At 37.9% G+C, this 60,948-nt stretch overlaps 1 protein-coding gene across 3 annotated transcripts; it reads right to left on the minus strand.

The window, feature by feature from the left end:
* Positions 1-14,172: 14,172 nt before the first annotated feature.
* On the minus strand, positions 14,173-60,103 carry alpha-Spec (alpha spectrin). Of its 3 annotated transcripts, none has more exons than XM_068372701.1 (20): positions 59,974-60,103; positions 51,798-52,135; positions 51,453-51,684; positions 48,372-51,145; positions 47,962-48,126; positions 46,799-46,987; positions 46,518-46,677; positions 46,201-46,352; positions 45,226-45,390; positions 33,211-33,359; positions 31,288-33,062; positions 30,986-31,164; positions 30,735-30,850; positions 27,710-27,905; positions 27,247-27,359; positions 22,799-22,840; positions 20,368-20,532; positions 15,797-15,938; positions 15,393-15,686; positions 14,173-15,129 (listed from the first exon to the last, which is right to left on the minus strand). In XM_068372701.1, exons 2-20 carry the CDS (start codon positions 51,948-51,950, stop codon positions 15,001-15,003), a joined length of 7,290 nt encoding a protein of 2,429 aa, XP_068228802.1. In that variant the 5' UTR covers positions 51,951-52,135; positions 59,974-60,103; the 3' UTR covers positions 14,173-15,000. The 3 variants fall into 3 exon arrangements, with proteins under 3 accessions (XP_068228802.1, XP_068228803.1, XP_068228804.1); XM_068372702.1 differs by lacking the exon at positions 59,974-60,103 and adding an exon at positions 56,518-56,636; XM_068372703.1 differs by lacking the exon at positions 22,799-22,840.
* Between the last annotated feature and the right edge of the window lie 845 nt (positions 60,104-60,948).

Raw genomic sequence — 60,948 nt, forward strand, 5'->3', positions numbered from 1 at the left:
GAGAGAACTCCCTCCGCGACACGAGCTATTCAAACAACCACACGCCAACATCTTTCACAAAGCAGTACAGTAGCTTCGCTTCGGCTTCACGCCTGGAGACTATCCAGCATCTCCTCGCAGAGAGAGGATTTTCGCAACAAGTTGGGGAAAGGATGTCTGGACACCTGCGAAAGTCATCCGCAGGGGTCTACCAGGCGAAGTTGAGAGTTTTCTGTGGTTGGTGTCGTGGAAGGGGTATTTCTCCACTCGATGCCACTATTCCAGCAATAGTGGAGTTCTTCCTGTACTTGCGAGAAGAAATGCGCCTTTCAGTCTCGGCAGTGAAAGGCTATCGCTCAGCCTTAAGTCTAGCCTTCAGGCTCAAAGGAGCGGACATTTCTTCTTCGCTAGAACTTTCCCTACTCATACGTAGTTATGAACTTACCTGCCCTCAGTCGAAAGTGAGACCTCCATGGAACGTGGTTCGAGTTCTCAGGTCTTTTAAGAGACCTCCCTACGAACCATTACGCCAGGCTTCAGATCGCCACCTGACTTGGAAGACGGTGTTCCTATTAGCTTTGGCGTCAGCCAAGCGAGTTAACGAACTTCATGGTCTCTCGTATGACATCGCCCATTCAAGGGGATGGGGGGAGGTAACGTTCAACTTCGTCCCTGAGTTTATTACTAAGACTCAGAATCCGGGAGTGCTGTACCCTCGCTTCGACTCCCGGTTTTCGAGTCTTCGTTCCGTAACAGATGACCCAGACCATCTCCTACTGTGCCCAGTAAGGAGTCTGAGGCTATACCTGAAGAGAACAGCTGCAGTTCGTCCCCAAGTGCAGGCATTGTTTGTTAGCACTGGGAGATCGAAGAGGAGGGTTACCAAGAACACCATCTCAGCTTGGATTCGAAAGGCAATCCATCTGTCCCTGAATCCTGACCCTCCTCCATCACGTCGTCCTAGAGCTCATGATGTCAGGGGAGTAGCTACGTCCCTGGCCTTCAAGAAGAACTTCTCAGTGACGCAGGCTCTACAAGCAGGGGTGTGGAAGCTTCAAACGACCTTCACAGCCCACTACTTGCAAGACGTGACCCACAGGAGGCTCGATACGTTCTCTATCGTCCCTGTGGTGGCTGCACAACAGCTGGTTTAAACCTCAGGCTCCTTAATGGACAAGTAGCAGAGGGTGGAGGGCATTGTTACCCGGTTTTAGTCTGCATAAAAGAAAAGGTATGTCTGGCCCTTATTCTTTTCTTCATCCTCCCCTCTCTTGGGGAAAGCAGCATCCTGGGTTCTCTGCACAGCTGACCTCAAACCACTGCAGGTAAACCATGTTCCCTTGTGTTCCTAGTATTAAGTTAATACTGTCGCGTCCCCATACCTTGACGAGGTGGTATTGGGAGAGTCCTAGCCTAAAGTTTCCATCTAAAGAACTTCAGGTCAACTTCCTAGGACGAGTCACACTTTTTTCCTTCACACACAGCTTACGTAGGCCGCAGCCCTTGCATAGCAAGGTGCGAGCGATGTGCAGGGACTCTATTGTTGAGTGCTGACACACTCAGATAACGAGTCCCCGGGCAAAGCCAAAAGCCAGTATGGCTGGGACTTATTCTACCCTTCCTAAGGGTTAAGTCACCCACTTTAAATAGCGTGGTTTGTATTCCAGCTACGGAACAAATGACAAATTCGGAGATAATTTGTATTTTTTCTAACTATACAAACCTTAGCTATTTAATCAAACTTGCCCGCCAGCCCTGTCCCCTATGAAGTCCTACCTCTAAGCAAAGTGAGCTTACAACACAGGTGTGTGAGGGGGGAGGGTAGCTAACTACCCCCCCTACCCCCCGCTAACTAGCGGTGGGGTAGTAAACCATTGTTAAAATTTTAATGGCTCGTCCTTTCAGCTACGCCGAAAGTAATTACCCACTTTAAATAGCTAAGGTTTGTATAGTTACGAAAAATACAAATTATCTCCGAATTTGTCATTTTATTCACATTTATTCCATCACTTAATACAAACCAACGCTATTGATAGGGGATATTACTTTCGACGAAGTTGAAAGACTAGCCCTAAGACCTTTAGCAATGGTTAACAATCCATCTGCTAGTTAGCAGGGTGTGGTGGGTTCTTGCTACCCCGCTCGCTCTCACACCTGGGCTGAGTAACCACTTTTGCTTTTGGCTCAGCGGAGAACGGATGATGTTGATGTTGCCGCACTTCCCCCTCACCAATTGACTTGCCATTACTGACTAATTGCTTTTTCTCTGTCTTTTCAATGAATGTGCTCTTTCCTTGACCATCCTCATGCGGACTTGTCCAGGACCAGAGGGCCACTTTTGCGGGACTTTCATGTCCTACGTAAATACGGACCCACATTCATTGTGTCCTGTCGTGGGTGGTGTTGTGACCAGGACAAAACCTGCCTCGAATGCCAGGAGTGGTCTGCCTTCCAGTGGGAGAAGTTTGGGTGCCAGCGTAAGAAGAAATCCTAAAGGGACTCTTCGCCTTCGGGATCTTACTCGAAGTCGAAGAAACCTAGGACTCCTCCTTAGACCCCCTCCCCCCAACCTCTTCCCGAAGCTTCCCTGGGGAACAGTCGAACAGTAGAGTAGACCAGTTAACACCAGGTCAACCTTGTCTCTCGAGGGACAGTACTGCTTCCCCCTAGAGAAGCAGCCCCGCTCCTCTCCCCCTCCCCCCAGGTGAGGCTTGTTCATTTTTTATTTGTTTCAGGTGTGTCCGTCACTGGGTTAGACTGGTCTCCCGTTGAAGGAGGCGCTTCTTGAACTCCTTCAGCTCGGTGCAGAGAGTAAGCGTACACCGGCTTCCTCAGAGGTGGATCCCTTGTTGCTGTTGTGTGTGGGCTTGCGAGATCCCGGGGCTTCATCCACTGAGTCCGCTGATGAATTCTGCCCTGCTATTTCATCCACTGAGTCCACTGATGAATCCTGCCCTGCTATTTCATCCACTGCTGCTGCCGTTGCCAAAGACTGCGCTCCACCCCTTGTTGAGTTGACTCTTCCTTCAGGAATGGAGCAAAGTCCAAGGCAGTTCTCTCTTGCGGGTGGGCATCTCTCTCGACCTAGAGTGAGATCCCCCACAGAGACCCCTATCCAGAGGTCTTTTAGACATCAGAACGCCTCCCCTTCAAAAGATTTTCACCGTCGCTAACGAGCTCCCAGATTGCGTGGTCCTCCTCAACGCTTCAGACGTTCTCCATCTCCACCTGCTAGGAGACATCTCTTTGGTTCTCTCAAAGACCTACTATCCCCTCCTTTGCTCATTTATGCCATTGCAATGTTATCATTGTCAAATGTATGGCCATTTAAGCCAAAAGTGCAAGAAAAAACTAAATAATGAGCCAGCTGTTTATGCCAACTGTGGGAAAAATAGTTGCACAGAAAATTCAAATTGTATTCACTGTGGGGAAGTGCACACCCATCTACATCTTCTAGATGTGTTAATTTCATTTTGAAAAATAAATTCAGGCCATTAGGACCGACCATGGAAAGAGTTACTTTTAAAGTATCTTGTAAAAGAGCTCTTGAAAATCAGTTAAAGGCCAGGGCTACCTTTTTCATGGGGTTTGAAGAAAAACTTGCCAAAACACACTGACGTAAATAGTATCCTCACATCCAACATAAATAACTGACGTAAATAGTATCCTCACATCCAACATAAATCCATCCATCCATATACCAAGGCTTTTCCCCCACTTTTGGGGGGTAGCCGACACCAACAATGATACAAAACAAAAAGGGGACCTCTACTCTCTATGTTTCTTCAGCCTGATCAGGGACCCAACTGAGTTCAGCTGGTACTGCTAGGGTGCCACAGCCCAACCTCCCACATTTCCACCACAGATGAAGCTTCATAATGCTGACTCCCCTACTGCTGCTACCTCCGCGGTCATCTAAGGCATCGGAGGAAGCAGCAGGGCCTACTGGAACTGCGTCACAATCGCTCGCCATTCATTCCTATTTCTAGCACGCTCTCTTGCCTCTCTCACATCTATCCTCCTATCACCCAGAGCTTTCTTCACACCATCCATCCACCCAAACCTTGGCCTTCCTCTTGTACTTCTCCCATCAACTCTTGCATTCATCACCTTCTTTAGCAGACAACCATTTTCCATTCTCTCAACATGGCCAAACCACCTCAACACATTCATATCCACTCTAGCCGCTAACTCATTTCTTACACCCGTTCTCTCCCTCACCACTTCGTTCCTAACCTTATCTACTCGAGATACACCAGCCATACTCCTTAGACACTTCATCTCAAACACATTCAATTTCTGTCTCTCCATCACTTTCATTCCCCACAACTCCGATCCATACATCACAGTTGGTACAATCACTTTCTCATATAGAACTCTCTTTACATTCATGCCCAACCCTCTATTTTTTACTACTCCCTTAACTGCCCCCAACACTTTGCAACCTTCATTCACTCTCTGACGTACATCTGCTTCCACTCCACCATTTGCTGCAACAATAGACCCCAAGTACTTAAACTGATCCACCTCCTCAAGTAACTCTCCATTCAACATGACATTCAACCTTGCACCACCTTCCCTTCTCGTACATCTCATAACCTTACTCTTACCCACATTAATTCCAACGTCCTTCTCTCACACACCTTTCCAAATTCTGTCACTAGTCTGTCAAGCTTCTCTTCTGTGTCTGCTACCAGTACAGTATCATCTGCAAACAACAACTGATTTACCTCCCATTCATGGTCATTCTCGCCTACCAGTTTTAATCCTCGTCCAAGCACTCGAGCATTCACCTCTCTCACCACTCCATCAACATACAAGTTAAACAACCACGGCGACATCACACATCCCTGTCTCAGCCCCACTCTCACCGGAAACCAATCACTCACTTCATTTCCTATTCTAACACATGCTTTACTACCTTTGTAGAAACTTTTCACTGCTTGCAACAACCTTCCACCAACTCCATATAACCTCATCACATTCCACATTGCTTCCCTATCAACTCTATCATATGCTTTCTCCAGATCCATAAACGCAACATACACCTCCTTACCTTTTGCTAAATATTTCTCGCATATCTTCCTAACTGTAAAAATTTGATTCATACAACCCCTACCTCTTCTAAAACCACCCTGTACTTCCAAGATTGCATTCTCTGTTTTATCCTTAATCCTATTAATCAATACTCTACCATACACTTTTCCAACTACACTCAACAAACTAATACAGTACCTCTTGAATTACAACACTCATGCACATCTCCCTTACCCTTATATAGTGGTACAATACATGCACAAACCCAATCTACTGGTACCATTGACAACACAAAACACATATTAAACAATCTCACCAACCATTCAAGTACAGTCACACCCCCTTCCTTCAACATCTCAGCTTTCACATAAATAAAGATATGAAAGTAGTTAAAGATGAAAGTCCAGTTGCAAAATTATATCCGGAAGGTGTAGAAAAATCAAAACATACTTAAAGAATAGAAAGATATTAATAAACCATCTACAGTACTCCCATTCTAATCGTCTCGCCAATCAGGTCCAGGATGCGGAACACCTCTGGCTCCGCGGAGGCAATGCAGCAGAACTTCTTCCAACCAGAGATGACTAGTCATGCCATCAAAGAAGAGAAGGCAGTGGAACCCATCCCCCCCCCCAAGACACCCTTCACCCCCGTACAATCCAGGGTTCAAGATCCCCTTGGAAGATCTCTTTAACGTCTTCATATCACCTTTCTCACATCGAGGTTGTTGCTCCAGGTCAACGCGTTACAGCAGAGGTGTCGGACCAGCCTCCACCAGTTACTTTCACGAAGGATGTCCATAATTCCTCTCTGTGCCTGGAGGATGCAAGACTTTCCCTATAGCAGAGTCCCTTTCTCCTCTAAAAGAGAGTAAGGACACTAAAACCGTACCAAAGAATAGTGCTGCTAGAGCTTCCTTTCAGGTACAGGAGAGATCTCGAGGTTCTTCATCGGTAGCGACTCTGACGGCAGCAGTACAGGCTCCCATGACGTTGAGTGTGTCTTTGAGGCTTGATGACGACTATAACCCACCCTGGGCTCCTATGGGTGAGAGCTCGTGGGTGGATGACGACCAGGACTCGGGGAAATGATGACTATCTTCCATAGGGCAACGCATCCTAGATACTCCAAGGCTGAACAAAAGGAGTCCGATCACACCTTTTGTCAGGAAGGTAAGGACACTGTCTTGGACCATCTCTACCAGTACATCACCCAGAGACCTCCCAAGGCCAGCACAGCTTTGCACTGGTCGAGGGGGTTGAAAGGTACCAGGAAGAAGGCTTTTGCTCAGATAGCTGGCACTTCGAACTCTCTCCATGCCGGCTCCTTCTTTCATCTAACAGAGGAGGTACTAAGAGGTGTCCAATGAAACCCTCTCAGCATTGCCACTAGACTCAACCATTGAAGGCCTGACTAGAGGAGTTTCTCACAACAGACTATCAAGCTTCCAGGATACCTTCTCTGCAGTGGACGCCCTGAACATGGAGAAAGTTGCTAAGTTTGCCATGCAGACAACTTTAAGGCTGGACCTATGGTTAAGGTCGGTTGGACATCTGATCAGGACTGAAAATTAGTCCCAGGAGAGCACCAGGAAGCCGATGACAACGTTCCTTTTATCGGGGATTAGAACCGTTGAGTGTCTCGCCCACTAGGTGGTCAATCTGTGGGCAAACCTGATTCTCAGGTGAAGGGACTCGGTAATCGGGAAATTCCACTGACAGGTTCCAAAGTTGGAGATCACCAAACTTAGGAATTTGATGCTGGAGGGTTCCTCCATCTTCAGCTCAGACGATGTCAAGAGGGGGGCTGATTGTTGGAGGAAGTTTAGAACCAAGATACTCTCCTCCAGAGGGCCATGACTTCCATGTCCTACAGAGCAGCTCCTCCACTGAGGAAACCCCAAAGTCCAGGCCACTGACCAGCAGTAAGAGTGCAGGTTCTTCCAAAGGTACGTCTAAAAAGCCCTTTCCTGCCCCGTGACCAACAAAAGGGAAGTAAATCCAGTTGAGGGGAAAAGGAGGAAGAGGTAGCGGTCGTCCTCCCACTTGTCAACCATTGGGGGATGCCTTCAACGCCGGTGGCATAGACGTTAGCAGTATGTTCCCGAACCCTGGACAGTCTCCGTGATTCATCCAGGGTATTGCGTCCCATTCACGTAATCTCTTCCTTCGTTGACTCAGAGTCCAATGCCATCAAACTCCTACACGAAGATCCGTGAAGGAGCTGGCCTTTTGGGCCTAAGTCCAAAGCATGTTGAGAAGGGCTCTCTCCAAGAGGTCCTCAATGGATCCTCAGGCTTCTTCAGTCTACTCTTTCTTGTGAAAAAGGTGTCTGGAGGCTGGAGACCTGTCATCGAGCTCTTAGCCCTGAACAAGTTTGTTCAGCAGACTCCATTCAGGATGGAGACGGCAGACATGGTCAGACAAGCAGTAAGGGCCAAGGACTTCATGTGCATGTTGGACCTAAAGGACACGCACTTCCAGATCCCAGTCCATCTGTCTTCAAAGAAATATCTAAGGATCATCCACAACAACAAGCAATACCAGTTCAAGGTGCTGTGCTTCAGCCTGTCTACAGCACCTCAGGTTTTCATAGCTGCGTTCACCCTAGTGTCAACCTGGGCCCACAAGAACGGCATGTGTCTCCTAAGATACCTGGACGACTGGCTAATCCTAGCACACTTGGTGTCCACCCTTCCTCAACACAGAGACAGTCTCCTCAAGATTTGCCATGATCTAGGAATTGTTGTAAATTTCAAGAGGCCATCCTTGCTTCCATCTCAGAGACTGATATATCTACGTAGGCTTGATCATCGACACCAGACTACAGAAGGTTTTCCCTTCAGACGACAGGATCCAGAGGCTAAAGAAGGGAGAAAGTCCCTTCCTTCAATGAGGCACTCTCCCGGTGCAGCAGTGGTTACGTCTCATAGGTGACCTATCATCCCTGGAAAGTCTAGTCCATAACAGCCACCTACGAATTTGATCGCTTCAGTGGCAGCTAAAATTGCGGACAACCTGAGCAGAGCAGTTCAGGTAGGAATCATATAGAAGCCAACAAAATCCTGACTTTGTGAGGTTCCCCAACAGTGGACCTGTTCACGACGTCTCTTAACAACAGACTCCCGCTTTACTGTTCTCCAGTCCAAGATCCCCCGGCCCTCTGTCAAGATGCATTCCAAAAACGGTGGAACAACATCAACATCTACGCCTTTCCCCCATTCTTCCTGATAAGAAGGGTGCTCAACAAGCCAAGATCATCCTCCAATCTATAGCTCCACTATGACATCATGTGGAATGGTTCCTAGACTTATTTCAGCTGCTGACGGAAGTCCTGAGAGAACTCCCTCCACGACACAATCTGCTCAAACAACCTCACATGAACATCTTCCACAAGATCGTAGGATCCCTATGTCCTCACGCATGGAGACTATCCAGCATCTCCTCACACAGAGAGGCTTTTTGCAAGGATGTCATGATATCTCTGGCAATCTTCAGCTTCCGTCTACCAGGCTAATTGGACTGTCTTCTGTGGTTGGTGTCGTGGAAGGGTATCTCTCCCCTCGATGCCACTGTTCCAGCAATAGCGGAGTTCCTTGTACTGTATACCTTCGGGAGGAAAAGCTCTTCTCGGTCTCGGCACTGAAAGGTTATAGCTCAGCCTTGAGCCTTGCCTTTAAACTGAAAGGAGTTATTTCCTCCTCCTTGTAGGTGTCTCTCCTCATACAGAGTTTCAGCTCACCTGTCCCCAATCGGAAGTTAGATCACCTCCATGGAACGTGGTTTGTGTCCTTTGGTCTCTGAAGGGTATCCCCTGCGAACCATTATGCCAGACATCAGGTCTTCACATGACTCTGAAGATGGTTTTCCTGCTTGCCTTGGGCTTAGCCAAGAGAGTCAACAAACTCCATGGTCTTTCCTACGACATCTCCCATTGAAAGAGATGTGGAGAGGTAATGCTTGACTTTGTCCCTGAGTTTATTGCCAAGACTCAAAATCTGGGAGTAGTGGATCCTAAATTCAGGCCCTTCCGGATTGGGAGTCTTCGTAATGTAACCGATGATCCAGATCAACTGCTAGTGTGTTCAGTGAGGAGTTTGAGGTACTACCTCAAGAAAACCGTAGGAGCTTACCCCCGAGTGGCAGCACTTTTCATCAGCATAGGGAAGGTCAAAAGAAGGATCAACAAGAACACAATCTCTGCATGGATTCGCAAGGTCACTGACCGGGCATTGAATCCTGATCCTTCTTTTCACGAGAAGACCGAAAGCTCATGATGTTAGGGGCATAAGTACGTTCCTATTGTTCAAGAAGAACTACTGTGACACAGGTCCTATAAGTGGGTGTGTGGAAGCGTCAGACAACCTTCACTGCTTACTACCAGCAAGACATGATCTACAGGAACATGAAGACGTTCTCCATTGGCCCTGTGGTGGCTGCACAACAAGTGGTTTAAACACCTCAGGATCCTTGATGGACAAATAGCAGATGGTGGAGTGCAGAGGTTACCCAGGATTACATCTGGGATGAATGTTGAGAATGACTGGCTCTTTCTTTCTTTCATCTTCCCCTCTCTTGGGGAAAAGCACCTATGGTACTCTGCAAACTGGCCTCCTCCATCTGCAGGTAAATTCATTCCCTTGTGTAACCTGGTTCATATATAAATATAATTTCTACGTCCCCATAACCCCTGGCAAGGTGAGTGTGGGTAACATCTATGGTTGATTCAAAGATTCTTACATTTCTGAGAATTCTTACCTAGACTAGTCACACTGCTAGTATCACACAATCACACAGATTGCTCAGGCTGCTAAAGCATGCTATTGCACGTAGGTTTTAGCAAGGTGTGAGAATTTTCCTTCCTAACACGTGCGTAGCACAAAGTTGGGAAAACCCCGGGTCAATAGCCTGCCAGTTGGTTAGGACTTCCACCCCTCTTAGGGATGAGTCTTCCCTAATAAAGAGCAAAAGGCTTTGTATTTAGTGTTGAAACAAATGACAAATTTAAAGTAATTTGCATTTTTCCTAACGATACAAACCTTGAGCTCTTCGTACAAATTTGGCCCGACAACACCTATCCCACTGCAAGTCCTGTTTGCAATCAAAAGTGATGAGACAACACTGGTGTGTGTGTGTAAGCTGGGTAGCTGGTATTAACCTCACAACCCCCCCCCCCCCATTTTCTCACAAACTTCATAGATTTCACACAAGGATAACATTCATCACTAATTTTATCTACATTAGAGACAAATAAGAACTGTCAAGCTTCATACTTTTTCATTATTAACATTTTCTACGCTATCTATTTTATGGTGTATTTCCAATTGCCTCAAAGACCTCCAAACCTTGTTTCTTCCATCATTAAACACAAACCCTTTAAGCTTTTTATTAACAAATATATTTTCGGCAGAAGCTGAAAGACTAGCCATAAGACAAGCTGGCTCATTACCTAGCTCCTTATAAGCACAGTTTTAAAGGTCGCTCATGAATTGCCGAGGCAAGGGACAGTAACATTACAATATCAAGTACGACAATGCCCTAGAGACTGACCATATATCATATGATCAGTGCACAAGCCCCTTCTCCAACCAAGCAAGGACTAAGGAGGGCCAGGCAATGACTGCTGATGACTCGGCAGATAGACGTGTAGGCTCCCCCAAAACCCCTCCCTAGCTCACAAGGATGGTGAGATTGCAGCGACCAAAAGAACTAACAAGTTTGAGTGGCCCTCGAACCCCAGTCTGATGTTCACCAGTCAGGGACGTTACCACATCGGCTACCACAACTCCAGACTATATGGCTCTCCAGTTAGTGACTTGAAGTTCACCACGAGCCTATCCGTGGCAATGTCTGTTGGGTTACCCGGCCTCAGTAGAGCATTGAGTGCCTAACAGTCGCCTTCGCTTGCAGTTGCTTCAGTGGCAGCTGAAGACCTTTGGGTCTCAGTGCAGGGATCCTCCCAGAATGCTTATTCAGGGAGGATCGGTGTAAAGGCAAGACCTGATTTGGTGGATCCTGGATTTCAGCCTTCTCAGGGAGTAGACCTTTCTCCCTCTCCCAATTTGATGGTCTTCACATATGCATCAAAAGAAGAAGAGTGCACTCGCCTGCTACAGCACATACCCCCCAGGCTGTGGTTCAAGTCAGACCAGCAATGCCACATAAATTTCCTGGAGTTGAAAGCAACATAATTTGCTGTTCAACATTTCCAACAGTTCCTTCCAGGTTACTCGGTATTTACGGGCTGCCAATGGAATAGCCTGTGTTTGTTACTCGGTAGTGTTGATGAGCGACAACACGACAGTAGTGGCATAATCCAAAGAATCAAGGTCATATTTCACAGTAACTTTACCAACCAGCTGTTCCTGCAATGAACAATGAGATGATCTTGTCAGCCCGGTTCATACCTCGCATAAAGAACATTTTGGCACACAATCTGAGCAGGAACACTCAGATAGAAAGATTCTGAGGGATCTTTGGACCCTCGGATAGCAAACAATGTGACTACTTTGTGGAGTTCGCTGATAATAGACCTGTTTTAGGTGTCCCTCAACCGGAAGCTTCCGGTGTACTGGACTGTACCCACAGGTAGCGCTTCAGGTCGTCTTCCATCTTCCGTGGGACAACCAGGACTTCTAACCATTCCCCATGTTCTGCCTAATGATTAAACTCCTCAACAGGGTAAGACTCGCAACCATCCTCTCCATAACGTGGATAGCCTCATTATAGCAACATGCAGAATGGTACCCTGACCTTCTGTTGCTGACAGTGTTTTCAAAAGAGCTTCCTCCTTTCCACGACTTGCTGCACCAACCACATTCTGAGATTTACCATTAAATAGAGATCCTTACTACTTTGCGCCGGAAGGGTAACCAGCATCTCCTCACTGAGAAAGGGTTTTCGTAACCAGTGGAAACAATGTCTTGTTACCTCAAGAGGTCTTCATTCTCAGTCTACTATACAAAGTAGTCGATCTTTTGTGGTGTATCGCAACCACTATATCTAAGAATTCTCACCTTTTTTCCAAGAGGAAAACTGCTCAGTCTCGGTGGTAAAGGCTATTGAACAGGGTTGCCCTCAGTGGGAAGTGGAATCATCTTTGTGGAATGTTGTCAAAGTTCCTCATTTCCTGAAAGCACACTTACAAGCCATCACATCGGGCTTCGGACAGAGATTAACTCAGAAAATGGTTTTCTTCTCACTTTACCTCTGCTAAGAGGGTTAGCGAGTTGCATGGTCTTTCCTACGACATCGCCTGTTTTATGGGATGGGGGCCAAGTTACTTTCAGCTTGGTCCCTGATCTTGTTGCCAAGACTCAAATTCCGGACCGATGATCCTGATCAGCTGCTTTTGTGTCCTGTGAGAGCGCTAAGGTGCTACTTGAACAAACTCGAGCAGCTCACCCACAGACCAAGCACCTGTTTGTGAACCAGGGCAGGATCAAGAAGTGTAATGATGAATCCCTTATATTTGGATATCAGGCAGGCTATCGAACATACCACTAAACCATCCCCTCTTCAACAGCAAGGGGTATAACTCAGAGTCCATGATTTAAGGGGCATAAGTACGTCCCCAGCGTTCAAGAACTTTGCTGTGATGCAGGTAGAGTACTATAAGTGGGTGTACTGAAGAGACATCTACCCTTAGTACCCACTACCTGCAAGATGCAACACACAGGTTCCTAGACACATTTTTGATAAGCCCTGTGGTAGCTGCACAGCAAGTGTTATAGCTACCTTAACTCCTCAATAACTATTCCCAGTCGTTCAAGGACAGAGGTTAGGCTGGACTGAATGAATAGGAATGATTAGCCATTTCTTCATCTTCCACTTCTGGGGCACAGCATCCGAGGACCCTGACAGCTAGAAATCCTTGATTGTAGGTATGCCCCATATTGTTTGTAGCTAGGATATGTTTATATATTCCATCAAGTCCACAATGTCCTTGAGAGAAGGCGTTGGGATGTCTTGTCCTCAATGTGGATGTCTTGTCCTTAATGTGTGTATTCACAATCCTGTTTATTATACACACCTTATGACAATCATAGTTACATTCTTACACTCGTAAGGGCAGTCAACCTGTTGGTATGGACAGGCTACTGGTTTAAGCGTTGTCAGGATGCTCAGTCTTCACATTATCATCCTCAGATTAGCAATAATTTACACACCCTGTGACAATCATAGTTTCGTTCTTACACTCTTAATCACTCACACAGGCTGTCAACATGTTGGTATGGACAGGCTACTGGTTTACGAGGTGTTGGGATGTTCATCCTTTACATCATCATGCTCGGATTAGCAATCTAGGGTAAAATTCTCAGCCAGTGTAAGGAACTTTCTCCCATCATAGAGCGAGTGTTTTTCTAAAAAATACATAGTTTGTATTTTGTGCAAGAAGAAATTAAAATTTGAAATTAATTTGCAATTTTCCTAACTGTATAAACTTTGTAGTTCTTTACACATACTTTATCACCTACCCCCAGGGAAAGCCCTTGCTGCGATCAAAGTGAGGAAGGTGTACCGCACGTGAACCACGCAAACTGACAATTTTTTTTTTTTTTTAATATTGCCGTTATTGCACTCCCCTCGCACTGATAACCTGTTACTGCCTATACCGGTATCCATCTGTTTGAATTTTTGTGACATTCTTTCACTGAAACTATTGTTACAAAGGCTCGCTGTCCATTATTTCAATGTTAGTTGTATTTGACTTTCTCCCAGTCACATTGGTGACCCCAGATTGACCACCAATGTGATACAAATGCAGCACTTAAGTATGTGTGTTTCTCTTCGCTACCACTGATAAAAACAGTAACCTTGATGACAAGGTTGTATGACCCTATACCAGCTTGCACTAATAATACTCCTATATAAAGAATTACAGGCTTTTATAGGTTATTACTTCCAAATTTGTTGTTTTCCATTATTGTAGGTTTGTTTTTCTCTGCTACCTGTTACTATTAAAGAGATTTTCCTCCTATTACAATATTAGATTAATTATATTTTGTAAATTTTTTCCAGCTATGACCAAACATGTTCCCCAATCTATGAAATTGAAAAGACTAACTCAGCCTTGCAATATACATGTGTATTTTGCAATATTAATTTAGTCATTTAAACTTGCAGTTAAAGGGTTTTCTGTGTTGGTTAATTAAAACTTTCATATTTTTTAAATTTTATTCAAATTAAAGTAGGCAATGACTTACCAGGCTCAAAAATTAAGGAAAATATAGTTCATTCATTCCTTTAAGCTCCCTAAAACCTCCACATCTACTTGCTCATTGTCACTGCTCATATAGAATAGAAGTATGCAAGATAATACAATCTACAATGAAAGTACACATGCAAGGTTCTTTTAATACTAAAGCCGTCATATTTTGAACCTTCGGTGTTACACATCTGTGTACTCTCAGTGAAGATTTGTATAATTTTCATAATTTAGAATTACAAGGCTAGTTTACACTAGAGGAAGTGTCCTACAGATAGAAAATTACAGGAAATATGTTGTATCCACAGAAAACGCTACATTGCATCTGGATGTTTAAGACAGAGATGATGAGAGAAACTACTTCTATATCTAAAGCCGTCATTATTTAAAGAGTTTCAGGTGACATGCTCATCATCTTTATCAAAAACAAGTAGGTAACATCAAGTAATTTTATTATAGCTTCATTGAAAGGCTCCTAAAAATTTTTATTTCAATTATGAGCAAGACTTCAGCAGTAGTTTTTAAGCTATTGACTCTACAGAGGTTATGCATCATATTAAAACATAACTACTGCGAGACTGTAGTGGACTTGACAAATGACATTCAATCAAAGCCTAATAGTGGTAACCTGAAGAAGCTGCCAACAATAAATATTTCATATACTATTTTATATATTTAGAAATCTGTGCTTTTAAAGATTTGGTAACAGTGACTAAATGTAACACAAAATAACTAATATTACTCTGTTATATCTTGCAGTGACAATGAAATACCACTTTACTGTGAGAAAAGGGTATGTGTGAATTCTATGTAATCCAGAGCCGCTGGAACAGTATGACCAGTTTTAGGATCGACATAAGGTTTCATGCGGCCAACGCAATAGTCTGCCATCTCTTTGGTGAGGTTCTGTGAACAAATAAGAATAAGGATGAAATGAGAATTTTAATAATTAATATTTGAAATAATTCTGAAATTGTACTATCTACGATTATCTATGAAAAAGAAATTTGTAAAATATTGTAAAATAGTCTAGGCAACAACATCCTTTTCCTAAAAATTTCTTAAACCACTGACTACAAATCAATAACTAATTGTCCAGAAAATTGCTTGGTTAGCTTAAAATGCAATACTAAATTTTGATAAGCAACAAACGACATGCATATACATACCTGGTATAATTCTTCCCGTAACACGTATGGGCGATCTCCAGCCGCAATAGCCCTGAAGGCATTTTCTATTTCTTCTGAGCTATGGACATTCTCAGTCTCCTTGGATATCATGAAGGCCATGTACTCCTGGAGTGAGACTGCACCGTCACGATTAGGATCAACCACATCTAAAATGGCCTCAAATTCAGGATCACTTTGACCCTCTTCAACCATGGGTAGATCGTATCCTAAGGCTCGTAGACAGGATTTGAATTCTGCGTGGTTCAACCGACCACACTTCTCCTTGTCGAAGTGCTGCATTAAAGAAAATAATTTCCAGCTTCAAAAATAATAGAATAAATGTATACATTTTTATTTTCACTATACATACATAAAAAGTAACTGCCAAAGAATTAAAAACTAACCTTGAACATCATGCTGAACTCCTTAAGGGCATCTTCAGACACACCCGATTGATTACGCGCCTGAATCTGTTGTTCCAAGTTGTGCTGCATACGCATTCCCAACTGATCTAATTGATCCCACTGTTGGGCTAAACCTACAGTACTGAAATAAAATTTCCACCATTAACCCCTCGTTTAATACACATTTTTACTACAGGGTTGCAAATATGAAATATGAGAGTCTACACTTTCCATCTTCTACAGATTTTGCTTTAATTCTCCTCAATTTAGGTTTCACCTCCATGAATTTCAGACCGTTCCCCACACTAGTATTCCGTCACTCCTACCAATTGAGCTAAATGTTAAACTTTAAATATGCCCAAAATCACCTTAATATTTGGCATTGCAATAAATTATTCAACATCTTGACATCACTTTTCATTTGTAATGAAATCTTTACACCAATGTTAGTATTTTGTAGTTTTTTTTTTTTTTTTAGGTTCATTCCATGCTACAATGTCTCTGCAGTGGAGTACTCTGCAGTGGAGTACTCTGCAGTGGAGTACTCTGCAGTGAGAAGCAGAATTATATTTTTATTAAGACTAATCCTCTGACAAATAAAAGCATTTTATTAAATTTTAGTCACATTATACCTAATTCACATAGCTGGAAACTTCTTTTTTTAGTGACCCATCTTAATTTTGTCCTAAACTCAGTCGCCACAATAATTAAGACATTTTCTCCTTCCTTAAAGGTCTGGTCATCATCACGCCAATGCCGAACTCACAGGAGGGCGTTGTCATCTGCCTCTCTGAGGCCTTGATCGGAGCAATAAGGAGCCAGCGGGCACCTTCACAGGACATGTTCCATTGTTTATGATGTTGCCCCACAGGGGCATTCAGGGTTGGTGGCTATCCCCATTTCTCACTTTTATCTTAGCTCTGTTTAGGGTTATCCAGTCCTTCCTGGTGAGGGTTATTCCGCTGGCTAGTGCTTCATTGGATGGCCATCGCTCACGTTACGACCACTTCTATAACTTGGAAGCAGCTGCCCAGATTGGTTCCAGTCCATCCACAGTAGTGAAGTTTTAGCGTGACTTCAGTCTTCACTTTGTTACTTGATGATTGTGGTGCATACTCATGATCCTTAATTTGTTTATTCTTTTCAGTTTTTGCTGGCATTTTTCATCGGATATGGGGGGGGAGGGCATATAATAAAACCTGTTTCACCACACACTATTAACTCTCTTGGTCAGTGGACATTATTATGCCCTCAACTCCATTAGAACATAAGCAACTCTTATAAGGCCATCTGTTATCCCCCCTTTTTTTAATTATATTATACAGTTCACACTCAGAGGATTTTCCAACCACAGATTTGACTACACACAATAAATCAACAGATATTACTATTGTACAAAAGCAGTATAAAATTTATTCATATGTGGGCAGTGAAGTGTTTGACAAAATTTTCTAAATGTACTACTGATCTATTGGCCTATCTACTCAGCAACCAGCAAAGAAAGAGACATAACTTTAAATAATTAAGGAACTATTATTTACTATCTATTTAGTTGATAAACTATTCTCCATATTTCATTTATCATGAATTTTTCCTAACTACAAACCTGTATTCCTTACTTACAGGAGACGGAGTACATTGACAGCTCAAGTTCCCTAGTTAAAACCTTTAATGAGGTGTAAACAACCAACAGGTAGTTACCCTGCCAGCAGTTGGGAGGCAACCACAGGCAATTGCTCACGGGTACCATTTTCTCAATGCCGTGGGGGAATAAAGCTGAAAGACGTCATTCCTCCAAGAGGAGCAGCCTACAATGAAAATCCCTGAAGGCCCAAGTGCCAACGTATTTTGAAAGAGGCTGACTGAAAAATTCTGAAGAGTCCCTGGGCAGGAGAGAGACTAGGGCAAAACTCTCTGTGAGGATTTGGTGTGATTCTAGGTTTTCACAAACTTTGTAGAGGAACTTGGAGAGTTCCTAAACGAACTCGCCATGTCAAAGATGAAGCAGCAGCGTGGCATCCAACACATGCTGGAAGAATTCCTCTACAACATGTGCTCTCTGTTACAACTACAAGTTCCAGGTTCAGGATCTAGGTAAAATGCCTCTCCTTCTAATGTGAGGAGAGATCTTCCTGTGGTCCAGGTAACCTCGGAGGAAGAAGACAAAAACCAGGTAAGGAAGTCCTTAAGCCGCTAGATGCGACTGGCCATTGCCACGTCTGTGAAGCATGCCCCTCACATCTTCAACGGTGAGCAAACTAAAATAACATAGGAAATGATGCCATGCTAGTTAATAAGCCCTTGCACAAGGAGAGTAGAAAGTACCTCCAGAAGTAAAGCATCTAGATTATTACACATCTCTGGAAGATGCTAGTGTAGAATGGATCATGTTTGGCACTACACACGTCTGCAAAACAGGGATGCTGAAGGTCATCCTTGGTAGAGAACTGGGAGAAAAGTCTAGGAGAGCAACCAAGAGTGCATGAGTGTGACAGTCCTGGACGTAGAGACTCTTCCTCCAATGGTGACTATGCAGGGGACTCTGAAAACACCTGGGGTAGCAGAAGGTACAAGACCATGGCTGACTGAGAGACTGAAGGACGCTTCCCTCGGTAGGGCGCCAGGGAGGACAACTCAGACTCTGATGATCCCTGGAGGAAGGAAGACCAGCCGCTCAACTGTTCCGAAAGACAAGTACCACCATGAAGGTCAAAGAAAAGGATGCCAGAGGCAACAGATATCCTCCTTTGAAGAGGAATAATCAGAAAGAGTCTAACAAGGAACTTTTGAGAAGCACTGAAGAGCAAGAGCTCTAGAGGAGGAGGACCTGAAGGACAACATCTGGATCTGCTGCAGCTAAGAAGGTCCACAGTTACATGCTGAAGCTAGAAGTTCCATGAAGATCAGGATGCAGGACGGCACTGATCCTCCTCAAAAGAAGAAGGATGAGGATGAAAATCAAACATGTGAGCACGCTCCAAGCAGCGACAGTGCTCTGGAGGGAATGATGCAGCTTGGTGCGGAGATCCTTGAAGTAGTTACAGGTCTAGAAGTTCCCTGCAATTCAGAATGAAGGACGGAAAAGGAGACAAAGATCATCCTCCGAAGGGGACGAATCTGGAGGACACCCCAAAAGAATGATGACTAGACTACAGCTAGAAAACGTCTTCAAAGTTGCCTGCTGGATCTTTTAGCTGAAGATCAGGATGAAGGACACTAGGGCATCACGGATTTTCCTCTGAAGGGGAGATATCAAACAAGGAAGACAGGCAACCCTAAGAGCATGCTCCAAAGAGCAGAGTAGCTTTGGAGTAGGACTTCCTGAAGGGTAAAGCCTTTAGTTGTAGCTTTGAAACTCCTCGTGTAGACAGCTGCCTAGTCCTCCAAGGAGGACATCATCAACGAGATCCCAAAGTGTACTGGGAACATCCCTAGGCAGGAGTAACCACTATCACTCAAACACTACCATGCAGAGGGAACAAGTGTGTCCCAAAGGAACTCTCCAGGTCGGACAACCTGTGTTTCAAGATCCTCTCTTCAATTAGCGACATCACAACAATAAAACTGAAAAAAATAGTAAAAACTCCATTCAAGAGGAAGCTTCTCTTGCATCCCAAGAGACTCCCCCAACCTCGAGGTTTGCAAAAAGTTAATGGAAGTTGAAGAAAGGGGAAGAGGTTAAATGTAGTCTCAAGGTCCCGTAAGAAGGGATCCAGCCTCCCCCAGAACTGATTCCCTTTGTAATCAAAAGGACCATCAACACATGTTTGTATTACCAAAAGGTTCTAAACTGCAGTCAAATAAGCATGAAAAGTAATAACAAGCCCACAATTATGCAATGCTGGAAAGAGAAAGAAATTTTAACGATAATTCCCAAAGCAAAAACTGCCGAAGTTTCCAGCAGAGAGAAACAAGTGTATTGATGTCTGAAATCCAATTAAAGTTACAGTGAGCTAAAGGGCACTTGCCTCCCCACCGCCGACAAGGTAATTAATTACCTGCCCGTTGTTTACACTTCATTAAAAGCTGTAACTACCATATGTCAGCTGTTGCTGTTACAAGTAAAGAACCATGGTTTGTATTCATGTAGGAACAAAAGTAATTCACATTACCTTTTGCATAGCTGATGTCCACTATAATTGCTTGTTCTGATCTTTATAATCATATTCTTTTCCATGTACAATATTTAGTTAAGTCTTCCCATAACCACATTAGTTTATTTCCACAAACTGCATGTTATTTCTGATGGTATCAGAGCATTATTGCAATTTTATCCCATTGAAAGTTTTCCTAAGCCCTTCGGAGAGCAAAGTTCGTCATACTAACATCAGACACTTTATAGCCAAACATTTAAATAAAAACTTAAGAAATTCTGTGCCCCTCTCTTCCCTCTCATATACCAAGTCCCCTTAAACTTCCCTTTCCATTTTAATTGTCGACACCTTTTTACATATAATTCATATTCTTGGCAAACTTTGATGTCACTTAACAGAATTATCTTTGATGTAAATAACCCAACATAAAAACTAGAGAAAGTTTGTGACTACAGTTCAAAATTTTAAAATAATTACCTGTGCTCAGTGTATCTGTTATCGAGAATAAGGTGTTCTTCCAGTATCTGTCCAAGATCTTCAATCTTTTTAAGGTCAACACGACGAGCTCGTACCTCAGCTGCTTTTTGACGAGTTGCATCAAGCTGCTGTTCTAATGTTCCTGATCCTTCCATCATTGATGATCTGCATGGATTCAAACAATATTAATAATAAAACAATTGAGATATTTTGATCATGCATACAGCAATATAAATAACTTGAAGCAGTATAAATAAAAGTTGGAATTAAAAATATAGATAGTACTCCCTAATCATGGCCGGACTAAATATGCTTCTAGGCTAATTTTAGTGTGAAAACTTGTATACTGTATTACAGAGAAGCACCTGGTCACAGTTGTGATATTACTGAATGTATTTCAAAAGTTAGATGAAAGTGCTGAAAAGTACAGAATTCTTTGAAGAGCTATACAACTGTGCTTTTCAAGCACTGAAAACTAACATTAATTAAGTCATTACTTTTCATGAATTACAGGTCTACAGTACTTCTTAAAATTCTGGAAAAAAAATTGAAATATCTCCTTTACATTATGAATTTCCCCAAAGCACAAAGAAAACAAATTTTCATACAGAAATTTTGCAATTTCCTCTAATACACGTTAACAATATCTTTCAAGATGAAGGAAAATAAACTATTCTTTTATCCTTAAACTCCAAGTACATAGTTACTGGACTATTGTATATTGTATGTACAAAAAAAATTAAAGCTACTTATTCATAGAAATAAAAACCCTGCCGACATAATTGTGGTGAAGAGAAGGTTCTATGACACTACTTATATTCATACAACAATAACCTCACAATGTGACCACTTTTAAAACTTATGTTATTTGCAGAAAACCACATTCTCAGCTCTCAATAACTTACAATAAATATACTACAATTAAGTAGAATACTATACCATAACTGACTTTCACTAATAGAAAAAATTTACTCTGAAATTCACTCAATAAATAAACAAAAATAAATTGGAAGAGGATGGATGAAGTAGCACCATTCTTAGTATCTGCAATAGAACTGCTGTTATTATCTTATGTGCAGAGGTTACACAAGTGTTATAAAAACATGCCAGGGTCAATGGCATCAATACTGTACTACAACATATTCCCAGCAAAGTGTTCTTCTTATGAGCTGTAATACTGATCAGTGAAATTTGACCTTTAAATTTGGATGACTCAGGAACAGTCCTCACAATGAGAAAAAAAGTTTTATAGATTTCTTTCCAGACCTTATGATGAAACATAACATATAAGAACAGTTGTAAAAGTATATGACACTAAAGGAGGGGGGACAGCATTCTGTTCTCTAATAACATAATTTGCAGATCAAAGGCCAAAGCTGGAATAAATTAATTTCATCTTTGTGCATACAAATATACTTCAGATGATGTATGCATTATGAAAGCAAATAATAAAAATAAAAGGTTGGAAGTTCCTCAGCATGCAACTTTATCATTATTTCACAGGAGGCTTGCTTTGCAACTGTGTACAGTACATTAATATGTAGCAAGGCCAAGTAGTGTTAGTAACTCGTGTACATTGACCAGTGTGTAGTAGAAACTAGGCATCACAAGTTAATACATTAGTACAACAGTGGTGGATAATATTGGTTAAGAGGTTGCGCTATCAAGGAAAAAAAAAATAAATGGCAAAAGACAATATTTTGGCACCTAAATTTTTTTTTTACTGAAAGTATCCCAGAAAACTTCAAAAGATTATTCTCTTAAGAATCACTAATTTGACCGACTCATACTCTGGGAACCACGAGTTGAAATACAGCTCAGCACGTCATTATTTTGCATTAACCTTTGAAAAACAAAGCACAAAATATATCTCTGGTCAACAAATAAAATAATTTAATATTCATATCTATCAACAATTCATATTTCAGAACTACAACTAAACAATGAAAGAGCTTCAATGATTATTAGTAATCAGTTTAAAACCACCAAAAAATATTTAGCCTTACAAATTGGTGCTATTTTCATACCCAATACTATTCACTCAAGTTAAAACAATGAACAGCTCAATCAAGCAAATGATAAATGTGTTAGTAACTACAAAGCTTGGTAAGGTTTACTTTCATTACATTATTTTGATATTTTTACCCCTTTCAGTTTACCTAAGCATTAAAAGCTAATTGAAACATTGATCAAAACAGCATAAGTTTATTTGGCTCTATTGTTATAGTGAAGAGTCTAATATAACCAATATTACACGAACCATATAACCTTAGTTCTACCAGGTCAGTGTTGATAGAGACTTAAGGACAAGCTGCTGCTAATTTTGTACAAATGGTGCAAGGTAAGGTTGGGTAAAAATAGCAATTTATGTAAAGAATAGTTAAGAATAAAAAGCCATGGCCAAGCCCATGCAAGAGAGCATTATATTGACCTCTCATCATAGCCGATAAGGGAGAAACCCAGCAGGTGGAACCTGTACAAAAGGAAGAAAGATCAGCGACAGCCCCCTCCACACACCACTATTCCCAATGTCATCAATGCTATCAAGTTTAAAAATAATGGATCTCTGTAAGCTGATGCTACCACCAATGACACTTAAATTAAGCTACAATCTATATACGTTAATAACATTTCCTATAATTACAATGTACACATTAAGTTACAAAAAAGGTGTACATATAGTGGTTAATAAACGTCCATCAGTTGAACTTATAAAATTTTTATCTGAATAACACATGGCTCTACATTTGAGAACCATATGCCCTTAAGAGCCTAAGGCTCATTTCTTTAAAACTGTAAACAGTACTATAATTGTACTGGCCCTTCTATAAAGTACTTTAAGTAAATTGAAATATATTAACAATTACGCAATCATAACTCATATTCCTCAAAACCTGACTGGAAAAATAAATGTTTATCCAATAGAACATTGCAAGATTAATAAAAATTTAAAATGTCTAGTTTGAAATTACTATACTGTACATATTTGTCTTCCTTAGGGAAAACTGCCTACTAATAGTTATTCACATTATAAAACTTGTGCTGTGGTTAAGAAAGGCCTGCTATGAAATTTTTTTAAAAATTCAGAAGAAAACAATTTTAATAATAAAATTTCTAATTCCTATGAACATCCCCCCAATGTTCATACAGTACTGATTCTTCTCTATAAGCTCGGTTTGATCGACATATACCCATAAAATTTTCCAGTTATAATTTTCTCATGGTCTTTCCTTAGTAAAGTTATGAAAAATTCTAGCAGTAAGTAGTAAGGAGCCCAGAACTAACGCACCAGAGAGACTGTCACTTCAGTTTCTCAGTCGTCATAATTTACTTCAGACTGTCTCCAGTGTTTACCTATTACTGCAAATTAAGATGTCTTCCCCTTTGATTTGTTAGCAATTACTGCATGGGTTTTTGGAGATTATGGTCCACATCTTTTTCTGTATTGTGCTGAGGGCAATATTGTAATTTAAATAACTTGTCAATAGTATGTTTCTCTCTCAGTCCGTCTCACGGAAAAGTATATTTCAGTAGTTGCCGATTAAGTGATAAGTTCAAAGCGATGAAGGGAACTTACTTTTAATTCAAGGGAAAATCCAGGAAAGGCTAGGGGATGAATATGGTAATCGCCCAAATTTCAATAGTAATGTCAAAAGCTCGACATCGCTACCCTTTGTTAAAATCAAGGACCAGAATCATCTTCAACTAAGTTTATCAAGCCCCATGTTTTTCCAGTATATTCCAGGTAATATTAGAGCATCTTTTTATGAGGCTACTGTAGTCTAGGGAACAGAAGTGAGCTCAAATCTCTACATAGACAGCTAAATTTGAATAATTCGTGCTGATAGTGGTCTTATGAACTTACTCCTTTAATAGAAGTGTCACAAATAACAAAAGTACAAATTATCTCAACTTTCCATTTCAGGAAGATTATTAATGTTACATTTCGAGAAGAAAGCTGTAAATTTTTCAAGAAAACAATAATTACATATATAGTACGAGGAATATGATGTAAATCTTAATACGCCATAAAATATTCCAAAAATACATGAATAATGCACTCTAAAAATGAGCACACAGTATATGTAGCTACATAATCCTAATTTTTAAATATAAATCCAAGTTGTATCATGATGATATACTGTACCATATTTTGGATGACAAAGCATTCCTTGAATATAATTTCCAAATTAGCTGGAAAAAAAAATTATCATTGCCACTGTAACAATCTACCATTCAAATTCTGTATAGAGAGATACAGTACTGTACATGCTTAACCCTTTTACCCTCAAAAGACGTACTGGTACGTTTCACAAAAGCCATCCCTTTACCCCCATGGACGTACCGGTACGTCCTTGCAAAAAAATGCTATAAAATTTTTTTTTTTTTCATATTTTTGATAATTTTTTGAAAAAATTCAGGCATTCTCCAAGAGAATGAGACCAACCTGACCTCTCTATGACAAAAATTAAGGCTATTAGAGCATTTTAATAAATATATACTGCAAAATGTGCTGGGAAAAAAATAACCCCCAAAGGATTGGAAATTTCCAAATAGCCTGGGGGTTAAAGGGTTATTGCATTGTTACTGTTTAATACTTCTACCCTCCCCCCCTCCCTCACAGAATCCATAAAGAATACTTAGAATATAATTTATGATGACCTCAACTTCAATATTGTACTGTAATTTGGTTCAGCTAAATCAAAGTTTTAGCATTACCATAACTGCTTCACTTTTTTATTTGGATTTGGATTTTTTACAGAAATTAGGCCATACTACCCACTGCTTGGGACGGAAATATCACAACCTTAAATGCAAAATTGTTCAAGTATCCTAGTTGTCCTAATTTTACCATTTAGCTTGTAATAGTCCCTACCTTTCAAATAAATTTTGCTTAATACTACTGTATGTTGTATTATTTTCAATCCTAACAATCCTTTTCTAAATCAATCCCTTTAAATACAGTAAATAATATAAAGTGCATAACCAGACAGTGTCTACTAACACGTGGAATTGTAAAGCAAAATCCCCTGGTCAAATATATAAATCACTATAACTAAATTTTGTGATAAAAATAATTCCTTGCAAGTAACAATCTCAATTACAAACACTAGTTTTGCACTATGTCAACAAGGGAGTTTACTTTACACACAGTATAATGCATTGCATTAGAGTATACAGGCATGTGTCACCTAAAGTCCATATTACACTAAGAAAACAGATTTTGCCAAAACTAGGTTAGGCTATTCTGAGTTATTGTGAGATACCTTCAATTACCAAGTAGTTTTAGATGCTTTATCAAAAATCAATATGGAAATATTTGGTACAGTTCTGTATTATACAATCCTTTTTCTTATCTTTAAAAAAAAAAATAAACAGTAAAAAGAACCAATTCTTTAATGACACCAAAACTTATTGAATGAATTGCTAAAATCTCATCAGCATCCATGATGCTATATGATCCTCATCGTTACAATATACTGTACTGCCAGATTGTTCTCTTAATATGCTAAATTCTTAATATACCCAATAAACTATGAAATGAATCCTAATAAGCAAAGCATGATAAAAACCCATATATACAAGGCTACTTAAGAAAATATGACCAAACTTTTACAATACCACTTCCAGAATGCAGCAAAAGCAACCATCAATACCCTAAGAACTCATGAGTTCCACCAGCTTGTGTTTGAACAATAGAGTTTGTACTTGTATTGAATTTTTCCACCAGTTTCAGTATTAATAATGATGATGATAATACTAATAAAAATTATAGTAACCAATTCTTGTATTTAAGAGGATTTGTGGCATAATTTTGATCCTGTATAGAGAATAAAAAAAAAAAAAGTGACTAGCCTAGTCATTCATAAATTTATATCCCAAGCCCAGGTAAGTGATGTTTTAAAAAATTTCAAGTGTTTTGTAACTCAGTGACAAGGAAAAATCTCGATCAAGATGAAATGCTACTCAGCGGCCTATTAATGTAATTTTTTTTTTTTTTTTTAAAGGAAGATTTTTTTTTTTTATACACTTGCATTACTAAAGTATACTGTATTTGGCCCATTGATATTAATGATAATAGCACAAATTACAAAAGTACTATCTACCTTTTAATCTACCATGGCACTTCCTCAATTTTAGGTGGTAGCCGACATCAAAAAATAAAAGAAAAGGGAATTTTTTCTTCTTTTCGTTTACTACAGTTAAGGATTATGTAAACTATTTTTATTATTTTCTCAAAAGAATTGTTTTTCCTGATGATGTATATATATTATCAACACAAGGAATTTTGCTGACTACATTCTCGCATATTACTAGAACAATGTGCACTACTGTTCAAGATAATTATTTATGGAAATTCAAAATATAAAGAAAAAACAGTAATTACACAAGAAAGAATTTGAATGAGAAATCTCTCTTAATTATTAAGCTAAATATACTAAGTAGGGTGCAGTAGAGTACTGTAACATTCTTCTAAGTTGGACAGTGCTGTATCATGTCTTTACATTATCGTCATTGCTAACTACAATCGCCAACGGGGCTGCCTTCAAGCTGTTATGTCCAGTATTACTACAGTACTGTGTTCAGATATTTCCAATTATAATTTTAAAGAATAAGGACAATAACAATGACAGATTTTGTTAGGATGGACGTTATGCAGCATATACCTGTATTTTACACACAGTATATATGCAAATAGATATGAACTAATATTTGAAAAAGAAATGTTTATCCACAATCCTGTCTTAAAAATATAAAAAAACACCCTAGTTGTGAATTCAATTCAATTGCAAAAGCTAAAAAACAAAGCAACAAAAGCTACAAAGTTGGGCAGAAAAAAACATCTGACACAACCACTCATATTGGATTTTACCATACCTGGTATCTGTGAGGAGTTGGTGGAAAGCATTGGCATACTTGGCAAATTCTTTCCTTAATTTGTCATTTTCCTCTTGTCTTTGTGCTTCCTTAGCCAATTCCTGATCTCTTTCCTAAAAAAAAAAAAGAGCAAACAGACTAGTGAGCAACTTGTACGTTAAGAAGTTCCATCATTTCCATGCAAAATATAGCTACTAAAATTTCTTTCTTATTGAAGGCAATCAATTGTAACCAAGTGCATAACATCTTTGTAATATCAATTTATCATGTTATGCTAATAATTTAAATAATAAATTAAACCAGATTGAAACAATCTTTCACAATATATAAAAAAAAATTAGGGACTCCACACTTCAAATTTGTATACAAATAGCATCAACTATAAATTGCATAGACTAGAAATTAAAAAATCTCAAAACTACTTAACCGGGTTTACACGGTACCAAACAATAAAAGATCAGACCTTTATGATCTTCTGCAGATTACGCCAAGTATCCTCCAGTGCCTCCATTGTGAACCAGGTATATGGATTAGGGCCTACATTGTAGCTCTTTATCTGCTGGTCTAGAGCAGCTAATGCCTCAAAGTCAGCTTGTGCAGATGACAGTGATGCCTGGAATTGGGCATGAGCCTCACGCAGGGCTTTGATCTCTTCAATACTGCAAAAAATTAATAGATACATTGTTAAACAAAGACCATAAAATTAAAACTAATAAGAACATGTAAAATTATACAATATATAAATCAGCTACTAAAATTTTACACATGATAATCCATGAATAAACCAACCACTCAATATTTTTAGGAATTTAAATATATTTTTGCATAAAGAATTCCAGAGGAACTGCTTTCAAATTTCTTTACCCAAAGCTATATATTCACATTACCATACATCCTAAAATGCAACACTCCATTCTTTTGTGGCATACCTCCTGGTGTCAACAAATATACTAAAAATCAATTTTTAAAACCAAGGTCAATAGAAAATCTAACAAACTTTATCTAGGGAAAGAGCCCATATTGCCACAAAAATTTATTTTAAATCCGCATCAAAATGTTTTAGATAATTATCCTTATGATCATGAATACAAAAAAAAATGCACTAGCTCCTGTTCCATTGACAGAAATAGTGGCATATAAATTATTGTACATTACAGCTAGCTTGGAAATGATAGCAGTCATACAACATTTAAAAAATATTCCACACATCACATAAATATCTATAAGAGAAATTATGAATGAACACAGCATTTTATATAATGTTACTACCAGTAGTCACACATATAAGCAATGTTTCAATACTGATAAGCTGTTCATAATAAAATACACTTCAAAACTAAGAACTAAAAAACCATGTCCTAAAGTAATATGTATTTCCTTTACTATACAAACCCGAGTCCTTTAATAGAAGTATGACTTCAGTGAAACTGGAACGGCTGTTTAAAATTCTATGGAGGTAGTTACAGTTGGTGGAAGGTAGGCCTCACTCACTCATTAGGTAGAGCAACCCTCACTCTAACCTTTACCTAAAACATACAGGGTGGGTGAGGCAGGCAGTGTGCCCTAAAGGAATCAGGTTTGTATGGAATGACTCATTAATATGAAATGTCATACAGTACGTACATAGAGGGCCAGATCTCTATCTGATACCCATCTCCAAGGCTAATGCAGCGTCAAATTAAGAGACCCCATGGGCTTAAGCTATTCTTCTGAGGGGGAAAGGACAGAGCTCTTCAGTCTGAGACCTAGCTAAAGAGTGAGTGACAGCCTTCTTTTGAGGAGCTTCCCTCAAAGAATATAAATATAGACAACCACAATCCATTGCAGAAAAGCTTTAACTAAAGAAGTACAGTATCCCTTCATGATGCCAATCACATAAGACAGGCAGTTCTCCCAGTACCTCAAAGAGAAGCATCAGCATATTTGGAAATCACCTGGCATAGGGAACTTTGGAGCCACCAGGGTTATCCTGAGGATCAATGTTGTCAACAGTCTGTTGAGTAATCGGTAAATCAGGCTAAAGGATGGAAAGGCTACTGCGTCCATTATGTATCGGGGGTATTGGTATGTGTCCCGAACACTGTTGACATTCCTGGAACTGGAGAAAAAATATACAGGAAGATGCTTTATAATTGGAGGGTAGTATATTGGATAGTTATAATAAATCAACTGAGGGGTTAACAGTTTATTAAATGGTGACCAGGAAGACCAAGAAAACTTTCCACTACACGTGATTTGGGGACCCCTCTGGTCCTGACCTGTGCTACTGGCGATTGAGCACATCTACTAGAACATCCCTCTTATTTGGAATAAGCCTTTACATGTTCTCGTCTTCGTCTTTGGTGGATGGAGTATAGGGGTTTCGTGGAGCAGCAGTATATACCACGGAGAGAGGAACGGTAGAATTCATGCGTACACAATTCCTATCGATCGGTCCTTTGACTTCATCTATATAGGGAAAAAGGGTGGAGCCTTTTTATCCAAACCGACAATGTGACAAAATGAAGGTGAGCAAGAAGTGGAGGAAGAACTTAGAAGTTCTAATTCCAAGTATGGTTCAGGCCGATGATACATCCTTAGCTTCTCTCCAGGGATGGGAAGACACTGAAGGCAGAGGGATGGAGCCCTTCTAATTCACACTTGGTGGCCGTAAAACCATCATCCTCCAACAATGCACATCAATATCTAAGGATTGGCGCCCTCTTAGGAATACGTTGTCGTCTTCATCGTCACCAGGCCACACAAGTGAGGGAATAAATAGCAAACAGGAATGTTGTCTAACAGGAACAAGAATGTGGATATCGGCAAGTTTGCAGAGAAAACTGTCACAGCTACAGTAATCGGAAAACTACTGGAAATCCGTCCTTTCTTCTAAATATCCCTCACCGACAACAATCTGCCTACACAATTAGTTTAAAAGAAAATGCAAGAGATTAAAACGGCCAGTTGAGGGCTCCAGAAGTATGTCTGTAATATCCAGTGGCTGAAAAAAAAAGCCAGGGCTCAATGGCCAGTCACAATCACTGTCAACTTGTTAAAGTTTTAACAGCTGTTCCAGCTTTGCTGAAAACACACATAGTCGTGTACAAACAAAGAAAAAGCACAAGATTAAAACAGCCAGATTGAGGCACAGAGCAGTACATGCATTTACTGAAATGTGGCAGAAGTCAAAGTGAGGGTTGCTGTACCTGGCAAGTGGGGAGGACCTACCCTCCTACTGCCAGTATCTATAACTAACTTATCAAAAGTTTAAACAGGCCGTCCCACCTTCACTGGAGTCATACTCCTATTAATGGAGGATTGTTTGTACTTGTCTGGGAACAAAATAATTTGAAACTACAATACATGAACTGTACTCTCTTCCCTCTGCACAAATAAACATGGAAGATTCTGTAACAGAAAATATTTAGGAAGCTACGGATAAAACATGAATGACAGGGAAAATTTTTTTTACATAATATTTACAGTACAGTAGTTATCCTCCTTACCTATTACAACGAACAGGATCTGTGAGATCTTCCTCAGCATTTTCAAACCAGGAGTTGAAAGCAGAAGCCTTCTTGGCAAATGACAAATAGAGCTCTTCAATTTGGCGGAACTGATCCTGTAATGCACATTATGAAAATTAAGATTCGATATGGCTAAAAGGTTTTGAATCATTCATATGGACCATGAATCAGGTTATGAATTGCAACTTATCATAAAATATTTCATAGAAATTACACACATCACACTATACCTGCATAACCAACAGTCTATTTTTGCGCTCCAAAGAGTCATTAAGAAGTTTCTTCCAACGAGCAATCACATCTCCATGCCGCTTGATGATGGACTCTGATTGTTCATGATTACCAGATACTAACTGGTCTTTGAGAGCAGTAATATTCTGAATGCCCTCATTTTCAAATGCTGCCAAACCTGAATAATAAAGATATTCTCCTTTTTAAAAACCATATATCAAAGAGTGGTTATCAACCTAATTTATAAACATAATGAAAAATAGACAATATAATAAGAGAAGTAAGATATTCTGTAACTTACCAGCATCGAAAGTTTCTTGCTTTGTAAGGAGAGTTTGAACAGTTGAAAGATCCCTGCCAAATTCTTCTGACTTGACATGAGACTCCTTATCAGCAATCCAGGACTCCACAACATCTGCCTTCCAAATAAACTGCAAGTAAGCCAAATTGTCAGCCAACTTGCGCTTCCTGCTAGCAGCAATACCATTCAAAGCCTCTAGTTTATCCTTCAGCTGCTGACACCTCTGCTTAATGCTCTCTCCATGATGATTACCATCAGCAATCAATTTAGACCCTGCATCACTCACATCATTGCACCGGTCTCTATGAACAGCAAAGTCAGTTTCAAAGGCATCATGCTTCTTCAAGAGACCCTGTGCAGCTGCCATATTATCACCATAGTCTGGAACAGACAAGAGCTGGGTCTTTTCACTAATCCAGGCCTCTTCCTCTTCCACTTTAGCTAAGAACTGTTGGTAAATTAGGGACTGTTCAAGCTTTTGCCCCCTCTGATCAGCCATGGACTTGAGCTGAGACCATGTCTCTGAAAGCTGTTTTAGGCGAGATTCAATTTCGGCAACACCTACATTGGAAACACCCATCAATTTCTCACCAGCTTCCTGAACAGCCTGAATTGCAGGCTCATGTGATGCAAGTTCTGCTTCCAGACGTTTGTGCTTCTTTCGCAGATTCTGGACACCAGTCAAGTCACGACCATAATCTTCTGAGGCAACCAAGAGCTTCTTTTCCTTAATCCAAGACTCTTCATCGGCAATGTCACGGAAGAACTGATGAAGCGTGAGTGCCTCATTCAAACGTGACTGACGATGAGCTGCCAAGTTCTTGATACGTTCGTATCTTTCATTAATGCTCTGGCGTTTTTCTTGGATATTAGCAGTATCAAACTGGCCACTTTCTACCAATGAATCAGCCTGGCCATTCATATCATTGATACGATCTTCATGTGCTTGAATATCAGCCTCTACCAGCTGATGTTTCTTCATAAGGTTTTGAACACTGGCCAAGTCCTTTCCTACATCTTCATTTGTAAGAAGGGACTCAACTTCACCTAGCCAGAAGTCCAAATCTTTTACAGCTGCAATGAATGTTCTCTGCTTATTTGCTTCCTTAAGTTTAAGAGACTTTTCAGCTGACTTCTGAGTCAGGAAGTCCCACTGCTCTGAGATGGATTCCAATCTTTGTTGAACAGCTTCCTCAGACCCAGCACACTGGTGCTTATCTATAAGATTCTGGCCCATTGCCAGGACAGCTTGGATACGGTCAGCATTGGCTGCCAATTCAGCTTCAAATGCTTGATGTTTCTGATGTTTAGACTGTATATTAGCTGGATCCTTGAAGCTTTCCTCAGTTGCCACCTGCAGCTTCTCAGCAATCCAGTTCTCAATTTCATCTGCATCACGAGAGAACTGTTGCAATGTCTGGGATTCTCCCAATTTCGAACGTTTCTCAATAAGGGCTTCCTTAAGGTGCTGCCAACGGTCAAGCACCTGTCCTCGTTTGTCTCCAATATCTTTGCTAGCATAATGTTCAGCTGCTACCAACTGATCAGCAAATAGATTGAGAGCAGCAATTTTCTCTTCCTGTGCATTAATTGCTTTGTCAAAGTCTTCATGCTTCTTAATGAGAGCTTCTACATTATCAGCCTTGGCATCAGCTTCATCCGAAGACAAGAAGGCTTCACGAGATGACATCCAGTTCTCTGCCTGTTCACAGTCACGGTAGAATAACTGCAATTCAAGGCACTGATCCAGCTTCATGCGACGAGCAATCCACGCCCTTAGAAGGAAACAGGGAAGTGAGAGTTAAAATTATTCCTTAAAAATCAAATAACAGTTCAGTACCTACGCTTTAAAATCTTTTAAAAACAAAAAGGTCTTTCAAGAGCTTACAACAATAATTTTGAATACAGTAGATATTTTCTTACCTCTCAAGTTCTTGACGTGCCTCATTCATGGCATCTAACTTCTCCTGAACTTCAGCAGAGGCAAAGTGACCAGATTGAAGCAGCTGATGACCAAAAAGTTCAAAAGCTTGGAATGTACCAGCTCGGGCATCAATCTCTGTGCGATGTTCCTGCCAAATGGCAAAATTAGAGTTCTTACCTAAAACATGACTCGCATACATGTAAAATGGCACTCCATGGCATGGGAAGTAAGTTCCACAAAACATACTAAAACCATTCAGTTACTTTCAACACACACTATTAACTTCTTGAGCATCAAAATATTACAGCCAAAAACACAAATGATGGAATACAAAACTGCAATGGGAAGGTGATCAAATGTTATTACGAAACGGGAAGGTACTGTACTCAAATGTTATTTAACCAATTGCAACATTCACAAGTATTAATAAAACAATTTAAGCTATTCTTGTAGAAATGATGTTTTCCTTAAAAGATCTAAACATATGCAAGAGTGCAAATCTTACTGTGTGCAGCTGAGAGATGACTAATCGAATATCAGGTCAGCATTGAGACAAACAGTGCTAGGGTTCCACATTAATGTTGTGTATATGGAATGATACTATGAAAAGTGTGCATTACAGCTTCCTACAATTAGTAGTAGTATAACCAAATCTAATAACAAGAGACTATAATCCCATTAATTGGAAAATTACATCTAACAATGAGAGTCAGAAAAGAATATGACAAGGCCAAACATTCCTATGAAGAACCATTAAATTATTTCCAACTTATAAGACAAATTCCAAATTCCACATTTCAAAATAAAAATCTGTCCTGATTACAATTCCAAACTCAAGAGAATTACAATATGAACAAAAAACCAGGATGGGCGACAAAAATCAGTAATCTATGATTCTTATCCTATTACCTAAATAATTCTGGACGTGTTAGTAGACTGTAACAGTTGACATATTACATCCTATACGACCTTCATATGCCTCTTTCGCGCTGCATTTCATTACCAAAAATCTTTTAAGAGTACTGTACCTACATTCTTCTAACTATAACAGTAATTAGTGTACCAAATATCTATTGAAATTAGTGTACCAAATATCTATTGAAATTAGTGTATCAAATATCCATTAAAGCCTTTTTAAAGTTACACTACAGTTTAGTTAAAACACAATGATGCCCTGCTTTATATGGAATTTAATAACCACTGATCCCACAGCAACAGTTATATATTCAGAAAACATGAATAGTAACTGAAAAGAAGTGATGCATCCACCTTGTGAGCCACAGATATCACTGTCATGAGTTCTAGAGAATAACAAATGAAAGGGAGTGAAATATTGGACTCCAATGAAAGCAAGATTCTCATACAAACACAAAATATCAAAACTATTTTTTGCTGACTAAAACTTATGGCTATAACTTTTACTTTATTCAATAAATTTAGAATGAGATTCGTGACCCAGTCAAAATAACTTGCAGTCAATCAATCCATTATACTTGAGAAAAATTTATCTTGCATAAAAAAAAAATTAACACATTAATCACAATAGTCCTATGACATTTTCATTGTATCCCAGCTTAGCCTTAATGCTCTTGACAATTTCCTTAAATCTTATATCCAGACCAACAGTTGAAAAAGTATCCTAAACTTTACCCAACTCCACAACAAAATGTTCTCTTCCTTATGATAAATTCAAGATACATATTTTGAATAGAATTTTAACTACCAAAATGAAAATGGCCACATTCAGTCTACAGTAATATAATTTTACAAAAGTTGCAGGAAAGGGACAATGATCAATGCATAGAGCTCAAATATATTACAACAGTTTTATACTTTGATTTGAATAATTCCTCAAAACCTAACACTGAAGGCAATCAAAATAACACTATACTGTACATCCCATTCATAGCCCATCTAGACAAAAAGGGCAAAATGACAGCACTGCTCGAATAAACAACGAACCCCTAAAGCACAACATCAACCCTATTACACGCCCCATAAAAATTTTGTCCTGACCTACATTCAAAAGAGGAAGGAACTTTCTCTAAAAACTTTTTTCATGAAATATTCAAAATGAATTGAATACAGTATAATGTCAAACATCAAATGAAATATCCTACAAACAATATAGATATGAAAGATTTATGAAATCTTGAATAAAACCCCAAAGTGAACAAACAATAAAAGGCAAGAAATTATATAAAATAATAAGTATGCTACATCTGATGAGAGTACAGTAAGCTACTGTTTATACAGTTCATAATCACTATGCCCTAGATCCTTGAATCACTACTAAACAAAATTATAAAAAAGTTTAAGAATTCTTACATGTTAAACATTTATGCCCCAAAAAGAAGTTTTCCAAAAAAAAAATAATCTTTACTGAACCAACTATAACAGAAACGCAGTATTGTGCTGTTGTTGACAAATAGATGCCACAAGCCAAAAAAGAACACTCTTAAAAAATGGCAAGAATTCCAGGATCAACAAACCACAGGACTCTTCAACAACAAGAGAAAAGAACACTTAAAATCTGTTCTCCAAATACCTGCCAGTCAATTATTGTTAATTGAGGTTAAGGTTATACTTTAAAATCATTCTAAGGATTTCTTGTTTTTAAAGGATTGATGCTATGTCAAATGTGAGCATCAACACTTTTATGAAGTACTATACATTATATTTCTAAAACAGTGTCACTTTTCCATATTCATCCAAGCATGAAATGCTCTTACAGCCTTTGCTAATTAATTCTTATATAACAAAATAAAAGGCTTGGAAATAATTACCGTGTACATAAATTGAGAGAAAAGAAATCTCAACCCATGGAGTGCACAATAATAAAAAAAAATAACTTTTCCCCATGGTATTGCTATATAGAATCTTCTATAAACTAGAAACTAATATATCTTAATCCCCTCGTAAATACCAAAACAACAAAAACACATCTAAACAAATGATATTTAAAAAGTAAAAACAACCTGAGCTGTTACTCAAAATCCATGGGCTAAAAACCAATTATACTTTTGCTAAATTGTCAATTCTCCAAAAACTGACCAAGATTAATGTTCTGGTTAGTAGTATTTGCTCCCTTTAACCTAACCCACACCATTAAATGCAAGTGAATTCTCAATTTTATCATTAAATCACAAGTAGTTATACAAATATCAATAGTTCCCAAAATTTATATCCGAGACAAAATTAAAATACTGTACTGTATTACAACAATTCTTTACACTTATAAAACTACATGTGTGTGGCTACTTCAGATGCCCTTCATCTTACCGATACTTATTGTTTCAAGATAATGTAGTTTGAGTTCTCTTGATAATGCTTATAAGTAATTATTTATTAACTTCCCTCGACTTTTACCTTTGATACATTTAACTAATATCTAAGCGTGATATGCAACCAAAACTGGACTTGAAAAACATATGAAACCAAAATTTCCTGAAATTTGATTAAATTAAGCCTAATTATGTGCAGTAAAATGGTGCTTTGATGTGGAGTTAATAATGTAGTGGAAATAAAGCAAGAAAAGATAAGAGAAGCTGCAGTGACAAAAAATGAAACGGGTGCTCTAGGTGCCTCTGGTGCACAGGTTTAAAATATACAGTATCAAAAAAAAATGTCCTTTGTCATCTAAAAGGTGCTTAATAATGCATCTCAGTGTTGAATAATACTGACCACCAAAGTATATAATCAAATTGATTTTACTTGACTATCTATCCAATTACAAATTAACCAAGTTGGAAAAAAGTTTATTTTTTTTCATTACAGGGAAGAAGGATGTTTGATTCAGTATAATACAACTGTCTAGGCTAAGATCAATGTGAGCTAATTTTTTATCACTTTCCTACATGTTCCTCTTATGGAAATTTTAATTTTATATTTAGCTCTAGTTCCTTCAAGTTAACTTTTCTAAAAAATTGCAGCAATAAATATATCACCTTAGATGTTTTACTAATGGTGTGGGATATTCTTGAAACAACATTACCAGTAATAACAGTAAAATTCTTAAGAGGCTTGAAGCAGCCAAACTACTTTTTAATAGTGTGGATTTCATACGAACCCCTTTAATCATACAGTATATGCCTTATTTCCATGAAGCAGACGACTTCCACTCCTCATTCACTGTCCTACCTGTTGACATTGACTAACTTTTTCTCACTTTCCCTAAAGATAATTAGTGTTAATTCATCTATTTTTCCCAGGACTACTTTGCCTGCCAATTGTAGTGATTCTTTTATGTGGTTGTGGTGGCCTATTGGAAACGTCCCTGCCTGGCGATCTGCCATATCGGGGTTAAAGTCGCGAACAAGCACAATAGTTTCTTGTAGTGTCTGCAACCTTACTATCCTTGTCAGCTAAGGATGGGGGGGGGGGGTGATGGAGCCTAAAGGTCTACCTGCTGAGTCATCAACAGCTAGTGCCTTGCCCTTCCTGGTACTAGCTTGGGTGGATAGGGGGGCTGGGGTGCTGATCAAGTGTATACTGCATATGACCAGTCTCTAGGGCATTGTTACTGCCCCTTGCCTCAACCATTCGAGAAAAAAAAAAAGAAGTTGAGCCACTGCCTTGGGAAACTTTCTTGAATGATCTTTTTTGGAGATATTTTTTAGTCACTAAATACTAATTAGAAAAATTATTCAATTTTGGTTGTTGTAGGTGCCTATTCATTCTACTTTCCCCATTAAGTTATTTTCATATTTCACAGTCTCTTCATTAAAGTATATTATTTTAATAAATGTTATTCTTTACATTTTTTTTTTAACTCACTCAATTTGTTATCCAGTGAATCCTGTGGCTATTAACCCTTTTACCCCCAAAGGACGTACTGGTACGTTTCACAAAAGCCATCCCTTGACCCCCATGGATGTACCGGTACGTCCTTGCAGAAAAATGCTATAAAAATTTTTTTTTTCATATTTTTGATAATTTCATGAGAAAATTCAGGCATTTTCCAAGAGAATGAGACCAACCTGACCCCTCTATGACAAAAATTAAGGCTGTTAGAACAATTTAAAAAAAAAATATACTGCAAAATGTGCTGGGAAAAAAATAACCCCCTGGGAGTTAAGGGTTGGAAATTTCCAAATAACCTGGGGGTAAAAGGGTTAATAGGGTGATTCAATCTTATGATCCTTTACTTCCTATTCTAGTCTATTTTTGTTAAGTGTTTTTTCATGAAAATGCAGCTGTATTGTTTGTTTATGCCATTTACCCTACCCAAGGTTGGGGAATTCCAACCTCAATGAATTTGAAGGCCTGCCTACTTCTAGTTCTAGCCTTTCAACTCTAGGCTTCTTGGCTACTTCATCTCCAACTGCTTAGGATTCAATAATTGTATGGATTCACCTCGTCATAATTACATCTATCAAAAGCATATTTTCTTGACAAAACAACAAAAACCATTAAGCTCCCATCCTTACCCTCTATAAGGAGTGTGTGAATTCCATGCCTTGATGGCACAACCCAAAGTCCTATTAATCTAGGGTACTGGTGTATATTTCTGTTGATGCTGTTAGATACATTTTTGCTCATAGCAAAACACTAACAAGGTACACCTATTGTAGTATCAAATTATCAATAAGTTACGGGAGCCTGACGTTTTACTTTGCTCATCTTCAAATATATCTGGGACCTACACAATACTGCTCACAGTTTGGGGTTGTTTTGAAGCCTTGTATGCATATATAATTCTTAATGTTGTGAGAAAGTTTTTATAATAATAAAAATAATCTTTAAATAAACTCATCAATCCTATAGAAGGTGTGCCCCCATTCCCTTGAGCTTTCCTTTTTTTTTCTCTTTTAAAGAAAAATAAGGACGACAAAGTACAATATACTCAAGTGGTAGTTTACTTGATAACTAATACCGTTCTGGAGAGTATGGAATGTCTGCATCACAGAAAAAAGGCAAATAACACTGAAAAAACTTTTTTTTTTTTTTTACACAAAAGTAAGACTACCTATTGTACTCATGTTTAATGGAAGAGGTTTTATAATATTTTCAAAGCAATATTTTTAACTAATACTGTATTTGATGGTATATGAAAGACTAAAGAAAAAGAGATAATTTTTTGGTGAATGAAATATGGAAAAACTAGAAAGTTTGTACTGGATTTTCAGTCTATCTGAATAGTGAGATAATTAAATCTATTTACATCACCAGCAACAATCTTTTCCAATAAGCCCTCCCTTTTTCATATTATCAGCAGTGGTGTCTGACATACTGCAAAATACGTGTATTCAAATTCAACTACATTCCTTAACAAATTCAGCTTAGAAAAAGCTCTCAGCAATATCTCTATAGCTATACAGTATACACCAAAGTTTACTTAAAATATTTTAAAAATGTCTATTCCTTACAAGAAAAAATAGGCCCCTTAAAACCAAACAAAAACAGCTAAGGTTGAAATACGACACAGTTACTTTTAAAATCTTTTCTAGAGTGTATTTCTCTGCCAAAGTATGTCCTATATCTGATAGTGTTTCGAATAAAAAATGGCTGCATTTTGGAGTTTCCTATATTTGAAGGAATTTTATAGCAAAGAAAGTCCTTGAATCATTCCCATGTTATGTGATTTACCATGAAATTAATATTTTTTTTTTAAATTACCACACCCACTCCATGAAGTGCAAAAAGGGATTAGAAAACAGTTGGCTACATACAACCTCCCATAATTTAGAAGTGGTCAAACACTGATGTAAAATAACAACAACTAAATATAAAATATGTGAAACAACAAAGGATTCAAGGAGACACTATCCTTCACTTGGCTGTACGAGTTAACATCCATTATATGCTCACAACATAATCTCAACGTCTCCATTTCTTTACAGTATCAAATTGCTTTGGATTTTTTTTTTTGCTTTTTGACATCTCTCTTCCATCACCGACATCAATATCAATCAACATGCGAATAAAACCTTAAAAATGACAAATGTTGTTCCTGGTTAGTAATACAACACTATCAACACACCAAACACTGAGACAAGAGAGGAAAGAGTAAATAGGGAATAACCAAAGAAACATTTTTGGTGTCACTTCAATATCTGAAAATTGGAAGAGTGTACATACCACTCAATCCACGAAGTCAGTCATAAATAAAATCTTACATGTCTAAGTTCAAATTAAACCACAGTGACAATTGCTCCCCTTGTGCAGATACAGTTATTTTACCTGAAGAAATTCAATATCCATGCTGTTGTTAGTGACTGAACACTGAAAAAAGGAAAAGTATTTCCTGCTTGCTTAGTTTTATGAAAAAACAAAGGTAAAAGCTTTAAACAATATACTTCAGCAATACATATGCCTAACCCTTGGAGCTTAGTAAATATCAAAATGACATTAACAATTTTTGTAATAATATCAATTAGCAGCAAACATTCAGGAAATACTCTTCAGTGGGATAATCTACATAATGAGGCCACCCAAAGGCCGAGCCCATTAGCATCGAGCATCTACTAATGGAATTTGAGACCTCTGGATATGACCCCAAGTAACACAAGAACACAGCAAAGTCAGTAGTGTGTGCTACAGACAGCCTACAACACAACTCAGTACCTGAGGAACACCATAGCGAGAGTCAAACTCGGCTCGGAAGCTCTAGAAAAGGAAGGGTGACTCGTTATCGCCAGTACTGTCGCTACTTCTTAAAAGGCATACTGAAAACTGCTACTCGAACCGAAGTTCGTACCTTAGCAAAGACAGCCAGCTTAATTGCCATGCCAAATTGGTACTTAATTCTTTTTCCGAGTCTGGATCTGCCAAACGGATACTCAAGATATGGAATAGGAGGAAGCTTGTGGGAACATTCCTTGCAAAGGAGACAATCAGAAATAACACAAGCTGTAAGTGGAACATTACATGGCTGGGTAACATATTCCAAATGGCATGTATCAAGCTGGTATAGGAAAACAATGGTGAGAAGGTGGGGGGGAAAATGTGGAGGAAAAAACAATTGCCAAATATAGAGAGAACAATTAAGAATGTCATTTCAAAGATAAGTCCATCGGAATGAGCAGCATTTTCTCAGTATGAACTCAAGACTCTTACCAAGGTATTAGCATACAACAAAATTCCTCACTATGTTAAAACTGAATTAAAATGTTTGAACTCAATTAAAATGATTTTTACTCTCCAATACCAATTTGTAGTCCTAATGTTCATGTTGAATAGTGCACAATATTAGCTGGTACGATTCCACACAAGATAAATTGTAAACATTAATATGTAAAATGCATAATGTCTCCAAAATAAAAAGTTTAGTTTTATGCTATGAAATTTAAATTCTCCAAATAAGTACTGAATACTGTAATCCCTTTAAAATATTTTGAATGCTGTGGGGAAAAAAAAAGTTATATTTACAGCGGGATGAGCAAAGACTTGCAGTGTAGACATCTTTTCAAGGCAAGATAATGGCACATCAATGTAATGTTTAAATCCATGAAAAAGAAAATACATATTCAAATAAGAAACATAAATGGTTTTCGTTATTTGTATCATATCTTGTATTCTAAACAGCTATTATCAATAATGATTTGGAAACAAGCAGGTCCACAACTGACAAGTAGATGGCAAAGCTTTAGCAGCTGAAACAACAAACCATTTTCAACTTCTATTAGGATTTTCTTGAAAAAAAGTAAACTGAAATTGTCTGACAGACAATCTACTATCACTAGCTATCAGATTACCAAAAAGATACTTGACCACATTAATCAAAGTTTCAAGCAAAAAAGTTATGGCTTTCCTCTGTAATGAAAGGACACTAATGTACTGTACTGCACATAAAAATTAAACCAAGAACAATCTTAGAAAAAAGCGGGGTTTGCTATTGATCAAAATCCAGTTATGGCAATACAAAAATCTTTAATTTACTGAAATTGTGATACTAATATTCTAAATCAAAACTAGAAATATGAGGACGGAATCTGGAAACTAACAGAGAGATAGACAACATCCTTAGAACTGCCTGAACAGGCAGAAAATACAAAACCTTGATGGCCAATCATCATCGTCTTAAAAGATTAAACAATGAGTATATCAAAATCAGAAATAAAGATTAAGTAAATCATTAGCAGAGTAAAAGAAGAAAATGGAAAAATCTTTACCTGGAAAGATAAAATCTAATTTCAATAGGCTGTCACAAATGACAATCCTCTGGAGGAAAAACTTGAGTAAGGTAAAACACTTCAAAAGATTGTCATGGAAAAGACAATATGAATAAGTGTTGTTGCTACTTGAAAGTGTAAGTGTGAAAGGGAGACAAGATTGTTTTGTTTGGCAATGCATTTTCCTCACTTGAGCTAGTGCTATCTCAAGGGACCACAATGACTTATTTTTCATGTGACCCAATCACAAAGTAGTTGTTGGATATTACTACTCGGTACAAAGTATTGTCAAAGTCTCTCATCATCAGAAAAATATTCTTCTGTAACAATAGGATTACTTTAGGCACAAGTATTCTTTATAACAAGAATAGTTTATTACTATTTTGCATTTTTATACCCTAAACTTATTACAGTAGCTTATGCCAAATGAGATTACTGCATGAACTCAATGCCAATAAAAGCCTTGACTTGGCATAAAACTTTTCTTTCGAAACTAGAATTTTCCATTAAGAGGCACTCCAGGCCCCAACATTAAAGTTAATATTACAAGATTTTAAAGAAAATTTTAATCGATGTGCAAACACGGAATGAAGGGATCTGTAATAATAATAATAATAATAATAATAATAATAATAATAATAATAATAAAGATTCAAACATCAATTGCATCTCCTATTACCTATTCAGAGGTCATGCCTTTACTTAAAAATAAAAAGATGGCCACACTGCAAATGTTTGCAAAGTCCCCAAAAAATTTAAAAATAAATGCACTTAATATTTATCCTGAAATAAAAATATAAAAACAATTAGAATTTACCAGAATCATCCAAAATATTGGATTACGTGTAATGTATAATGTATAAGAATAAAATAGTCTTTTCCCATCATTCCCTTGAATAAAAAGCAGTAATATTCAACTTATTAAACCAAAATATATTTTGCACAGCTAAAGCTATCAATTGTCAAAATATATATCTATTAATGCAAACCAAATCAATGTCTTTCCTATTGCCAATGTACCTCAAATATACATAAATAATATAACTAAGCCAAGACAAAAAAAATAGACATCAATGTTTATACAAATTATAAGCAGAAGTTGACAAACTGCTATGAATATATGCAGGCCTGGTAATAAGATTGGATCTGTATATAACCATATAAACTTTGCCAACTTTACTCCTCCTAAGAACTGGCTGTTTTAACTTTGATGACCATATCTTTTTCAATAAACATTTCACTTGTAATTACTGTTTTTCTTATCATATTCTTCTTATGTTTACTTTTCTTTGTCGTTGCATTCTCAATTATTTTGCTAATAAAATTTGAATTAGTTCAACTTGAACTTATGCTTATGTTAACTGTTCACGGACTTTATGTTTGTTGTGTTCTCTCTTGATATTCTTTACTTTTTTTCTTAAAGTAATTATACTTCAAAATATTTAAAGATTATTAATGTTCAGAGTATTAGGGTACTTATTAAAAAAGGGACTTTGGACACTCTATAACAAGACTATTAGTGTATTACTTGTCCAAATCATCAAGTTATTGTCTTCATTGCCTTTGAGCAATTGACAAAAGCAAACCATAAACAGAAGTGCAATTACTGCAGGGTCCTTACAATTGTGTTCAGAAAAAGATGACTCCTTCAATAACATTAAAATAGTTCTACTTAGCATACATTGTAAAAGTCATATATACTACAAATACTCCATACTAACTTTGAACCATAAGGAACAGAGACGAGATATGTATGATTTACCTATCTTTAACCTTATCTTTGATATTTCAGTCTAAACATTCTATCCACTAGTTTGATCTACACTTTAAATATGCCTCATAGCATGTGACCAGTATGAAATAGTGAAAACAGAGTTCTGTACTGCCTCCTCCACTCCCTCCCCTTTCTTTTGTACCACTTCATAATCCTGAGGTGTACATTCTGAACTGCTGAAAAGTACTAAGTTTAGGGCTTTACTGTCAATATAAAAGAAGCTTACTTCCCTTTACATTGATGTGAAACTTTCGCTTTGAACAATTGTTAGCTCTCACCACTATTCCAAGATAAGAAACATGACGAATTACATATACAGGTCATTTCAGCATCGAGACAAATAGTGGTTTCTTTCAGATTACCTAAAGCAAAAGATCTTGGCCCCACCTTTTATGTCTCATGAATTTAAGCTTTCTTTAATTACCTACCACCACATGAAATCTCTAGGAGTATACAAAACCTATCATAGACACAGAGGCCTAATATTTAGATAAAATTCCCCACACTATCACCCCATTCAGATCAATCTTAACTTGCTATATGCAGTTTAAGAAACAGATCGACCCCAGAGATCTTCCAAATATCAAATCTAATAATTAAGCTGTATCTGCTGTTAGGCTACTTTGCTATACTAACAGTAATCTTTCCAAGTCCATCAAGTTCTTTTCCCACTATATCTGATGCCTAAAATACTGCTTGACCTCTACAAGCAAAATTTCAGCAATTACAGACAGGTAATCTGGTATCCCATTACACTTTCCTCACAACTGCCCACTCGTTATGTATCCACTGATCAAGGACTCTGAATAAGTTGCATTCAAACTTTGGGAATGCTTTAAATAACTTTCTACAAGTATTTAGCAAAGACATTTTCATCTTGACACACTTGACAAGCTATTACAAGTAAAATGGATGAGGGATGAAAATTTCAAACAAGTTCAATAATGTAAGTTCAAATGGGCTTGGTAACATATGCAATTTTTTTCAGGGGAACTCAGCACACCAAAAGAACCACAACCTTGATATTATAAAAAAAAATAATAAACACACCTTAAAAGGTGTAGCATCTTCAGAATGACCTTTGTATACCTGTGGTCTGTTGTTAAACTGTGACCCTTAAAACCTACCTGGTGTCTTTCCAACAAAGCTTCTGCTCCAGTTACATCAGTCGCCAATTCGTCTGAGCTTACAAGGCCCATCATCGAAGTAATCCATGAGCTTAAGTCACGATAGTCGCTAAGGAAGCGCTGCAGGTCGTAAGAGTCCAAGAGTTTCTCTTTTCGTGCATTTGCCTGTAAAAAGATGAATCTTAGCAATATAAAAAAGATAATGGCCAAAAATATCTTATCATTAAGAACATTCTCCTACAGGATAATCTAAGCCTTTCTTAATCTAATTGCTCATTAAACTTTACAACGCCAACAAAATATATAACTCACGACATACAAACTAACTTCAAATCTTATTTAAAACACACAAACACTGTATCCAAGCCCATGGCATCACTAATACAGCAAGTCATTCAATAGATCACCATTTTATAGCCTTTCTAATAAACCATAAACTTTCATTGTACAGAAAGTAAAGGAAAGATGATTGTTTTTCCACATTTCATAAACTTAAAATGAGGTATGACTGCACTTGGATATTTGACAGGAGATATTTTTTTAAATATGTGGTTTTTTATAAATAAAATAAAGGGAAATAGGAGCTACTGTTGTCAGGACATAAGTTCAACTAACACAATGTCTTGTAGTTTTATGCAAGTCTAGCATACCTCGATCAGTCTTGGCAATAGATGTATGACATAAGCACAAGGTCAAAGCATATATTGGAAGGGGCTGGATGGCAGAGAAATATTTTTCTTCTGAGGCGTGAATCTGGCACTTATAAAGTTAATAGCTTATGATTCGAAGGCAAGATTCATACAAATAGAGACTTTACCAATGTACTACAATACAGTACTGTACTCAATATACTAATACCAAGTCTACAGAGCATTTATCTTTAATCACCTACTAAACCAAAAGGGATCATTACTAATACTGCCATAAGTCTCAGGCATAGTAGTACAGAGTTTAATTACTAAACTCGCTTCTCACCTTGGCAGTAAGTTGCGTCCACAATTCATTGATCTCTCGCTGCTTTCCATATATGGTATCTGCAGACTCGGGATGAGTTTGCATCAGACGATTAGCAGTTTCATCGAGTTGCCTAATCTTATCACCTAAAGCAGCAAGATCTCTCTCCAAGCCTGAAGAATATGAATTGAAAATTTTGCTTTATCCATTATTCACATATTAATTTGCTAATACACTATGTATAAAAATACAAATAAACCACCTGCAGTAGTAATTACATTGAATAACCAAGAATGACTTTAGAGGACATATAAATAATTAGTAACTTTATGATATACCCTCATGTTTGCGTTGAAGAGCCTGAACTGATCTCAAGTCTTTGCCGCAATCATCGTTGTTGAGTGCTTCATCCTTCTCTTGGATCCAGTCCTTGGTTTCATCAACGTCACGGTGGAAGCGCTGTACCTCATGAGCGGATCCCAACTGGAACTGGCGCTCCTAAACAAATAAAGTGAGCCCAGGTTAAGAAGTCATACAAGACTGATTATTTTTTTTCAAGTTTTGTTAAACAGAAAATTTTATACCGTAACCCCATACCTGAAAAGAACAAAATCTTTACCTGGGCCATCTGTTGAAGTGAGTTCCATTTCAAGTTGAGGTCCTCAATCTGTGTCTGGATCTTAAGAGCTGCCTCTGTTTGTCCAAGACTCATGAGCTGCATGGCAATTTCATTCATCTCAGCCAAACGCACCTCATTGGCTTGCAAGTCTGTTTTAAAGTCGTCAAACTTCTTTTGCATAACTTCAACCTAAACAAAAAGAAAACAAGAAAAATACGTAAAGGTAATTCAATTTCATAATGGAATCCAGGGTCAAATTGCAAAATAACTTATTCAATGTTACAGAAAACCCTCGCCATATCACAATTCAATTATCACTCTCTCAGTGCATCGCAGATTTATGAATAAATCTATAGCACGGACTCCTCTGTATATAGCAGTGTTCTGACAGCAGATAAGTTTTGTATCTTTCATATTTGAATGAATTTTTATTAAAAATGGTAATTTTGGGGCATAAATACTAATGCAGTAAATTACACCAATATCGTAAATAATTGTTTAACATTTGTGATCTTACATACGGCTTTGTGCAAGCATCAATTCCCCCCCCCCATAAAAATTATTTGATCGTGTACAGTATCTAGTGTATCATGTGATTTCCTTTTTTGAAACCAAATTATAATGGTCTGTCTCAATCATCTTACTAACAAACAATAGGAAAGATATATATTTGCAGTATCTTTTTATTTCATAAGACAATGCTATGTGAATATTATAATCACTATTACTGGATACAGCTAGTGAAATATCAGTGCTATTAAAATCCTGTTCTTCAACCCAACTGTACTTTTTGACCCCAGTAAATGGACATAAAGTCTGGTTAAGAGCGTAGCCTGGCCGCGCAGTACAGTACGTACGTGAAAGTGTTCATACATGTATTTTCCTTTACGTACTATATATGTAATGATGTGTCTACAGTAAAAGTAGGTTTTAGCTTAAAAAGTATTTAACAGGTTTACAAGAAAGTTAGGTGTTTGTAAAAGCTTAATTTTATAAAGAAAATAAATTGTAAAAATTAACAAATTTGAAAAATCATTGTACTGTATACGGTATTTCTGTATCTACTTAGAAGCTTTTCAGCTGTCGTGGGGGGGAGGGTTATTCTAAAACAGAACGCCCACAATAGACGAGGGATTATTGTACATTACAATGTTATTTCTTACTTGTTCAAGATCCTCTCCAACATCTTCAATCTGGGCATGCTGCTCCTTATCCTTGATCCACTGTGCTAATTCTGCAGCTTCTCTTACTAAAACATAAGCCTGCACAGTTTCACTAAGTTTCTTTTGACGCTCTCGTGCAGAAGCCATCAAGTTTTCATATTGACCCTGGAATAAAATTCAAAACATTTAGACTAAACAATTCTGTAAAATACCAGAATTAGCATCTATTAATCTTTCTCAATCAACAAAGGACATTTCAATTATGATACTTATAAAGCTATTTGCATTGTTTTCCTGTACTAGAATTATGTAAAATTTCATGAATTGGTATCAGTTCTCAGTTCTTTTACCAAGATTACTAAAGCATAACATATCTGAAAGCTTTCAAACTATAATCAACCTTGACTCACTCTTATCTGGTTCTGGCGAGCAGCAATAGAATTTCCATCAGCCAAGTTCTGTTGAGATGCAGTTAAGCCAGAGTCAATCTTCTTCACATAGGCAGCTGGAACAAAGCCCTGTCGATCATTTACTTCTACTTTCCACCAGTCCTTGTTTGTGGCATTCAAGAGAGTTAGCACATCATTCTTCTTCATAGACACTTCACGAGGTGACTTTTCAGTGTAATCATAGAGAGCAACAACGCATTCTTTGCCTGTAATGTCCATGACAGGTACTTCCTGCTGACGACAGCCAGCAGCCTGTTCCTCAAGACTAGCTATTGTGGAGCTGAAAGCTTCCAAGTCACTCATGAGAGCCTCATGCTTCTTCAAAAGAGCTTCAGCTGAATCTTCATCTTTGCCAAAGTCTCCGCCACCAGCAATAGGTTCTTTCTCCTTCATCCAAGATTCTGCTTCATTTGCATCAGCAAAGTATTGATGGGCTTGCATAGAATCATCAAGGTCTTGACGACGCTGATTGGCACGCTCCTTCAGCTGAGCCCAGTGTTGGCTCAAGGTGTTAACTCGCTGTTTTATCTCTTCACCAGCAAAATGACCATCGCTAATCATTTCCTCTCCAGATGTGGTAACAGCAATAATCCTGTGTTCATGATTGTTGATTTCAGCCAAGACAGCTTGGTGTTTCTTGATAAGGTTTTGTACACCAATAAGATCTCTTCCTCGATTAGTAGAAGCTGCAATGGGCTCCTTTTCTCGAATCCAAGCCTCTTCATCATCAATATCACGGAATAACTGCTGAACCAACAAAGAATCCTTAAGGCGTTCCTTGCGAAGAGTCATTGGTTTCTGAAGGGCATTGTAACGTTCCTGAAGAGCCAATTGCTTAGCCTTGATGTTATCAGCATCAAAATGTCCACGATCAACAAACTGATCAGCTGCGATGCGCACACCATCAATTCTATCTTGGTGAGATCCAACATCAGCTTCCAAGAGAGCATGTTTTTTCAGTAGATTCTGTACACCCGTAAGGTCTTTACCATAATCCTCACTCATCAACTGACCTTCAATCTCTGATAGCCAGAGTTCAATATCCTCAACACCCCGATTGAATTGCTGTTGCTGAGAAGCTTCTTCAAGCTTTGAGCCCTTACTGCGTGTAGCTTCCTCAAGTGATGTCCAAAGCTGCAAGATTTCCTCCATACGACTACCAATGCGTTCACTGGCATAGTGATCGGAGTCCAACAGTTCTTTGCCAGTGGATGTAATTTCCTCAATACGCGACTTGTTTGCACTCAACTCCTGATCAAAGTTTTGATGTTTTTGAACTTTACCATTCAGATTAGTTGGATCTAAATAGCTGTCATCAGTAGCAAATTTAAGTTTCTCATTAATCCAACCTTTAGTTTCATCACAGTCTCTTTCAAATTGTTGGAATCTGTATGAATCTTCAAGCATTGTACGGCGGCGAGCTGACATGTCAAGTAAAGCTGCCCTACGTTCCAAAAGTAGTTCCCTTCTCTGGGATACGTCATCTGCAGCATAATGCTGACCTTCAATGAGCTTGGTAGCAAATTCATCAAGGGCCTTAATTTTCTCTTCTTGGGCTGCTAGAGATTTCTCAAAATCTTCATGCTTTTTGATGAGAGCCTCAACTGAGTCAATGGAATCACCTAAGTCTTCATTTTCCAAGAAAGCCTCTTGCTTTGCCATCCATGTATCAGCTTGTTCAGTGTCACGATAGAAGAGCTGTAAGTCCATGCACTGTTCATACAAGATGCGACGCTCTTCCCAGAGAGCCAGCAAAGCAGCTTTCTCCTGAGACAAGGTGCTCAACTTTTCAACTACTTCTTCCTTAGCATGATGGTTCTTCTCTACTAACATTTCTCCCGCCTCATGGGTACTCTTGAAGCTATCCTCTCGAGCATCAATTTCACCCTTGTGTTCCTGATGACGTTCAAGCAATGCCTCTGCTCCTGCAACATCCTTAGCCAATTCATCAGCTGTAATTATTGCTCGCATATCATTAATCCATGATATCAGGTCACGGAAATCAGACAGGAAGCGATGAAGATAATGTGAATCGTCCAAACGGCGGCGGCGTTCCTGGGCCTTTGCTGTCAAAGTTGACCACGAGTGTTCTATTTCAGCTAGCTTGACCTTTATTTGTTCAGCATGATCAGAATGAATGCCACACAAGCGAGTTGCCTCTTCACCTAAAGTAGAAACTTTATCTTCCAAAGCTGCCAAATCACGTTCCAACCCTTCGTGCTTACGTTGAAGGGTCTGAACGGAAGCCAAATCTCTCCCATAGTCATCAGAAGACAAAACAACATCTTTCTCAGCAATCCATGCAATGGTTTCATCTGCATCTCTGTTGAAGCGTTGAATTTCGTGAGCTCCAAATAGTTTCTCCTGCCTGGTGCGTGCAAGCAGACGCAAGCGCTGCCAAGCTTCATTCAGGTCCTTCTTGCGCTTGTTAATCACTTCAATTTCAGGATGACCATCAGCAACCAATTTTTCAGCCAGGGCATTAACCTCAGTGACCCTGTACTCCTGAGCAGCCATATCCTTCTGGAATTCATCAAATTTACGCTGAAGAACTTCTACATGTTCCAAGTCAATGCCAAATTCTTCGGAAGTAACAAACGTCTCCTTATCATTAATCCAGTACATGACTTCATCACACTGGCGTTGGAACTGCACCAATACCAAAGCCTGCTGTAGTCGCATTCCTTTGTCTGCCAAGCGGCTCAGCAGTAGCTCCCACAAACGATGGAGTTCATCTGATGAAAATAAAAGCAATAAAACCAACTGACATGAAAGGCTTTGCTTACTCAGTTAAAATCTCAAAAGGAAAATTATAATGTATATTATAAAAAGGAAATAAAATCAAAATGATGGTCCCAGTAAACTAAAAATCAATTTTAATGGCATAAATGTTAAGTACTATATCTAAGAATCTAAAATCAAAACTCCAAAAACCTACATAATATTAAACAATATGTCAAGATACCATTAAATCAATCAAAAGAAAAAAAAAGGCTTGTAATTACTATAATGCTAATTTCAGTCATGATAAACACAACTTACCCAGCTTCTGTCTAATAACATCTGATGCAAAATGCTGCTGGTTAATCATCTCAGAACCTGTGTTGTCCAACACCACAATGGCATTTGAATGAGCTGCCACTTCTGCCTCAAAGGCTTGGTGTTTCTGGATTTTGGCCTGGAGATTGGTAGGATCTTTGTAGCTCTCATCTGATGCAGCTTGCAACTTCTCATGAATCCAAGACTCCAACTCGTCAGCATCTCGTTTGAAGTACTGAAATAGCATCAAGTGGTTAATAAATGCAAAACTACAATTTGGATAATTTAACACATCAATATGACCTGTATAAACACTAGCATCATAAATATATTTTAATCCAATCTTACCTGGAACTTCCGTGAGTCTTCAAGCTTGTCCCTTTTAAGACGAGCATCAGATCGAAATTGGGAGTACCTTGAGAGAACCTGGTCTCGCCGATCCTGGATGTCTTCAGCGGTCTCCAAGATCCGCACTTCTTTCACAACAACATTTCCCTCCATTTTGATTATCTCCTCCTACTTCCTTTCCGTACAGTGCTTTCAAGTCTAATGAGTTTTTTTAAATCTATTATTAAATTCAATGACCCCAACTTGCTTTTGTGAAAGTTCTATGTTATTGTGCTTATGACGGCTACTAGCACAATTAACATAACTTCACAATTTACTGCAAACAGGAATCCCACAGCCTGCAAAATAAATCTTATAAATAAACAAAACAATAAAAATTCCTATAAAAAAAACATGACCAGAAGGTTTTAAAATAAAAAATTTTAAAAACAAAATGTATTTTTCCCAGAAGATACAAACTTGAACCCTTTAATAAGAGTATGATTTCAGTTTAGCTAAAAATTGGCTGTTAGAATATCAACGAAGTGTGTCTTGTGGTTTCTGGCAGGAGGTGGGGGAAACCCTGCCCCTCGCCAGCACATGAGACATCACTATGACTTTCACCTAGGACTTGCTTAGTGGTTGAGACAGAATGAAAGGCTTGAAGGACTTTAACTTGTCAGAAGAAACTCATTAATTTTAAAATTTCTGATTTATTCCTACACGAACACAAACCTTGTCCTTTGATAGGAGACTCCACATGAGGTGGGAGGAAGCTCCTACAACCAAGTTGGCCATTTTAAAATCCCGGGATGTCAAGCATCAGACTGTAAGAGGGGCAGGATGTTGACTCCTGCCACCTTTAAATTGAGATAAGGATCTCGAGGTTAAACTACATTTCTGTCTATTTAAAGATGGTCATAGAAGAACATCATATCCTTATAAGGATGGTATTATTTAATTATTAATTACTATTTATTAAGTATTAAGTATTAATTATCAATTATTATTATTATTATTTATTAATTGTTAATTATCAATTATTATTATTATTATCATTATTATTATTGTTACTACTTGCTAAGCTACAACCCTAGCTGGAAAACCAGGATGCTATAAGCCCAGTGGCTCCAACAGGGACAATAGCCTACTGAGGAAAGGAAACAAGGAAAAATAGAATATTTTATGAACATTAACATTTAAACATTTCCTCTATAAACTATAAAAACTTTAACAAAACCATGAGAAAGAGAAATAAGATTAAATAGAATGTCAGAGTGTACCCTCTAGCAAGAGAATTCTAACCCAAGGCAGTGGAAGGCTATGGTACAGAGGCTATGGCACTACCCAAGACTAGAAAACAATGCTTTGATTTTGGAGTGTCCTTCTACATATCAATGTAAAGGCCAAAATAAGTGATGGGAGAGATAGTTCCATACCACTATAGAACAGCGCTCAGTGTGAAAGCTTATTAGCATCAATGTTCAATCCAGCAAATAACAGGAAGACTGCTTCACCCCCAGAGAGGAAAAGGAAATGAGTCAAGAAGAGGCAAGTAATGAATCTCTTCAATAATGCCAACAATGCCATGTTGCATAAATAAGATTTTTTTTTTTAATAAGAAAGCAATACGCTTTAAATAGGTTCCTTGTCAAAACTGAACATAAAGCAAAACATTGATAATGAAGTACTCAGAAAACCTAAATTAAGTGATGCAGTTAATGATAGTGAACATTGTCGAAGAGAGAGAACTAATATTTTACCAAAAGTTCTCCAAAGTAATTGCGAGTAAGTCTGTCAATATTTCTATTTTCTTTTTTGAGAATTATAGGTCTGTATTCATTTTGATTTTAGGGACTATAATTTTCTCTTTATATAACATCATAAACCTTTAAATCAATGTGGTGTATGCACATTTTGGTTTACGAGCTACTTCCTGGAACGGATTAAAGTCGTAAACTCAGGTACTGTACCACTGTAACGTCCATGTTGGAAGGTACTGTACTGTACTTAACCTGAGACAATCAGGAATAGTACTGAAGATAGAGACCAAAGCAGCAACTTGATGGTTCTCACCATGCACAGAAGAGTTACTGCACAGGACAGTACAATACTAGTAGTGTACCTGTATACTCATGAGCCTTCCAACCAGTGCTAAAGAAGACACATTCCAAGAAACATGAGAAGCTCGGATATTGCCTGCTGCAAGTAGAATGAACAGAAAGAGAAGAGAAGGGTGGTCCCCCCCTTTCTCTTGATGACAAAGCAGAAGACCAGACAAGCTTGAGTGTGAACTAGAGAAATGTCAGGAGCAATATTAAGAACGACTGTAGGTCAACTACCACACCCACAGTCACTTCAGGGAATAGCAACCCCACCTGGAGGATTCCTTTTGGTGACAACATTCCAGGAATATTTCTTACATATCCTACGCAGTAAAGACAAAGGGAGATGAGAAAGAAGGGGAGGCTAAGGAGAAAGTGTGTTTAAGTATGAGATGATGAAGAAGAGAAAAATAAAATGCACTTGCACTTAAACTTTCTTCCATGAGTTACCTAAATCTTCCAACACCAATGAGGATAAAGTCAATGAAGGTGTTCAAAAAAATAGAAGATAAAGAAACAAATTTAGCAAGAGGACTGATGTGGATTCCTGGTGTAGCAAATATAGAAAAGGAAATTCTAGCCATGGCTAAATGCTCTAAGCCACCAGGGAAAGAACACAAAGCAAAACAAGGAATGGCCCAAGGGCCTTCAGTACTACAGTTTCCCAAAGCAACCAAGTTGAAGAGACTAACGAGAAAAGACCCAAAACAAGAAATGATGGGCATCACAAAAGTTGATCCTAGAAGAGCCATACATATAAAAGGGGGTTTATTTCTATCTGACAACACCGACGGAGTCGAAAACTATGCAAGAGATAAACCGGCACACTTCAAACAAGTCACTCCAATGACATAAACCTAGCATTTTCAAAATGAGCAGAAAGAATCAGGATTAATGTTCAATGGACCCACACACACATTATCAAGCCCAGGACATCATTACTTGGCTCTTCTTACAGGGGAGTGAACACGCGTCCCATTCAAAAAGAAGGCCAAAGTGACTATCAATAAAGTAATATCCATGTTTTAAAGATTTACAACTCCAATAATACAGTCAGAGGAAAAGTGAAGAAACCAACTTGGTGGTGCATTTACGACTCCGCACACCCCAAGTAACAACAGTACACTGTTAACAAGGTTCAAAAACTAAGGCAACATGTGATGAAGTGTATCTACAGTACACTGTATAAAAGTCAAAGGTTGTATTCATAAATACCATACTACAATACTGTATTCTAATTCAGTTCCAAATGAATGTAATAAAGTACTGTACTGTGCAATAATAACTCGCCCTATATTCTTAATTTATTTCAAGAGGATCGACATGACATTTTTTTATGTAGGTAAGATTTTTGCCCAAAAACAAACTTATATGTTCCCTATAAAGGCATTGAACAATAAAAAAATACTTAACAACCTGCAATCATTTTATAAAAGCCAAATAACCACATCGAAAAGCTTTCATGTGAAGAACAGTACTGTACAGTAGAACCCGTCATCATTAGTGTAAGAAATAGAAACCGATGTAAGGTCAGACAAAACAGCATAAGTGGATTTTTTGTATTTAATACCTAAGGATGAGCGATGAAAAGTTGGAACTGAGGTCTGTTGAACCAACAAACCAACATAAAGAGGGGTAATAACTCGCAAAAGGGATATGAAATTTGTGAAGAAAATCAAACTTGTTCCTTTCTAAGAAATCAAGATGAGCTGTTAACTATCACCAATACAGTACTCTATGACTACAGTATAAGATACCAATAACATTCTTGCACACAGACCTTGAAGAAAGTCTAGCACACAGCAGGGGTACTGAACGTGAGGAATCATATGCTCCATACAAATTAGTGTTTCGTAAGTAGACATCAGAAGCATAAATAACCACACACCACACAATGCTCCACTTACAACATATTACAGTATAATGGTAAAGTAGACCTCTATAAAATATCGTTATCTTTTTATCAAATCATCAAATATCATGAAATATTTAAAATGTACTGTGCAATCTGAATAAATTCATAAATATATAGAAAAAATAACTGTAAAAGCCAACATAAAAAATAATCTTTTTATCATTATTTCATACAAAAGATAAGACATTCAATAACGGTAAGTAGAGATAAGGAAATAATGCGGCACAATGCCTCCAGTCTTAAGTTATCACAAACTCTGTACATGTACATGACTGAACTGTGCTTCTCACTTTCAAACGGAGAACATAAGGAACAGTAAACTTCTTAAAATTGCAGTAAAAGCAAGCTGGTACTACATACAAATGTTGGCAAAGCAGACTTACTGGCTCCTTTCATTTCCTAAATATGTACAGTACGGTAAGAAAGGACTACAAACGCAACACTGAATAAAAGGGAAACCAACTTAACAAAATGTTTGTGTGACTGCTATCAAAACAAACATAAGACAAAATACTTTAGTCTAATTCTAAACTATTGTATCATAATACTGGAAGAAACATCACAACAAATACCAACAGAGTTCACTGAAAATAAATACGATGCACTTTAATGGTTTCCTAATACAAATTAACTACACTATTGAATACTGTATACTGTATCTTATTTTCAAAACACCACTAAGCCATTGTATTTTAAATGAAAATGCCAATTAATGACATACTTCCTAATCCTTCAAGTTTCTAAGGCTGTAATACTGGTGGATGGTGGCATCCAGTGGTACCCAAGATGAAATGTGACACCAAATGAAAGAGGGCAGTGGGGAATGATATGTAGGCACCCCACCCTAGGCGCTAGTAGGGAGGAGGAGGGTAGACTCTGAGCAGGACGTAGTCAGTCAGGAATGTTGGTGGGTGTGGAGTAATCAAGTTTATCAAATGATTTATCATGGCTGACATTATCAAGGCTTATCCCTGAATAACAGAACTTAACACTTATGTGTTGGCACAGTTTTTACCAACACTTATTTATGAAATTTTCAGTACTGGAAAACAAAAATAGAACTGTAAACTTTTATATGCTGAACTGTTCAATAAGATACCATATTTAGGATAGTGTATTTGTATATGGTTAAAATTCCAATTATATCTTCTTAAACATGTACAATATCCAAGAACATTAAGCAATTAGGATCACACAGTTGGGATGGTATAAGTTTCAAGTGCACACCGTACTGAAGGTTCTTAGCCATGTCCCTTAAGCACTAACTGTTATTGTTTTTTCCCTTTTATAATTCATCTGTTCCCTCTGTTTTCTCAATCTATTACATTTCTTTAATGTTAAGCTAATTTTCAAACTCAATGCATCTCATGAAATGTGACTAACCTTGCTCAACTAATTTGTAATCATTGTAACAATGTTATGCAATTAGGCTAAACCTTGTAAATGACCAATGAAGCTGTTCTAAAAATTCCCTACATAATAAAGTACATAAAGTTCAAAATAGGGTTTTTGCTTCCATTTCTAAATGATTACAATAAAACATATTTAGTTGTATTATCATGATATAACTATCAATAGCAAAAGTAAAAACTGAATCATTTTGTTAGGCATTATTTCTATGCATCATAAAGATTCTCCTCTCCCTCCCTCTTCTTTCATAATACCAGAAGCCTGTACCTTAATGACGACAGCTACTGTATATAGATCAAACTAACAGCCTTCCCACACAGGGTCATCCTTTTGGGGGATGCGGAGGACCGGAGGAGTGCAATTGCCATCTTAGCTCGCAACAATGATTCTCATTAAGGCACTTTTACCAAATGTGATCTTTCCAGAATAAATTATTTGCTATCTTTAAATACCCCAGAAACTAATCTAACAAACTAAATATTTCTTAACAAATTTTGCCACAGAAGATACCTTGTCATCCATATTGTATTTAGGATAAAAATTGGATATCACCTTAAAGACATTATAAACTTTCTTTGATTCTAATTTTTCTTTTATAAAAGACTACTTTCCCACATAGCCTTATCAAGACATTAGTACTTTAAAAGTAGGCCTATACAAATACATCAATCTTTAATGTCTACATAATGTATGAAGTCATGAAGTTTTAGTTTCCCTTAGACTACATATAATTTTGGAAACCCTCCTACTGTACATGTAATCATTTGATTCATAAAAAAAGATTATTCAATTAGTTAATAATAATTCACATTTTTCTATAATATTGTGAGCTTCTATCCCATGATTTAATGTCCCTCTCAGTAACATGCCACCTTAAATCTTAGTTCTTTTTCATATGAAATCCTAAAGACAACTACCTTTCCCTAGTCATTATATGGTCTGACAAGAAATAAGAAAATATTCCCAACCAAACCATAAGAGAATAATGAAAAGCAAAATTTAATCATTTCAGGAAGATACCACATTACCTAAATTATAATTAACTATAAATATTTAATAATTTCAGGAAAATAGTGTAATGCATTACCCAAAGAACGAAAAATTTAATGAAATATTCACATTCTGAAACCACAAGTCTGATATATTATTCTTCTTTAAATGGAAAGTCTTATAATTCCCATAGTAAAACAGTTCCTTCATTAATTCAGGATTAGACTAGAAAGGGGCTTTACAATGCCTATTTCACACAGCTTTCGATAATAAAAAAGGACAGTATATCTCTATACCATATACAAGACACAATTGCACACTATAGAATACAAACAGGTATGTCAGAATGAAGGGAGTTATTAATATATCCATAGGAACTAGTTAGTTAAAATTATAAAATAATAAAGAAAACTTGGCCTCTATAACAGCCTACTGGTACACTTTCATCTTTACCTGCAAAGACCTTGAGTTCTCTAGCATATTTGATGAAGATACTTTTTTCGATCATTATCTTTACGAAATATTAAAAATAATTACAAGAAAATGTACAATTACAGTATAATACAAAAGCTATTAATTATTTTACGTGTCCTAGTTTTCTGGAAGTATAAGGTACTATTCACCATACCTATTCCAAATTGAAAACTATCTCAGTAAACTGATAATTAAACTAGAAATAAGATAACATGATTAATCAACTAAGCAACAGGAAAGATAATTGCAGATGAACCAGTATGGATGCAGATTTCCTCAAAAGAAAGGCAGGAAACGCCCTAGCGGAAAAAAGTGGGTGGAGACTAGTAACAATTAGGGGCATGCACTATGCAGACTGCTGCAGTCATTTGTTCATTTGTCACAGACGGTGAAAGTAAAATTATTAATGCAATTGTGGACACACCCACTTTCCTGTCACCCATTTTAATACACAGTATCGATAATTATCCTTAAAACTAGTTAAAACATCACAAGCGTCAATGAATATCAAAGTATAATAAGCTTTCTAAGGAGAAAATGCAATAATACTCCCGTGTATAGGTGCCGTTGAAGTTGGTTGCTAAATTTAGCTCTTAGCTCATTGCCAAAGATAACCTTGTTGTTATACGAATTACTACGGGTGAACACGAGAGACATCTAAAAGGCTCAACTGTGATAACAGACCCTCAAATACAAATTATATAAACCGTTGATGTGTTCAAGCATAACCTAAATAAAAGAAAATCTTACATGCCTTGACCCACCCCACCCAACGAAAGTGACAAGACACCACTTTATTATTATTATCAAATATTAAGTTTTATATCTCATTAGAACCAATCTTCGGAATTTCAAAGCTTACAAAATAAAATAATTCATGCAATAAATTGGTAAAGCAAAACAATGATGTAAAGCTAAGGTTTGATGACTAAAATGAGGAGTAAATAACACACAGACGGCAACTCCTAATATCGATGAGGTCATCACACCAAAGTCGGTTAACTTTTGACATTATAATAAACTAATCCTATCATGGATTAAAAATCTTGGCCACAGATAAAACATACTTTGTATAAAACGACAAACGGACTGTCACGGTTATCAATCCATCTAAAACACTGTTTAATAAGATATAACACGAGTAACATGGAGGGTGGGGCTTGGATTTGGCCGCTGTCTGGCCTATTAAAGCTACTTTCGACAGCAGGGAAACTGCCCATGCACTATTTATTCTAATCGGAGTATGCTATAGGTTTTGCTCCTATAGTAGCAGTATTCTAAGATTAACAGTGACACTATTTACCTTTAAATTTCCCGATTTTATGAGGTCGTTGACGGCTAAGTCGACCTCCACTCACAACTGTCTGACGGCTGATGAAGCTCAAGTGGCTCTTCTCATAGGAAGTTCGTCCCGTAAAATATACCATTGTTTACATTTTAAATTAACCACTCAAAATTGTTTGTTATCTCTCATATTAATTTTTAATTACAATTTTTAAAATCTATTTCATATGTACCAGATACAGGCCCATTTGCATTCTAAACTAATGGAGAAAAGAAAATATAATCTATTATTTATAGGGGGAATGCGCACAGAATAGAAGAGCTACAATTTTCTATAAACAAGGTTTAAGGGGTGACTGTTGCGTTGTTACTCACGTTGCATTTGTTAGATTGCATATGTGTAAATTATATCACTTTAGGAGTATTTGATAATTATACCCAATAGTGTGATTGTTAGTCACAATAAAGAATTATAGATTCTGCATTTGAAGTTCAGTGCAAATATTGATTGCCTCAAATCAAGCTGGTGATATTGAATTTTTTTCAAACTGGTAATGGGACTTTACAATTCTTTTCAAGATTAAAGTATCTAGAGTTATGGCTGAGCATATACCACAGTATCTCTAATGTATTTTTAGTTCTTTTATAAATATTACAATCAACCAATACTGAAGGTTATTTGTCCTTATTTGTTCATTTGTCTACAAAAGAAAAAAAAAACTTGCTTGCAGATGTTGACTACAGGACAGACTATTCACCATTGTACATTAGCCTATACGAAAATGTAATATCAGGTTTCCAATAATTAATCAAATATATGGTCCTTCTAACTCGCATTTTTTCCGTCTGCTTAGCTTTCTTTTGAATATTCATATCATCAGAAAGTACCAATTTCATGTTAGAGATCAGCAGAATAATTTTTCGTCTGTAAGTCAAATACTGCAAAATATAGTAAAATACAAAATAAAAAGACAATTTGCATCTTATAGCAGAA

The sequence above is a fragment of the Palaemon carinicauda genome, chromosome 4, assembly GCF_036898095.1.
Source record: "Palaemon carinicauda isolate YSFRI2023 chromosome 4, ASM3689809v2, whole genome shotgun sequence".
NCBI classification, from domain to species: Eukaryota; Metazoa; Arthropoda; class Malacostraca; order Decapoda; family Palaemonidae; genus Palaemon; species Palaemon carinicauda.

What these genes read in the sequence shown, in the direction of transcription:
- alpha-Spec (XM_068372701.1), bottom strand. Translation starts at nt 51,950, where the DNA reads ATGGAGGGAAATGTTGTTGTGAAAGAAGTGCGGATCTTGGAGACCGCT. An exon ending in CTTTGTTGGAAAGACACCAG is followed by an intron (nt 33,360 to 45,225) that starts GTAGGTTTTAAG and finishes GCCATTTGGCAG; the next exon opens with GAACATCGCACAGAGATTGA. An exon ending in CAACTCCTCACAGATACCAG is followed by an intron (nt 22,841 to 27,246) that starts GTATGGTAAAAT and finishes CCTTTTGTACAG; the next exon opens with GTTCCACCTGCTGGGTTTCT.